Raw genomic sequence first — 70,424 nt, forward strand, 5'->3', positions numbered from 1 at the left:
CAATAACATTGCATTAATCAGAGCTAAGATAGAGCCTGTCTTAGTTCTGTGACAGCGATCTAGGGATAATGAATGAATTAGGAATGAAGCTAAAGTTAAAGCAGAGATGCCATCAAAAAGAGCAGATGGTTTAGTGGTGGCTACAGAAATAGCAGGGCTTTTTAACAAATTGAAAGTTTCATTTATTTTTAGCCAAGGCTTCATGTAATCATAGAATCATAGAATAGTTTGGGTTGGAAGGGCCCTCTAAAGGTCATCTAGTCCAACCCCCCTGCCCTGGGCAGGGACATCTTCAACTAGATCAGGTTGCTCAGAGCCCCGTCCAGCCTGACCTGGAATGTTTCCAGGGATGGGGCATCCACCACCTCTCTGGGCAACCTGGGCCAGTGCTTCACCACCCTCAGCATATAAACTGTCTTCCTTATATCTAGTCTAGATCTACCCCTCTTCAGTTTAAAGCCATTCATATAATCCATAGAATCATCCGTAGAAACTTCTCTGTCAGCTTCAAATTGCACTTGGAGGCTTCCCTTGAATTAAGTATACAACCGAGTAACAGCACCAATGTAATTTCTTTTATTTCATATGTTTATGTCTGCTACCTTGAAACATACGTTGCTTATTGGATATATTTTAAAATTGTATTATATAAAGGATTGGAAATAAGGACTGACACTTGTCAGCTGTATGTAGCGACTTTTGTTTTGGGTTGCTTTTGAAAAAGGCAGCAAAAGCCTTTTAGGAAAAAAAAAAAAGAAAAGGCTGCATGTTTACGCTCCTGTGAGCAACACTTTCACCCATTTGAAACTCCCAACAGTGAGTTGTTGTCATGCGCGGAAGCTGAGGTGGTCCCTTTGCTTTTGCTGTTGCCAGTTGATTTGAAAGCAGGTGTGTTTGATGTAAACGCTGAACTTCCTTCAGGCGGTTCCCCGAGCTGGGAAGAATGTAGTGCGGTGCCGGGAGTGGTAGGTAAGCCAAAGGGCAGCAGTAAGTGTTTACAGTGTATTACTTCTATTATTGCTCCATGTTTGTTCCAGATTTTATCACAGCTCACTACAGAATCTTGATAGGAGGTTAGATCCTGGCTGGGGCAAGCCTGGAGTCAGTTATGGGTCAGACTGGGGACTTGCTGGTGTCCTTCTAAGAGACAATTTTATTACGTGCTTGTGATGACTAGGCAGCCAATCCTGCCTACGCTTAGCCGCTGGTTTTTTGTGTGTATGTGTGAACTTGTATCCATACTACAGATGCTGAATGTGGACCAGTGCTAATCATTAGATTGTAGGAACTTAGACTGAATAGGTTTCGTGTGTCTTTTTTAAAAACAAACACAACCCCACATAGTCCCGCTGCCTGGCTGTTCCCTGTACAGTGCGGAGCGTCACTGTGCTGTCCAATTGGTAGCAATATTCTTTTCTAAGACATAAAAAGAAATGGAAATAAGTCCTTCCCAGACATTGCTTCCTTTTTTTCCTTATGTGTTGTCTGTTTGAGAGAGAAGGTACTGTCTTATTTGGTAATAGGGAAGGTTAAAAGCTTTTTTTTTTTTGTACGACAAAGCGTGGGTAGGTTGGGGTTTTTTTTTTGAGGGCGTTGGGGAAGTGTCACCAATAGGTTGCTTTGTTCTAGCTTTAGCTCAGCTGTTGTCTTGAGGAAGAACTGGACTTCACAGTTTCCTTCCTTCTCTGGAGCCATTAATTAGTATTCATTTCATCATTAGGAGAGGTGGGCCTCTGATTCAGGCTTTTGGATCCCAGCTTCTGGCAGGCTTAAGAACTGTCAACCAAATTAATCCCATATTAAAGATCCAAATGAGTTTTAAGTCTTTGTAAGGCCATAGCCTTACCATAGCCATGCAGTTAAATATGCACGTGAAGCAATACTCGCTGTGATTAACTTATGCATCTAATTCACATTCCCAGAGACCTCTCGCCTGGGTAAAAAAGCATGTTAGATTTCTAACTTTGGCCTAGCAAGTTGCTCTAAATTAGGTGCTTAAGTTGCCTAAAGCAGACAGTGTGAATATCCCTTTTATTGTTGCTAGAGAGAACAACTTTAAGTTTGGAAAATTGTGCTCATTCTGTAAACGTTGCACCTATCCATAGTCAAAATAACTGGTTATTGGCTGCACTTGCCAGTGCTTTGAAAATACTCAGTTTTCCATTAGGTAGGAGAACAAATGTATTTTACAAATGTTAGGATTTAGGGGGAAAAATACTTCTTTTTCAGTAATAAGCTTTAAGGACTGAAGTTTGCTGGTCCCACACGTAGACTACATTTGAAGGCCATAGTCTTGCTTTCTTTTAACTTTGCTTGTTTGTGGTTGTTGTGAAGTACCTGGCTTTCTGGTTTACTATACTAAATTGGTTCTTTCTTGAATAAGTCAATTCCTGTAAAGAAGTAATTGATCAGCTGAAAATCAGTATTTCTTTATAGTTGGGAATGAACAAAGCGTGTCCATTTGCTCACGGATGAGTAATAACTCCTAGTGTTCCTGGACAGCTGTGTGTTTAAGCCCTTCTGTGTCTAGAAAGCATGAAAGCCGTCACCTTTAAGAAAAAGTTAACGTATTTGCAAGCTCATATTTACCTGTTTTTCAGCTGGGGAGTCCCAAGGCTGTCAGACTGGTGCAGAGCGCAGACGTTTTGTGCGCAGCGTTTAACTAAGGTTTCCGTGCAGGTCCCGTAAGCGTGCCTTTCTTTGGGGAGCTGTCACTTGAACAGCTTGGTGTTCTTTGGCTGCTTCTGCAGCCCGAACGATGTAAACGTAGGAAGTGCTGGCAGGGGACCTAACGGAAGACTTTTGTCTGCCTTTTGTTCCTATTGCCTCGCAGGGCTGGGGAGCGCTGGAGCCCTCCGCTTTCGCAGCGGGGCCGCTCCCTGGCTCTGCGCTTCAGGCTCGGGCACAGCAACTAATTACAAATTGGTGGTGTGAAATGAACAATTAGGTGCTTTTCTAGTAAGTGTTTTAGAGTACTGAACGTTACACTACTGCTGTAGTTTTGCAGGATTTCCCACACAGAGTGTACTTTGTGAAATCGAGTAATTAGTATTTACCTATTCTGACTTGCACTGATGATGTAAAAAATTGTTCTTGCATGGTAGAACTTAAAATAGATGAGTATAAATCCCTGAGGCATTAGTCAGTTGAGACTATATTCAGACTATTTATAGCATGACTGTTTTTTGCAACAAATTATTTTATATGACAGGTTATGAGTTGGAAATAGAACGACGTCATTCTGTTATTTCTTCAAACATCTCATAAAGCTCTTTTGGTATTATTTTGTGCTTGTTGTGTTGTTAGGCAAGTGCCTTTATCTGTGTTGTCATGTATGTTCTGACTGTCTGTATTGTAAATGTTCCGAAGAGAACATTGCAAGAGCGTGCTACCAAAGGGAACACTTGGATCAGGGCAGAGTAGGAAGCCAAGGTGAAGCTGGCCTCCTGGAATGAACTCATGTTTTTGCTGCACATGGATCTCGAGAGTCCATGCAGCTCAATTAAGTTCTTCGGGTTTTGTTGCCATAAGTATATATGTAAGGACTGATACGTAAACCCAAAGAGGTCTGTGATCTTCCTGGAAAAGTCACGGATGCTGAATGAAACTGTATGCTGGGGGAATAAATGTTCAGCTGCTTAAGCAGGATCTTCACAACGATGAAATGCTGCCACTGAGTGGTAACGTTATGCTACCTTTTTCCCTCTCCCCTGTTGTTTGCTGTTTGGACCCCTAAGACCAAGGTCAATAAAACCGCGCACAGAAGTATGTTTCTTTCTGTTCAGCCACTTGCCATCTCTGTGGTTCAGTGCTGGTGAATGGTGTTACATTGCTGTCTCCGGCAGACCCGGTTCTGCTGGCAGCTAGAATATGGGGTTGGCCTACTTGCCCTTTCAAATTTTGACCCTCTGTGAAGGATGTGGGTCTTGTTGTCAAGAAGACATACCAGTGAGAGGAGAGTACGCTCAAGCTGGGACGAGCCTGTCTCATGAAGGAGACAAGGGGTTATTGGAGCTTTTGGTCCCTATTTGCCCTTGTGGCGTGGCAGATGCTGGTTATTGTTACTACATGTTTAAAGAACTTTGTCGTGAAGTGGCTGAGTTGTTCTTACTAGCCAATAAAAGCAAGCAATAAAAGGTACTAATTGTAGGTCAGAGTGAGTCATCTGTGAAATTCCTTGTGGACCAGATGATCTCAGAGGTCCCTTCTAACCTAAGGTGTGCTATGAAATACAAAGTTTGTACTGGTGCAGGTACCATCCAAACAGTTGTTTCGCTATCTTGGAGAATCTTATTTTGGTCATATATTCTCATGCATTTCTCTGTTCCGTGGAGTGTTTCTAATGCTGTTCAAATTACTCTTCAAGTAGTGCTTAACAGTATAAAATATTTTATAAAGGGGGCTAATCTTATGTGTAATTAAAATTATGAGCGGTGGTTTTAAAACTTAACTTCTCGTTGCTAGAGGTTTGAGAATTGCAGTGTAAATATATGCACTTTTGTCTAGAATCCACGACACAATCACCTCGTGTTAGCACCTCCTGCAGTGGTAAGGCTGTAACGTCATGGTTTATGCTTCTGTCACTGAAAATTATCAGTTACATGAATGTTCTTATTTAACATTTTTACAGCTCGGTTGTGGCTTATGGGTCCGTACTCCCATTCAGCTCTTCTTTGTCGGACGTCGCATCTCTCTTCTGCTCTACCTCATTTTGACTAAGGCTTGTCAGTGCTACCTTTCTGATGCTTCCCTCCGCTGCCCCCCGCCTACTCCAGCAGATCAAAAAATGCTAGATGATCTTCCAGTAAAGTGTTTCTGTAATAATAATGATGATAGCAATACTGATTTAGAAGGATCATCAAAACTGGCAGTGCTCCTGACTCGTAATACTAGCAAGCAGTTCAAAGGGATGGTTTTAAAAAGCCCCCTTATTTGAATTTGTTTCTGTTTTGTCATCTGTTCAGAGCTGTGGGTTGTTTGTTTTTTTTTTTTAAGGAAACACCTTTTTGTAGGAAATGGATGATGTGTTAGTATTCTTTGAATATACATTTTTGAATGAAGACCAGTAAAGGTTCCTAAAGGTGACCTATGAGTGGTAAGTTCTGTGTAAAAGAGGTTTCCTGAGTTTTGGCTGGCATGAACTCAGCTACGTTAAGCCCTGTTGGAAGGGGAACCCATTCTACTAAATTAGTTTTTTCGTAGTAAAAGGAACGCTAGACAGGGAGTCACACACACAGAAGACAGTGGAAGACCAAACTGCAGGGCTTTTTATCTGTCAGGATGAAGAATATTACACCCAGTACAGGAGAGAACAACTTCTACGCTTCAGTGCATAAGTCAAAGAGAAATCTTGCTCAGGCTGGTGAAACAGCAGTTAGCTAGTATGATGCCCACTGTGGCTTGTCCTTGTCTTGCAAAAGCACAGTGGTGGATGCCTCAGTTCACCTCTGGTGAAAATCCACAGCATACTGTACGGTGATAAATTCTGTTCTGCTGGTTTCGTAATCAGGGATCAGTCTCAGAGCAGGTTCTGTAGTTTATAGCTTTAGGCAGCCGTTGTGCTACATCCTGGTAATTAGCGTGGAGGAAGAGTAAAGGCCAAGGGTTTAACTTTGCTCGGTGTTCCCTGGGAAACGGGCATAATTAAACAAATTATTTTGAACAAATACAGGTCATGGTCTTTTCATCCTTTTTTGACCTCAAATTATTGGACCTTGGTGTAGCTGGAGGCTGAACAGCAGCCACTGAATAAATTCCAGGAATGGGCACGAATGCAATTGCTGAGCTGATTTCTGTTGCACCTTGAAACACAAGTTTTCCAGCAGCCTTGACATTTTATTCTTTACTTCTGCCATCGTTGTGTAATTTGTGTTTTTGTTATGAATATCTCCAGTTGTAGTCCTTTTCTGCTGCGCTGTGCCTTAGAGGAGCATATTTTCAAGATTCCCATTGAAAGTATATCACAGATTTAACCTCTTATGGACAGGTCTGTTCCCTCTTAGCTTTGCCAAAGCAGCAGGAAAATGCTCAAGAGCCTGAGCGGTTCACGGCTTGCAATGCGAAGCGAGATAGCAATGTCCACTGCGGGAGTAAAACCTCAGATCTTTCTTTAGAGTTTTGAGGTGGACCTCCAGGGTGAACACCGGGAACGGGAAGAGGACCTTAACAGTATTTGTTCTGTATTTTCTTAAAGGCACTCCCTCTTTCTGTGTGTGGTTTGGGTTTTTTTCCCTATCTTACGCACTACTTCTTTTATGGCAGAGCAAATGCAGACCTTGCTGTTCCTCTATCCTCCCACACGGTATTTGTATAGCAGGGTGGACTTCTGCATCTTCTGTTCCCCGGCCTACGTCACCGCTTTGTTGTCAGCAGGCACGTGCTGCTGATCGCTAACAATTTGAGTAACATGGTGTGGGTGTAGCAGAAGAAATTTGGGAAGACGGGCTTAGAAGATGAAGTGGAGACAAGGTTGTGGGAGCGGTTGGGAAAGTTAACTCAGGGGGGTAAGTATTTGCTAAGTTAGAGAAATGGCCAACAGAGACTCGATGAAGTACGGAAAAGGTGGTGACCAGGGAAGTTTTTGAACGTGAGAAGTCAGTGTGTTTGCGGATCTAGTTTGCCTGGAGTCAAACCAGTGTGGGAAAATTTCCCCTTGGAAAAGTCCTGGATAAATGCAGTGTTCAAAAGAAGCAAGTGGAACATTTTTATATATATAGTCACATTTTTTTCAGATTGCTAACGAAGTTAGCCATTATTTCTCAACCTCAGCTTTAATTGCCAAAAGGCTCCTTCCCCCCCCGAAATTCAAAAGGAACATTCTGCATGGGATTAAAAGCAAGCAAACAACCCTGCTAAGAAAAACAACGCCTATCCCATTGCTCCCCACCCTCTACCACAAAAAAAAAACCCCAACCCAAGGCTTTTTGCCTTAAATTTGTACCTAAAGCTTTATTGAAAAGGCATCTTATCATTTTTTTCGGAGTGTCCTGTCATTATTGTATTTACACCTGAAGCTAAAAATAAATAAATAAATAAATGAAAATAATTATGGTTGCATATGAAGGCAAAAAAAATTTCAGTGCTGTAATAATTTGTATGTCAAAAATGTATGTGTTGACTAATAAGCATTATGCATGCTAAGAAGCCAGGTTGTGGCGTTTTTTGTTTGTTTTTTGAGTGACTTGAGTAATAATTGTACTTTTTTGTTTTAGTAGCCTGGCTATGTTTTATTACGTAAAGCCAATTGCTGATGTAGTGAGGCTCTGAAGTGCCAGGCTGCTTTCTCTTGCCTTTTAAAATTTTTTTTTTAACTTTTTTTTTTAATTTTTTTTTTTTTTGCTGGCCTCTCTCCCCTGCCATGCACCCGTACCTGCCCGGAGGCAGCAGTGGAGCAGAGCTGGCGGCGCTCCCCTGCCGCCGCGTACGCCGTCCCAACGTGTGGCTGGGGCCTGGCAGCTCTCTCCAGCAATCAAGCATGCCTGTGTGCAGGCTGTTAGGAGCATGGCGAAGCACCAGGAGGGAGGAAGCTGCCTGCTCTTTTTCCAGCGGAGGAGGCGAATACGTGCCTTGCTTTCAGCTCTGATCAGAAATGTTGACTTTTTGCTTTTTTGGCCTCATGAGCTTGGGGTCTTAACAGTCCTTGTATGGGTAACAGCAGGCATTGCCTCCAGCAGTTATGATTCCCTTGGGATAGCAGTATCTTGCAAGTGCTCTTTGGATGGGTTTTATAACCTGAATTTGCATCTGCTTTATTAAAGTGTTCGGCTTTATCAGGTTCTGTAAAGTTGCAGTGAAGTGCGGTGGCATTTTGTAGATGTTCAGACTGGAACATTGTCTCTCTGGAGCATTGAAAAAGACCCCACGCAGCTGCTGCCATACCTTTATGCTTTTTATTTAGCATCAGTGAAAATTCAAAAGTAAAAATCCATTATTTTGCTGAACTGCAGGGATGACCATGAGAGACCTTTTTCCAAGATTTAGCTTCTAGCATTAAAAAGGGACACAGATAGAAACCAAATCTTAACGTAGGATATGCATTGGGCACGCCTGGAAAAATAAACTTGATCTCCCTGGTGACTGCTGCGTGTGGAATCTGTGCTCCCTTGTGTATATTGCACAGTAATTGTATGCTGGATTTGGTGCTGTAGGTCTTATGCAATGTGTTTGCATGTGAAATGAAGAATCACGCAGAGCTTAGTCACGTAGAGAAGTGCTTGTATAATCAAAAGCTTGTTGTCTTTTCAGCTGTAGCAGCCTTGATATTTAAGTTATTCCAAAACTCGTAGATAGCACTGCAGTGATAGATCTCATTGGAAACCGAGGCTGAAGGGAATGTGGGAGGAACATTTACCATGTTATGGAGGGCATCTTGTAAGCATCTGATATGATGTAAAAATTTCTGTGAGCCTTTATCCTTCAGATACAATCTGGTAGTGAATGGTGTCATGTTAGCTAATCTATAGTCTGTTCTTACAATTGAATATGCGGAATTGGGCCATGATGGTTGTGGGTGGCTTTGACTTCCCTGGACCTTTCTTGAGGTTTAAATCTAGCTGTCTGTGATTGACAGTTTACTGATTTAAAGCCTGATTCTGTAAAATGTCGGCAAGTTTCCCGGCTGCGCGGCCTGCTTGGTTTCCTCATGTGTGGAGCTGGGTGATTTGTTAACTCTGTTACACCCATCAGAAGAGGAAAAGGGGGGAACGGTGGGGGAACGGCTATACCCCTGGCTGACCCCACCTTGCACTTCTGTTTGTAGGGGCGATGGAGAATGAACAAATGGAAGGGCAGTACTTAAATTTACATGCACAGAAATAATTTTTTTTCCAGTTAAAGGCATCTCTCATAGAAAAAGCCTGTTTTGCCAGTAAATCTAATGCTGAGAAATTGCGTCCGCTTCTTTGTTGAGTCTGTTAGACACTTTACACACTGGAGTAGAGGTAAAGTAGGGTTATAACTTCTAGTCTGCTCTGTTCATTGTAATTTCTGCTAGTTCATTTCTCTCTATTTAAATTTAAATGAGTACATGCAGCATGAAGTCCAAACAGTTTTTAAATAAAGTGAAGATTTCCTAATTGTATTTTTTTTTAAAAAAAAAAAGGTGTTTTTCCATTCCGCTGTTGCTATGCCAAAGAGCCATGCAAACCAGAAAGGGAAGTTAACATGATTAACAGTCCCACAAAACCAGCACCCCCCCCCCCCCCCCAACCCAACCCAAACCCAAACCCAAACCCAAAACAAAACTCCACAGCTGAAATCCAAAACACAGCAAAACAAGCCAGATGCGAAAGGCAGTGCTTTAGGGGAAAGAGGAGAAAGAAGGGAAAGGGATACTGTTTGCACAGCAGTTTAAAAATAGGCTGGGAATTGTCACTAAAAATAACCTTGAAAAAGTTAAGACTGATTGTGGCTGTTCTCTTCATCTGGAACAAGCTCCTTGAGTTACTTTTACTGTTCTTCCTGGTAGTTGTTCTGTTTAAAATAAGGCTTTCTGTATTCTGGAAAATCATTTTCGTTTTGTCCTTCATTGAGCTGTCCTTCCTTTCTGACCTCCACTTCTGTTTTGGACAGCTAATGACTTTGTGCACTTCTCTGCTGACAGAAGCACTATCAACTTTGAGAGATCCAATTTGTTCTGGTGATCTTATCCTTTCAGTAAACCCTTCATATTTTATGGCAATGCTGTAAGCGTGAAGTGTATCCCTTCCGCTTCTTGCTCTGACCTTGCACTTTTGCAGATGTTTGCATTTAAATGCCTTCTAACACTTCTCATAGAATTACTCACTTGAAGACACGGCTTGTTTGTCAGATGATTTTCTACTCTTGATTAATAAGACTGGTTCTGTACAGGTTGCAAACATCTGGAGACTTTAATAGCGCGATAAAGTAAGCATTTTTGAGTAACACGTCCTTAACAACATAATAGGCAAAGTGAGCAGTAAGTAGTAACTGAAACGAGTGAGAGAAGTAGTTTGAGGAGCGACTCTACAACTGCTTAGACATCTGAACATGTTTATTGGTCCAGCAAAAGGAAATGGGAAGAGGTTTCCTGGGAAAAGCCTGTGCGACTTGTGCAGTTTATGTCTAAATTTTGGTAACTGGCTGCTGCAAACATGTTGCTTGTTAATTTTATGTGGTGTAATTAGTGAAGCATTACGGAAAATAACCGTATCACACATACTTTTCAGATCTTTGCAATGAGTTACCCTGGCTATCCCCCAGCAGGTGGGTATCAACCGGCAGCCTCAGGTAAGTCGTTTAGATGAATTAAGCATTAAATGTCAGTGGTGGTCCTATCTGGAGTGGAAAGGTGGCATGGACAAAGAACAAGACTGCGGTGGGTTTTCTTGACTCACTGAAGCTTTCTGTGCTCTCTTGTTAAGTCCTATTTTATCTTGGCTGGGGATTCTGATTTATAGCGTATGGGTGCTCTACCATGTGCTCATGTAAGGTCCATTTTCATCCATCTCAAATGAAGCACACAGCACAAGGAGGCAGTCATAATTTGACCAAAATCAATAAATGTCAGGGAACAGTGTCCTGTCAGTACTGAGTCTTCAAGGCAGCTGGTGAGAAAAATGAGTACGGGGAGAAATCAGTCATGCAATTTAAAACCATATCCCTCAAAAAATTAGGGCTTTAATTGTGACATTATAACTAATTCGCTGTTCTTAGGCTGATGGTTGTATAAGGAGGGGAGAGGGCTCTTAAAAAGGATATAAATTATAATAATATAAAGCTGATGAAATATGTAACTACTGCTTGGTTTCAGGGTGAACTTTAGAGTTGTTGGTAATGAACTTTACAGTTTTTAGTATTGTTGGTAGAAAGAAAGGACTGGAGTCATATGGGTATGGTGAAATGTGGAGTTAGGCAAGCTAACTCGGGAAGGGGAAGCAGTGTACAGTGAGAAGCCAAACCAGCCTGGGAGGATAAATCCTATTTCTCAGCAGAATATTCTGGCTTAGTTAGACTGCTATGCAGACAAGACTGTACTGCTGTGTGCAGCCAAGTTTTGTGACTTGGGTAGCTGTGAATGTACTGTGTCATGCTCTGTAGACATCTCTCAAATTAGCAGCCTAAAAGGAATTAATAATATCTTCCTACTGGAATACCCAAACAACTTTGTAGTTTAAGAGAAACTACTCTCTAGTCAAAATACGGTGTTTACAGTATTAACTCTTGAGTGTTAACCTTCAAATATGTTTCGAGTTGGTTTAAATGAGAACTTAGAGATTCAACGATAGCTAACGTGACGAGAAATATCCAGTGAGGCTTCTCCTTTATATCATAATTGCACTGCTACCCTGCACCTCTTCAGTTGATTTTCCTTCTCCCAAACTGCTAGTGCTGAACAGACATTACATTAGAGATGTAAGTGGCTATCTGGAGGGAAAGGTGGCATGGACAAAGAACAAGACTGCGGTGGGTTTTCTTGACTCACTGAAGCTTTCTGTGCTCTCTTGTTAAGTCCTATTTTATCTTGGCTGGGGATTCTGATTTATAGCGTATGGGTGCTCTACCATGTGCTCATGTAAGGTCCATTTTCATCCATCTCAAATGAAGCACACAGCACAAGGAGGCAGTCATAATTTGACCAAAATCAATAAATGTCAGGGAACAGTGTCCTGTCAGTACTGAGTCTTCAAGGCAGCTGGTGAGAAAAATGAGTACGGGGAGAAATCAGTCATGCAATTTAAAACCATATCCCTCAAAAAATTAGGGCTTTAATTGTGACATTATAACTAATTCGCTGTTCTTAGGCTGATGGTTGTATAAGGAGGGGAGAGGGCTCTTAAAAAGGATATAAATTATAATAATATAAAGCTGATGAAATATGTAACTACTGCTTGGTTTCAGGGTGAACTTTAGAGTTGTTGGTAATGAACTTTACAGTTTTTAGTATTGTTGGTAGAAAGAAAGGACTGGAGTCATATGGGTATGGTGAAATGTGGAGTTAGGCAAGCTAACTCGGGAAGGGGAAGCAGTGTACAGTGAGAAGCCAAACCAGCCTGGGAGGATAAATCCTATTTCTCAGCAGAATATTCTGGCTTAGTTAGACTGCTATGCAGACGAGACTGTACTGCTGTGTGCAGCCAAGTTTTGTGACTTGGGTAGCTGTGAATGTACTGTGTCATGCTCTGTAGACATCTCTCAAATTAGCAACCTAAAAGGAATTAATAATATCTTCCTACTGGAATGCCCAAACAACTTTGTAGTTTAAGAGAAACTACTCTCTAGTCAAAATACGGTGTTTACAGTATTAACTCTTGAGTGTTAACCTTCAAATATGTTTAGAGTTGGTTTAAATGAGAACTTAGAGATTCAACGATAGCTAACGTGACGAGAAATATCCAGTGAGGCTTCTCCTTTATATCATAATTGCACTGCTACCCTGCACCTCTTCAGTTGATTTTCCTTCTCCCAAACTGCTAGTGCTGAACAGACATTACATTAGAGATGTAAGTGGTAAGGAATAAGTTTAAAAAGGTGTAGGTTCTCGTTTCAGCGCAGCTGTGTTTGATTTCAGGTGGCAGTCCGTGGGGTGGTGCTGCCTATCCACCTGCAAATCCACCTCCAATTGGTCTAGAAAACGTGGCTGGCTATGCCAACCAGTTCAATCCCAGCTACATGGCTGGAATGGTGAGTTTGCTTTCATTTAATGTGTTTTACTGTGACTTCCTTAAGTGCAAAGATGTGTTTCTGGCAGTGCCACTGAGAAGTTGATCACTGGAGTTCTGTGCCTTTATGTTTAGTCCGTTTAGGTGTTGAGCGTTCAATATCATCTTTTGAAGAAAATGGTTACTGCAAGCTATTCCTTATTTTAGGAAAGCAGACCACTAGTTAAATGTTGATTTAAGAGCCTAACTTCAAAAGTCATGGACGTAAAAGTAATATAACTTGGCTTTTGCTGTGCAGAGGCATAGGGGAACAGACTATTAACACTGAGTATCCACTGTCAGTGTATTCACATTGGCAAACACAGTTCAGATTTTGCCTATTACCTGGATTTTGGCCAGTCTGAATGAGGAATAAGACTGTGCATTTTGAGGTATCGATGACTCATCCCGGGGAAGAATATGGATCAGCTGTCTCTTATAAGCACTGATGTTTAACAGATGGCAGTAAAAACCTTTTACATTGATTGAAGAAAATGCAGACATTTCCAATGTGACTTTTTTTGCATAGAGTAGAAGCGAGTGACACTTCTGACAACTTATGCAGCATAACAGATTTCTGAAGACTAACGAATGCACAGTTTGTAGGAAGACATTTGCATTACAGGTGCCTTTCTGAGGCAACGATTAAATGAAGTGATTTGGCAGCCAGCAGTCAAACTGAGCAACGAACTATCTACAGTGCACACGGCAATATCCACAGCAGCTAGCTTCTGAGAACACTGCAATCATCAAATGTCAGTTCTTCTGGTTCCTCTGTAGAAGAGGGTCCGAGTGTGTCACGTGGGAAGATGATACTGCATGTGGAGTGGAGTATCTCTGTGGCAGTTTCTGCCGATGTCTTTCCAAATGTAGTCCAGGAACTCTTGCTAGTTGTAAACTGCTAATGCATTTAGTGCATCATAAAACAGCCAGAGGTTGCTCGTAGTAAATCCCTGCACTCAGATGATGCTGTGGTCACGTAAAGCAGCCGTGGACAGAGAAGGGATAAGCATAGTTTTGTGTTGCTGGGATTAATTGGCGTAAGTTTTTAGAATAAGAGGTGTGTGGCTATTGGCGCTCTTCCGTGTGAGTGGTGTGTTAATCCTGGATGCAGTGGCAGGTATGTGTCTGTTGGTTCTGCTTCTTGATGTGTGGCAGCTGATGATTACAGTAAAGCAAGAGTCAACTGAATGCAGGTTTTTTCCCATCTTGCTTTCTAGTAAGACATGATTATTGCGAAGTTCTTTTGCGGATGCAGAGCTACCTATCTGTGTTGGTGGGGAGGGAGGTTGTATTGTATTAGGCACTTTATTGAAACTCAACCGTTTGTACACCTTCCCGTCTCTTGCTTTATTGGCTGTCATTGCAGGCATCCAACCTGGCAGGGACCTTTGGAGGGACAAACGTACCACAAGGCATATATCCTTCAACACCTGGGGGTTATCTCCCAGTCCCTCCAGGTGGCTTTGGGCAACCTCCATCAGGACAACAGCCCTCTTACGGAGGGTATCCTCCACCCGGAGGAAATCCACCATCAGGAATGCCGGCTTACCCGGGCTACCCAGGTGGCGCTGTGCCTGGCCAGCCCCCACCACCGCCTGGTCAGCAGCCCATGAGCTATCCAGGACAACCACCAGCAACTTACCCAGGGCAGCAGCCCATGCCAAATTATCCACCAGGCCCAGCTGTGAATCCTTCTATGCCCTCTTACCCAGGAACTACGGGGCCTACGGTCTCTCCTGTAACAGTAAGAGCATTCAGGGCTTTTGTTCTGAGATGTGACCATGTATATGTTTCTCTGCATTTTCTTTGTGTATAGAAGTGTAAACCGACCCTAAAATTGAAAAGAAAGTCATGAAAAGAAGTTTGACTAAAGAGAGAGCTGGATCCCTTCCAAATGCAGGCAATACAGGCTCATATGAATTGAAACAAATGCTGTTTCACCACATTATCCAAGAAGAAAGATTTGACGTGAATTCAAATCTAATGAATTTGCCTTTCCTAACTGAACAAAGTATTGCCAGTTGTATATACAGTTTCATCAAACCTTAATTAATTGGACAGCAGATTTAATATCAGTGAACCTTCTTGACCGTGCATTTTCTCATAATTTGGGTATAGAAATGAACAAACTGTTTAAGGTGGGGTTTTTTTGAGTTTTCTCTGTTACTTTTCTAACAAAAAGAAAATTGGTAACAGTGGTCATCTTTCCTAAGTAGTAAAACACAGTCTTTTACTGATTAACACTAATATACAACTCAACTCGGTCTGATTTTAGCATGGAAACCGAGGCACGATCACCGATGCGCCGGGATTTGACCCTCTGAGGGATGCAGAAGTCTTAAGGAAGGCCATGAAGGGATTTGGTGAGCAGTCTGTGGATTTAAATTTCAGTTAAAAGTAGAATTGCAGCTTTGATTCAGCACTGATCTTTCTCCATTGTTATATGTGTACTGTGTGGGCTAGTTCACATGTGGTTGTCCTTGGTTATCAGAAGAATTATTAGAAATTCATGTAGGCATAAACATCATCATGAGTTTGGTATTTGGTTTTGGGGTTGGGTTTTTTTTTGTATTCTTACTGTGTTTGTGATTGGGAGTAGAGCTTGAAGTTCTGTGATCGTACACGAGAGGAGATACTGTAGATTAATTAAAGGCATACATGTCCGTCGGTTGGGTTTGAAAGAGATAGGATGAAATGGAAACAGAAAGCTGAGTCCTCACGTGACATGCATGCTCATTCTGTGGTGTCTGTGTGCATGTACAGGAACCGATGAGCAGGCTATTATCGATTGTCTTGGAAGTCGTTCAAACAAGCAACGGCAGCAGATCATCCTGTCCTTCAAAACAGCTTATGGAAAGGTAAATACATCATGAGAACAGAAGGAAGGGGAAATAAGAGCCTACATTCCTTCACTGGAAGTCAGAAGACTTAGTGTTTGGAAAAAAAGATTGGAAGCTGCTTAAGGGGAAGATGATTCACAAGTCATAGCCTGTTTAGGGTTCTGCTTTTACCCACTCTTGACACTTTCATGCAGTGTTTCAGATGAAACATATAAAGCAGTTTCTCTGCTAAATGGTTACTGTGACTCTTCGATCTGTGCAGTCTATTTAATTGGACCTTAATTACCTAGGTGTACATGTTACATTATGCTGGTTTTAGTGTCGTTAAGTGGAATAGCTTTACTTTGCAGATACATTATTGATGCTTATGCATAAAGAATTCTAATTCAACTCCACAGTTTTGGTGCTTACATTGGTCAGTTTTGGTCTTCATGCATTTTTTTTCCTTGTTTTTACTTCTCATTAGGATTTGATCAAGGATCTCAGGTCTGAGCTATCAGGTAACTTTGAGAGGACAATCTTAGCAATGATGAAGACGCCTGTCATGTTTGATGCTTATGAAATCAAGGAAGCTATAAAGGTTTGTGCAGGAGATAGAAATCTCTAAGATAGAGGAAATATTTGAGCCGATAAAATTTTGGTGGTCATTTAAAAGCTTGAACTTACATTCCCTCCTCTTCATCCAGATATTCAACCCATTGTTTGACTGATCTGTACTCCGCTTCTTGGAGCTATGTGATAGTAAAATTGAGAAATGTTATTCCCTTAGGTTAAAGGTAAAGACTATTTAATAGGTTTGTGTTGTAACAAGAATATGTTAATAAATAAATACACAGAAAAGGCAGAAACTGAGTTCTAACAGTCTCTGCAGTTCATTTACTACATAGTCTTGAGAAAGGCACTGAGGCAGCTCTCTTCTAAGCCAGATACTGCATGGGGTGCCTTTGTTTCCCAGTTTTTGCTTTGAGCTGTGATGGAGCTGATGATAAAACCGCTCCATTTAGAGTTTCCAGTGACTTTACACTCAGTGCTCAAGAATAGTTCAGAAAACTAGGTCCATAAAGATTTTGGGCAGGGTGTACCTTCTTTTTGTCTTTTCCCCCGCCTCAAAAGTGTATTTTCCTAGCCCATGCCGAACCTTTTCTAAAATATTATGGAAGTATTGTGTACTTCCTCTTTAAAGCAATCAGACTATTTTATAAACATTAAGGTTTTTAAAATAAAAACAGGTCAAACATTTGTATGTCAAGACAATGTTTAAATGAAGGTGAAATAAATACATCCATTACTGAGTCAGTATGTATATTTACATGTTCTTCGGCCGCAATTTTAAAGTAGCTGGGAGGATGAAATAATATTAGCTGTACTGTAATTGCAACTGCTATCTATTAGTTAGTGAAAGTTAGTTATTAGAATTAACAAATTCATCTTTAATGGTAGAAAAAATTGATTCTTGAAATGCTTAAAATCTCATGTGAAGGATGACATTTTAAAATGGAGTTTTGTTTTCATAATTATTTTAATTATCTGTTCAATTTGTATCTTTAATACATATCTGTGTCTTGGAAACGTGTTATAAGTAGCATTTAAACTACTTGCTTTGACTTCTCCAATAACAAGATTATATTCTGAATTGTATTTTGTTGTATAATTTTATTACATTTCTTTTATACCAGGTTGTAGAAGTAAGATGAGAATCTGAAGAGTGTGTTTTCTCCTTATGCTTTGTTTTAGGGTGTTGGCACAGATGAAAATTGTCTCATTGAAATCTTAGCTTCTCGCAGTAATGAGCATATTCAGGAACTCAACAGGGTCTATAAAGCAGGTTAGATTTATTACAGTTCCATCAAAATTTTCTTCCTTTTCTTCCTTAATCGCTGGCTGACAATATGAATTTAGGAAATGAGCAGGGGTGTATGATGATTCATGACTGTCTCTCTCTTCCAGAATTTAAGAAAACTCTGGAGGAAGCAATAAAAAGTGACACGTCTGGACACTTTCAGAGGCTTTTAATTTCACTTTCTCAGGTACTTGCATGCTGGGATTTTGGAGTTTGGGTTTTGTGTGTGTGTTTGTAGGTTTTTTGGTTTGTTTTTTTTTAAACAACAAAAAAAAAGCCCACCAGTAACGCTTTTGTATCTTCAAATTCTTTCAGGGAAACAGAGATGAAAGTAGAACTGTTGACATGTCTCTTGTCCAAAAAGATGTGCAGGTCAGTAGAAATTCTTCATCGTTTCTAAGTATAGTCAACTCAATACACTGAAATTTGACTGTGTGGTTTCTGCTTACTCTTAGTTTTGGACACCTTGTGACTTTTCCTGATGTAGTGCTTATGTTTCAGTGGATGGAAGTGATATGAGAAGCCCTGACAGAGCGTTAGAGCCATGTAGCTCCATTACAGAGATGAAGCTCTTGGAAATAGGGTCCACAGGGTTTTTTTCTCTCTCATTCTGTCAGCGCTCTGGCTTTTCCAGGTGTTGGGTGACTCCATTGTGCTGCTTATTAAGGGAATGGTCCGAAGAGATTTGAGGTGATACGTGTTTAAATTTTAATTTATTCAACACCTGCATTAGCCTTTGCCTGTTATTTAAGGAACTCTGGATTTTTGCAGCAAATAAGGCAGTTGGATCTAGTAACTCTTGCCCTGTTACTTTTTTTGTGTGTTCCGTTTCACCACATAGCAAAGAGAAAACCTGGGATCGTTTCAGCACACTACTGTCCTATAAATAGTAATGTAAATGGCTTTCTACATAGTATGCCTTAGCCAAAAGACGAGGACATCCCAGAACATACGTAGAGGTGTAGAAAAAAAGCTAGACGTAAGCCCTGTTAGGAAGAACGGTTTTCAGGTACTTTTTAAACAATTTCCCCCTTTTTAGTAATCTGGAGCTCTTGTGTTTGAGCACTTATGGATCAGTCAGCTAGGAAGACTGCAAGCACAGTGTATTGTAGGAAGGTTAGAACTAGTTGCTATTTATTGCTTGCTCCTGTTTTCCAGCAGTACGTAGATTAAGAAATAAGTATAAAAGGAGGAGAGGCTGTAAGGAAGCAGATCTGTAACTCAGCTTTTCAGCCTGACTGCTTTTCTGAGTAATGAAGTGCGAGTTCCCTTCTCTGTTTAGGAGCTATATGCAGCTGGAGAGAACCGGCTAGGAACTGATGAATCCAAATTCAATGCCATTCTGTGCACAAGAAGCAGGGCCCACCTCAGAGCAGGTAATGGTGTCGTCTACATAAACAGTAACTTTATTCCGTTGTATGTAATGATAAAAATGTACAACACCGCTCTGTGCCTGAATTTCCCTCATCTGTAAAGTGAGTGTGGTGATACCTCAATGAAAAGCAGGGTGAATTCTGTTGAGGGAAAGGGTACGCAAGAGCTGTGCATTATGATCATCTTTCTTAAATATCAGAGCAGGTAGAGGTCGTACTTGTTCAAATGTTTCTCTGATAAAAGAATTGAAAAACTAGAACTATTTCAATTTTGCATGCTTGTGTGTGCACAAGGCACTTGCGGTCCTTCCCTTCCCCTTTTACTTGCTAGTGATTAGGTGTTACATCAGTCTATAGGGGTGGAAATGTTTTGGTAACTACGTAGAACTTTTGAAATGTGCTATATATTGAGGCGCTTATATGGAGAGGAAAGGGATGGGGGGGTGTGAGAACCTGAATGTTTTCTTCTTAATTTTATTGACACCCAAAGCTTTCCTAGAAGAATTTTCACTGTTTCCCTTACCGTGGTTTCTTGGTCTAGCCCTTTAAAAATAAGAACAGAACTAGACAAGCTAGAAGGAGCATGATGACATGTAAATGGAACAATATGGTTGATAACATAGTATTAGTCTTTGAGACGTTAAAACTTGTGTAAGTATACTGTAGTATCCTGCTGAGAAGTGCGACTGAAATGAAGCCATCCAGCATGCACCAGTGCCACCTCTTTTTGTGAGGCTGACTCCTGAAATCTTTCTCTTCCATTAACAGTCTTCAGCGAGTACCAGAGGATGTGTAACCGGGACATTGAAAAAAGCATATGTCGTGAAATGTCTGGAGACCTGGAAAGGGGCATGCTGGCAGTAGGTATGTGCTGCCTTAGCAAGTTCATTCCTGGTATTCCACTACAACTGGCTGGGACGGCGGCATCTGTGACTCTAGCTAAGGATGTTCTTAGTAATAATTCCAGTTTTCTGCTTTTTATGTTGAGCTTTCTGTGAAGTCACTTGGGGTTAGTAAAGCAGGGCACTTAGTTCACCTCAAAATGACAGATGAAGCTTTTGCTTCGGGCAGCTGCAGAATTTAAATTTCACATGTTAAAGTGGGGAGACAATTATTAACTGTACTTGGCATTGTTTTAAGCAGTGATGAGAATTTGTACCAACCGCTGAGTCAGCGAGAATGGAATATTTGGGACAGCTTTGGAAATCAAGCAAAATATAGGCGTTAACCCTCTAGTTACCTCTACCTCTTTTTAGTAGAAAGAAAACTTAGATTTGATTGCAAAGGGGTTCTTTTTTCCACATTTCTTGTGGTTACAGCTTTGTTAAATCTTTGTTTTTAAGTGCCTCCAGTACTTCTGAAGAGTAAAGACTCTTACCTCACGTCTACTGTTGTCCCTTGGGAGGTAGTCATTAGTTTCCATGAGGTTCAGACAAGGCCTCAAGTTGTTGTGCAGTAGTTTTATTTGGAATGTTGTATTCTAGATAAAATTGTGGACCTCTTTCTCTCGTCTTTTGTCTCTCGTCTCTTGGACAAGACTGCTTCTTTACATCTCCATTTCTTTTTCTGTTTATTACTGTGAACTGAAAAAGTGTTGTTCTTTGGTTTCGAATATGGTAGTGACTAGAAAAGCGATGTAACAACAACAACAACAAAAAAAATCCAAAAAAAGGCCTACCAAAATAAATAGGAAAAATGTACTTTGCATTACTTGGAAACAAGAGGGGAGAGGACGTTTGGCTCAACCGCAACAGATTTTTTTCATGGAAGTTTCGAACAAAATCTTGCAAAATGGGAATCGATTTTAAAAGCTTCATTTTTTTTCACTCCTGTCTTGTGCATATGTGAACTTTGAGTAAAATCCCAAAAAAGGCCTACCAAAATAAATAGGAAAAATGTACTTTGCATTACTTGGAAACAAGAGGGGAGAGGACGTTTGGCTCAACCGCAACAGATTTTTTTCATGGAAGTTTCGAACAAAATCTTGCAAAATGGGAATCGATTTTAAAAGCTTCATTTTTTTTCACTCCTGTCTTGTGCATATGTGAACTTTGAGTAACTATTGTTCTTACTCTACTTGGCCAAGCTGTCACTATAGTGGCCTTTTAATGACCCAAACTTGGTCCAGCTCTGTTGGTGTGATACTTTTGCAGACCTTTTCCAGGGTGCAGAATTTGTCACCTCAAAAAGTATTGTTAGAAAACCAAACTTAGGGAAAAGAAATATTTCCCAGTGTTTGTAGAAAAAGATCGCCTTGGTAAAGAAACTGTACTGTCAGAGTTTGGCAGTCCTTTGACTTCATGGAGCTTTGCAGTCACTTGACAGGTCTCCATGTAGATACAGATTTCAGAATTGAGACTGTAGCTTGCAAACAAGTCAATAGCCTTTTGAGCAGGAATTGTCTTTAATATTCACTGAATAACTTCTTTATTGAATAGATTTTGGTTTGGTTTTTTTATTTATATGTGTGTGTATATATGTATATACACACATATATGTCTATATCAGTCAATGATGTTAGCGTCATTTGTTCTGTGAACCTTATTTTCAGGAAAAAAAGGTCTTCTAATTGAAAATATTTAATTTTGCTTTCTTTAAAGCTTTCTGGATTGTACAACTGGTAACTTACAATAACATCTTCAGACATCTTAAAGTGCAAGTGTGTTGTTTTAGCTAAATACAGTGATAAAGAAACATGCATTTCATTCGTCATTCATTTTTGAATTGTAGTATACCTATCATTGACAATTGTGTGTGGTGAACTGCGCTCTCTCATCTGCATTTTCCTATTCAGAAAAGTAGTTTTTCCTATATAGAATGTGTGTTGCTGTGAAATACGTATTTAGGTTTACCCCTTTTGTTCTGCATTGATCTTACATAATTGCTTTTGATACCTTTTTGTGCTATAAGTCAGGTGTGGTTTGTTTTCTGTGTAGTTTGCCACGGATTGCATGATTGTTTACTTGTAACCAACGTAGGATCAATATATAAATTTTAATTCTGATGAGTGATGGAGGATTCTTTCATTATCCTGATTAACATGACAGTAATTTGATTTAGATTTTGCTCTTTCAGATTTCTAATGAACCGTACTAATTAAGTATAAAATCCAGCCATTACTAAATAAGCATGTCAAGAACTTTTCAGGAGCCGTGGTGAACTTTGTGCCTTAAAAAAAAAAAGTTTAACTTTAAAATAAGGGTGAGGTTTCTGTCATAGGTGGCTTCCCAGCTTGTATTAGGGCGGGACTTGAATTTGTCGTACCTTGCAGATGCATGGCCTTAAAAATTCTTAAATTAGGAAAAAGCCAGGAGCACCGCTAACTATGTGTTCCTTCAAGCCTTCTGCTTCCTCCCCATCCCCTCTTTTCCCTTCATATGCAAGAATCTGGTCATTAGACTTTAAAGATTCATTATGGCTGCTTCAGGCTAGATGATTTCTAGTGACGGAAAAGTTTGCTTTGAACCATGAAGTGCAGTAGGTTCTTCAACTTCATTGCAGCTACTGTTTGAATTAAAAAGCATTTCAGTGACTAACTGAAGGAGTGGAAGCTGCATCGTATCACGTGTATGTTTATGTAGAATTAAAGCATGTAACTATCTAGGGTAACCTCAAAAAATGACTGTGACTTCTGATTGAGGAGGAATACCTGATTTCTGTAATACTCTTTCTTTTTGCAGTTAAGTGCCTCAAGAACACGCCGGCTTTTTTTGCGGAGAGATTGCAGAAAGCTATGAAGGTAGGTGCCTGTGACAAGACACATAAACTTATAGTGGGTTTGTTGTTGTGTTTTTTTTGTTGTGTTGTGTTTTTTTTTTTTTAAATGCTTGTACAGCTCATTGGAATGAATTGTTCAGCTGAAGGTATTACATTTTTCAGTGGGCAGATGACTAACAAGATGTAGTCATTCTTATGAAAGGCTGGAAAAATCTAGCTAATTTGATCCGCTTAGAGATGCATACAACCATACCTTAAACAAAGGAAGTCTTCCCTTGGCAAAACACAAATATGCTTAAGACTCATTGAAATTGATATCTTTTAAGTAGGGAGGTCTAGTTGAAATAAATAGGCCATTAAACTCACCAGACTTTCCTGACCCCCCTGTCCCTCTGACACCCCCCCCTTTCTTTTTCCCCTAACTGTTCTTGTGCAGAGAAATGACTGTTAGTGTCCTACTGGTAAATTTAAAGTATTAAAGCAGGACAGGCCAAATTCTGTTCAAGCTTATTGAAGTCAATGGGGTTGTGCTAGTAAACGGCCGTTTGTGGGGTGATGACTTATTTTATTTTTTTTACTAGTGCTGTATCATCCAGTATTTCCACACATTGTTAATACATTATATTGTTGTTTTGTTTGTTTCAGGGAGCAGGAACGAAAGACAGAACTCTGATCCGAATCATGGTATCACGCAGTGAGGTTGACCTGCTGGACATACGTGCAGAATACAAGAGGATGTATGGCAGATCCCTCTACACAGATATCACTGTAAGACTTGGAGATTTTTATCTTCCCTGCCGTGACATCTTTCTGCTAGTAGAACATGGATCCTTACACTGAATAGCTATTAACTGCACTGAGTGTAGCTGGCTGTGTTTGGTTTGCTGCATTTGTCAGGAGAGTGGAGGCTGAAGTGCCAGAGAACAGACAGCACTTGCTTTTGCATGGGGGCTAGATGAACTAGAGATGGGAAGGAAGCCAACACACAAGGAAGGAAAGGGAAATTGGTCCAGAGGGGTTTCAGAGACCTGGTTTTAAGTCTGGTCTCTGTCCCAATCTCTGTATATGGTCTTGTAGACCATATACACTTAGTCCTCCAACTGAGTAACGATGGTGCTCTACCTCGTGTGTAACCACTTAGTCCTCCAAATGAGTAACGATGGTGCTCTACCTCGTGTGTGTGTTAGAAGAGTGTAAAGCTCCTAATATGCTTTTAAAAGATTGCCTCCTCTTTCTCTTGAATGTTACAAGTTTTTGGAAATAGACTAAACTTCAGATTCTTTAGCAGTTGATCCACCCTACTACTGCTGTTAACGGCCGTAGCAACAGTCAAGAGGATGCCTGGCCAATGGGGAGGGTAATAAGAGCTGGAAGAGAGTGAGTGGTGCCACTTTCATTTACCTTGTAATAAAGGTGCCAGATCTGTTAAGCTTCTATTTATTCCTTCTGCTGTTGACACTGAGGGGCTGCAACTTGGTGGTGTTTAGAAGGAATCCTGCAAAGATAGTGAAGGATAGTGTGCACCAAAAAGTCTTGATGTGAGTCTTCTGCCAGCAACTCTATGGTCTTTCTGCCCCTGTGCCACAGAGGATCACCTAGCAGAAGCTTTTTCCAGGTATGTAGTGTGAAGATGTGCTTCCACTACAGTAGTTACATGCCCTGTAACCACCAGCGTGTGAGTAAAAAACAGCGAGACATTGGTGGAAAAGCTGTATGTCTTTTTTTTTTTTTCTTTTTTGATCTGGCATTAAAATAATTTTACCATTCAGAAACAAGAACAGGCCATACCCATTTAATGGGCTGAACTTATTCAAAACTTGGTTTCAGTAAGTATGGGGCATGCATGTGCAGAGTTATGTGTATGTAAACTCTACTTCTTATTTCTGTACGAGTAGAACCGAAAACATCCTTGGAAAGAAAGTTCTTAATTCTTCTTTTTTTTTTTTCAGAACCGAAAGTTCTTAATTCTTCTTTTTTTTTTTTTTGTAAGTGGACAGCAGTTCTTTCCTTTCAGTGCACATATAAACAGGAATGTTTTATGTTTTGTGGATTGTGCTTTACACATGCACAGGATTTATCCTGATCTTTGAAGCGTCTCTTTGTCACTGTTGTAATAATTTTGTTCTGGACAAAACAGTTTTCAGTCATACCTGAAGATGAAGGATGAGATAAATGCGCTAGCTGAAACTGTTCCGTGAAAAGGATAGGCAAGCCTCATCAACCAAAACTAGTTAATGAGCAGCTCCCAGGGAACACTTTTTACTCATGAGAGCACCAGGCAAAACTCGGCTAGCAGGGCCTTTTGTGATTAACTGCATGTTTGTGTGTGCATCCATACTGACTTTCACCGCCCACAACATGAGAGAGATCTTCTCTAATTGTGGGGAAAAAAACCCTTAGATCTTTTGATGTCAGGGCATTGTTTTTCATGTTTGAACATAATAAAGAGTAAACTTTCACTTGCTGCCCCTGGAAAAGTATCTACGTTGACTGCAAGGAAAAGGACTTCTGTATTAATTTTTCCATATTTTCTTACCTTTTGCTGGAAGACAGCTTTTCAGTGAGGTTTTTTATTGAACTATTCCCAGGTAAGTAGTTGAACCTGTATACCAAATTCGGTTTGCTAAAGAAATATATTCTCTGTGGACACTTTTGGTTCCAGTTATGGAAGGAGCAGATTTTACTGTGTGTTTGTATTAGAGCGTTTTCTAATTAGCAGGCTTTTGAATTTTTTTTAATTTTTTTTTTTTTTTTTTTTTATTTAAGAGGTTAACACCTGCTTTCTTTCAGACCTGGCTTTGTCTCTTTTGGTCGTTCATGTCATGTTTAGGATGCTTACACTTCTTTTTTCCTCTATTTCAAAGCACGAGTCTTCAACTTTTCTTTTTCTGGGTTTCTTTCCAGGGTGATACTTCAGGAGACTACCGGAAAATCCTACTCAAGTTGTGTGGTGGAAATGACTAAATCGAGCATTGAGCTTTTCTTAAAAAAGCTGCTGTTTTCATGTTTTTGCTTTAAAGCATCTTTTTTTCTCCAAAAGTAAACATGTAATGACCTGTTTCTCCTGAAGCAATTACATTTAAAAAGATAACATTGCATATATTTTGTCTTCATTTCAAAAATAGTAGGTAATAAATGCCAAAAAAATACAAATATCAAGCTTGCGTGCCATCTGCTTAGGATTCCGTATAGTACTCTCGGCAATCCATGAATGACAGGTCATTATTTCTTTTCTGCTTATATTATGCTGAAATATTATGTTTGTTTTATGAAACAAAAATCACAGTTGTATGATTTAAAGTTTTATTTTGTATAAACATTACGTGGCATTTTAATGCAAGTTTTTATATATTGTGTGCAGAGTTGGTTTCGTGCTAGCCTACTCCCTGATAGGTGGAGAGAACAGCCTTGAGTTTTTGTGTCTAGTTAAGACTGTTTTAAAGAAGTTTTGTCAAGTTCCGTTTTCTTTCCTTGATTGTTTTTCAGGAAGATGTGTTCCACATTTCATTCTCGCTAGGGCAGCTGTCACGAGGCAGTAGTAACATTGACAGTAGTAAAGATTCTATGGTTAATGTTTTAAGGTTTTGGATTGTGCCTTAAATATATGTATGTGAGAAGAGATTATGAAATTAAAGCTGTCTATCTTCTAACTCTGCAGACTGTGCTTTTTGGTGTTCATGTTGATTTACGTGTGAGTGATGACTCAGTTTATGTAACTTAGTTTTTCCATAGAGGTTGTCTGCTTGAATGCACAGAATTATTCAGAAATTGTTGTGTTGACAAGAGTTTGGGACTTGCGTGCTGTTGATGAGCAATTGTCTGTAGATGATACATGTAATCTGTAGTTATTGCTCAGTATTTTCATTTTGCACGCTGTAATTTCTCTGACTTTTCGAACTCTGAATTTTTATTCTCTGCTAGCATGGATGGCATCTCTTCAGCTTGTCGTTCTCAAAATAGAAACATGTAAAGAAAAAAAAAGTACGAGGGGAGAAGAGGTTTGGAGCTAGGTCAGTGAAACTTGCCTGCTCGTTAATCAAGAATGTGCAAACTCCTTCTCTTATTTCACGCGCATACGCACGCTCTCTCTCCATTCTGTCATGGGGGTGGATGTTGGAATTAATTCTGGGTTGCATTGTCACTACGGCAAGGGAGAAGAATGTAAAGATTACAGAATAAGGTGGCTCTGCATCCAAATGACAAATTCTGACTAGTCCCAGTTCTGACTAGGACGTGCAGGTAGGATTCCTCTTTCAATCAATGGCAGCAACGTGACTATGTCCAAAGCCAGACCACTCCATACACTCATTTTTGTCAGACAATCTAACTGAGCGTATCTTGAGAGGAAATTGCAGCTGAAAGTGTATCTTCATTGATCTACACCGATAGCAAGAGTTCACTTCTTTGCCAGGGAAGGAGTAAGCTTTTGAATTAAGGGAAGTTTGTTAGCTGTGCTTTAGTCTGGACCCCGCCAGATGTTGTTTTCTTACTGAGAATGCTGTATTTGAAACGCAGTTTTGATAAAGTAGGGCTGCTGACAGATTTAAAATATAAAGCTTTGAAATAGTGTCTAAAAGCAAACACCTGTTTATTATAAAGCACAGGAACACAGAAGGCAAACTACGGCTGAGGATTGTTCATCCCTGCTCAAATTCTGGAAACACAAGCTTATTAAAGGAACAAAAGTGCAACTGTTCGTGACAACCGTGCTGTCTTCTGGTTTCGCAGTGCTCAGCTGGTATCTGTATAGAGAAGAGTTGATGTAATTACTTTTGGTTATAAGATCAGGATCAATCTTTGTGGATAAACGTGGTTTAAAACATGAATCCTGCTACTTCGAAGTGGGGAATTGTCACTTTGAATCACCAAATCACGGAAGGAAGATCCTGTCTGCAATTCTTGAGCCATGTGGCAGTTGTTGCAAGCTCCGTCTGAGTAGTACTTACTATAGATATGCTGCAAATATGCCGAGGTTGACTTAGGATTTCCATTTTAAATCCACTGTACCACTTTACTGGAATACTTTTTAAAATAAATTATCGTTGCAGGGGAGTAACTTAATTGTTACCTATTAACTGCCCCTCACAGAAAACTGGAAATTTTAATGAGTAACAAAGTTGGTGAGGACGTATCAGTCATGGTGACCAGATCCATACAGCCAACTGCAAGAACTAAAACCCAACATAGACTCTACTGCTGTCTACTTCGAGCCCACCTTCTATCATGTAAGTGCCCTATAGTATGCAGGTGGGTATGTACCTGTGTACAGCTATCTTAAACAAACAAGCAAAAAACTGAACACGGACAAAGCTGACTTCATAAACATGTCTGTGGATGCTCGCACCTTTCCACAAGAGACTTATTTTCCACCAGGAGTGTCTCTCACCTTGTTAAATGCACTATTGATATTTGGGCAGAGAATGAAGAGGCCAGAGCGTTATAAGAATCTGCATAGAATAGATGGTCTCATCCAAATTATTTCTGTTGAGGTTTAATTTATTCTGAAAACATTTATCCAGAAGCATGTTTTGTGTCAGGGGCTTGCGTGTCAAAGTTGGGTTTAAGATATCAAAATGGTAATGCTTCCAGGCTAAGCATCCCCAATTTAACAACCTTTCTGTGTAGCTTGTGTATCTAGCTCCTTGGCTGGGTTTTTGTTTGTTTGGTGTTTCCTTCCCCCCCCCCCCCCCTTAGCGGTTGTTGAAACCTGGTGTTCAAAACTGGACCCGGTATTTCAGCTGAGGCCGTAGCTGCACTGAACTGAATGAAGGAATTGCTTTACATCTTGGGGGGAGAAAAGATGACGTGTTTGGTAATAACATATGCAACACTGTTTTCGACTTAGGTCATATCCCACAAGATACTTACCATCAAAAATGTCTATAAGTGGGGTTCCTGGAGCGATGGGGATATTCGATGTTGTCTCACTGATGATGTTGAGGAGCGATTTCACTTCTGATTCTAGATGCTCCACTGTTTTTATTACCTTCTGATGAAAACAAGGGAGACAAATGGAGAAAGGGGGTAATCAAAGGGTCAAGTGGAAGGAATCTTGCCAAATGTGTTAGCGGAAGTACAAATCTAATGTCCCGTAATGCTAACAGCTAATTTAATTTATATTGCGCAGTGCAGATTTAAATATTTCTTGTGTTATGCTGGCCTCTGGTGGCATGAAGTATTAAAACTTTGTTTCGCAAAAGTTCAATTACAGCACCTCTGTACAAAGAATCAGCCGTAATTTGACTTCTTGGAGGGAGCTTTGAATCATAGAATCATTAAGGTTGGAAAAGCCCTCTAAGATCATCGAGTCCAACCGTCGACCCAACACCACCATGCCCACTAAACCATGTCCCTAAGCACCTCATCTACACGTCTTTAAAATACCTCCAGGGATGGGGACTCCACCACTTCCCTGGGCAGCCTCTTCCAATGTTTAACCACTCTTTCAGTAAAGACATTTTTCCTCACGTCCAACCTAAACCTCCCCTGGCGCAACTTGAGGCCGTTTCCTCTCGTCCTATCACTTGTTACTTGGGAGAAGAGACCGACCCCCACCTCGCTACAACCTCCTTTCAGGTAGTTGTAGAGAGCGATGAGGTCTCCCCTCAGCCTCCTTTTCTCCAGGCTAAACAACCCCAGTTCCCTCAGCCGCTCCTCATCAGACTTGTTCTCCAGACCCCTCACCAGCCTCGTTGCCCTTCTCTGGACACGCTCCAGCACCTCAACGTCCTTCTTGTAGTGAGGGGCCCAAAACTGAACACAGTATTCGAGGTGCGGCCTCACCAGGGCCGAGTACAGGGGCATTAACGTATATAAATACTTTGCATTAATTTGTTTTTAATTCTTTCTCATTTCTGAGCCACCGTCATATCCAAGAAAAGAATCTGCACGGAAGATGAGAGGAGCTGATGGGGTGGAAAGAAGAGGGCTGGGACTGGAGCAGGAGAGAGGTAACGTTGCCATTTGAGAACCAACAGCACGCAGTTTGGCAGCTACCCAGCTGGGAATAGTTAGCACTGGACACACATCTTGTGAGTGCTTAAGACACCAGGCAAAAAAAATTAAAACTTTGCAGCTTTCCTGCAATCCCAGTCATAGAGGTCATTTAGCTTTTGAGTGTCTGCAGGAGCGAGCAGAAACTCCTCCGTCAGTCTTGGAGTCACCTGCAGCATTCACATCTAGCCGTGAGCAGATGTGAAACTTTACAGGTATCAGTTCTGAGACGGTTATATTAAAGGCACAGTTATAAACATTACAGAAAAGGCTGATACATAATAGCGATTGGTTAATCAGTTGTTTGGGATTCATCAAGATGATATGTTTCTGGTAATAATGGCTTTATGGATAGTTACAAACCATGACATCTGAAAAAATCAGACCTTGAACAGAATAAAATCAAGAAGGGACGGTGTCTATAGACATCATTCTTTCTTTTCTTTGGTCAAAAGGATGGGGCAGAGGTCTGGTAAGGTCCAGGAGCCAGTGCAATAGCTCTTACCTCTTCAATAATATCTAAGCGTTCGTGGATCGCATCGTGTTCGTTACACCAGCTTTCTCTTCCCAAACTTCCAGGTAACACACTGACAGGGTCTGCAGCAGCTGGAAAATCAGCCACAGTTAATTAGCAGGAGCTTTTTAATAGCAGTCCTTACCTTTCTGACTTCTGAAGTGGTATTTTGCATGCTAAACAGCATTGTTTATGAAACCAGTGTAGGAGTCCCAGGTAGAAATTGAACCTCTCTCCCAATAACCACGGCTATACCCCAGTGCTGTGAATGTCTCCTTGCTTGTACACGTTGTCACAGTTGGTTGGAACAAGGTGTTTTCTTTTGCCAGGGGTATTTTTTTGTTTTGTTTTGTTTGTGCGTTTGTTTTACACAATCTGTTTTTTCCTACCTGTGTAGGGTAAGTTTATAGACTGTAACTCTGTCTCTACAAGTATAAAACCTAAGCGTTGGGAAGATCTGCCTTACACATCAGTCACTCTTAGACTTTCTTTGGAAGCAGCTGGTATGCTAAAGCTTTGAAGAGTAGCTAAGTTTGCTGAGTTTGTCCACTTATTCCCCGAATGGGCACAAGCTGGTGATTCCACTGTGCCAGAAACTTATCCATAGTAGTCTGAGTTTGCAAGGGGAAGGGAAACTATAAAAGTGTGTACAGCTGATGCCATTTGCTGACCAAGTCACTCGTATATGGTGCTATATACAGTGTCACTTCTCTCTGTCAGTTATCTGCATTTACCTCTCAGTACTCACGAGCTTCTTGCTCTTCGAATGTTTCATTCTGCTGGCTCTACTCCGTGAAAGGTCAGGACCCGCTGGTGTCCCTGCTTTAATGGAGCCAATTTCCTTTTCGTAACTCTTGTGCAACATTCAGTAACGTTTAGATTTTAATACCTGTGCGTAGAACCGTAGCGGCGTATTTTAAACCCCACTAAAGTGCTAACGTATCTTGCTCCATGTGAAGTTAGGTCTTGAGGCCTGAAGAAGCTATGATAATGAGAAAGCAGCAGTAACTCATTCTGTTGTCGTTTGCTTGTAACGGAGACAAAGAGGAAACTGTGAGCTTGTGATATAACGAACAGTAAGAAACATAAGAAGAGCAACTAGTTCTGTTTTCGGTACTGTCGTGCGAGCGCGGTGATTTGGAACTGCCGCCGTGCTTCATTGCAAGTCTGTGCCAAGATTTCGGGAGCGTAGCTATCAGATGATGGCAAACACATGTCAGTAGGGATTGTAGCCATTGCAGTTTGATGGGATGAGAGATGTACTCTGAGTTGGAAAGGTAGCCTTGAAATTGGAGGGCGGGGAGGAGGAGAGGATTAAAATGTGATCTGATGTACTAGGCGTTATTTAGAAATTGGTTTGGCAGAGCTTAAGAGAGAATTTTTGATTGTTTATTTGTGACAAGATTGTGATTTGGGGTTTTTTGGTGCGTTCACCAGGAGGTGGTGCTGTTAGGACAGAATCCCAAAGAATTAATCTACCTGTTTACAGAAGACTGCTGAAATACGGCAGGTACTTAAACACCAGCTGCTTTGCAGTTGCCCTTTTTTTTCCCCTTTGCTGCTGCTGCTGGTGGTGTTTTGGGAGTGTTGTTACCTTGTAACTTAGTGGTCAAGCGAACCATGCTGCTACTTAAAATTTTTGCTTGTTTACATGTTTTTTCCATCGTGGCTGGGACAATAGGGAGATACTGAAATTCTGCGTCAGAAATGGAGGTTACAAAGCAGTGGCCAGTCTTTGCCTACAAAGCTTGGCTTTCCTAATAATTGGATAAGAGCAAGGTAAGCTCCATTTTTACTGTCAGAGATTAATAAAATTTCCACCTTTCCAATATTCCCAGCTCTAGCTCTCAGCATCAAGCCTGATGGCCTGATTCAGCTCTACGCTGGACTGCCACCCATCGTGTTGGAGGGAGGACCAAGGGCAAGCAGAAGGCATGGTGATGAGGTAACTGCGGATCAGTTGTAGACTGCTGGGAACATTCCCAGATCTAACTACGAGTGAACTGTGACAAAAGGGAGCAGAAGTCATTAGGAGGACTAAGAGCAAATGGAAGAATTTAAGAATCCCCCAGGAGGTTATTTTTCACTGTATTAACCTAGCTGTAGATGGCTGGGTCACAAGGTTGGATGGAAAAGTTTGAGTGAAGGCCAGCACCAGTTGTATGCGGTTGTTAAAGGAGCTTTTGGCCAGCCGTAAGTTACATGCCAGGCTTGTTTAGTTTTGTCCGTTCCCTAGAAATGGAAATGCAAGATGGTTTATGTTGGCTACTCAAGTTAGCGTTGGCCACTTCCCTTTCTCTGATCATGCGTCTTGTATCATGCTGGTGCATTAAAGAAAGCCCAGAGCTCTGCTGTAGGAGAAGCAGAAGTAGCTGTCTGTCCTGCCTGAATCAGACTCTGACCCAAAGACTCTCCGGCCTTTCCAAACTGCCTAAAGGCATGGTGGGCATGCCTGTTGGCACTGTGCAAGGGCTCCTTTCACCTTTTTCCTGATACAGGACCTTAAATCTGCAAAGTGACTTTCTGAAGCAGAAATTATATACGGTCTTATCCAAAATGCCATTTTAATCATTCCTTTAGCTTAGCCCTCCTGTGTGAAAGAGGATTCTGTTCAGCACAGACCTCAGCATTGGGCTGACTGCTACGCTAGGCAGGTGTACATAGATGGGGAGGTTAGATATGATGGATGACCCTGTCATTTGTTCAACGCAGGGTGTGCCATGATAGGTATGTCTAGCCAACGTAAGGTTGTTGCATCTCACTGTGAGGTTAGCAAAACACTGCACGTGTGCGCACGCACGTCTAGAGACCTAGGTAAGGGGGTTGTGGTGAAATGCAGGACTCCGTGGTGCTTGGTTCCTCGGGGGGGTTGGTTCCTCTCTTCTGACACGGAGACGGACAGCTTTTTGGCACTTGGAGCACATTGCTGCATTATAAACTGTAATGGGCTTACCGAAGGAGGAGGGAAGTGTCTTGTCCGAGTTTGATAGGACTCTAAGATGTTACCCAGAACCACAGGACTAGTGCAGTGCCAAAAATTTGACAGATAGCATAAGCCTAAGCGTCTCAGGAAACACCTGATAGCTGTGGTTAGCGAGTGGTAAGAATTAGTAGAAACCAAAGCGTGTCTAGTTCCCAGACCTCACGGTACGGAGCTGGCTGAGGGCTGACCCAGCAGAAACCCCCTCAGCCCGGGCCTGTGGTTCTGTGTCCGGTTAGCGACTGTCACACCGGAGCAGAGGTGCGCTTGCGCTTGCCCCTTCACCACCGTGCCAGAGCAGGGTACTTCGGGTGGGCGGTTGCTGCTGCTGGCTGGGCAGCCAGTGCTGTGGTCAGCGTAGTTTTCTTCTGTTTTCTGAGCCTTGGCTTGAGGCTTTGGCTGCTAAAAACCCTGATTGTTACTTTGTCCGGCTGTAGCTCTTAACCCGCAGCCTTTATCTCTGGGATGGGCTGTTCACGGGACACATCTGGTCCCTTGTAAATATGGCCCGTATCTGGGTCACTACGGTCAGACAATTCAGCTGAAGCAATAATTTCCATGTGCTCAAAGAGAATCACGTATTGCTTACGAGCGCTGCCCTTCTCTGTCTTGCAGTTGGTGAAGGAAAATGACGCCGTCTGCCGTTGGCACCGACCTTCGCCAGCAGCATCGCTACCTCACGTAATAATAGCAGTCGCCTTGTAAAGGGAGTGAAGAATGGAAGGCTGCAAGCCACGTAAGCAGAAGACTAATGGCCTTTTAAGATACTTCCATGTACTTGCTCTCTTGTTGCTGAAGAAACATTTTTAAAATGTAAATTAGAATTTTTTACTTGCCTATGTGTCAAAGCACATGCATAAATGCAGAAAACTTTGATAGCAAATTGTAAAGCTAACAGCTTTTGAAAGTAAACTGTTCTTTGTGTGCTGTATAAATTACAAATTTAAAATGTGTGGGTATTTGCAACTTCTGACAGCTTAAGGAAGTGTGTAGGAGGCATATTTCAATGCCTTAAATACCTCATTTGAAACTTAATGGATTACTTCAGGCAAATATTTGTTGTAATGTTTCAGTATGGCAGAGAGAACATTACCTTCCAGGTAATTTCCCATCTGCAAATTCCCACCCGATGCTTCCTGCAAGTGAGACGCTTAGTTCGATTCTTGAAGTCCGTTCTATTTGATATATAGGTGGTTATTTTCCACCAAGAATCAGAACTCTCTTGTTCAAGATAAGAAAACGACCCGTGCCTTTTTTCCCCTGATTAAGTCCTCTACGCGATGTTGGTGGTGCCCATAAAGCTGGGTAGTTCTAACCTCCCTGTGCTGTGATACAGTCAGACACCAGCAGATGGAGCAGGAAAATGGAGAATCTCTGAGCTGGCTGCTAATAAGGATACGTTTAACAGAAGAATATGCTTAATGTCTGAAAGAAGTAGCGTGATGAAGAGTAAAGATCTATGTATCATGGTCAGCCTGACCGTACAAAACTCGACCTTATAGCAGGGGATAGAAAGAGCAAAGTCAGAATTAAAACGACCTTAGCAAACAGGTTAACTGAGAGGTATTAAAGAGCAATGAAGTCAGAATTAAAACAACCTTAGCAAACAGGTTAACTGAGAGGTATTCTAAAACTAAGGCCTTTGCTCTGAGGCTCCTCAGCCTCCTGTACATTTGATATATTCCCCCAACCCCGCAAGATGTTGCTTCTATGCGCTCCCTGAAGAAGTCCCCTTCTAGGACCATCAGGATTCTGTCTATCCAGATGCTGTTAAATGGTTCATTTGCCGTTAAATGGTTCATTTTGATGATCCAAGTAGTTGCTAACATTAAGCATCAGAATAAACCTGAGCAGTTGTCTCTTCACTGTCACTTGCTGCAGTTACTAAGAGTGACAGAACGGAAGTACGCGGTCACACAGATCTGGTAGGTCTTTATAAGTATCCTTCCTAAAGATGCATTGCTGGTCAAACTGAAGTTACAGGCTTGATATAGAAATTGCTGGGTTGGGTTCTTTGGTCTGTGTTATGGAGAAGGTCAAGCTGAGCGACCATAATGTTCCCTATTGGTCTTTAAAGCCTATAAAATTCCTTTTGCATCATTCTATGACCAGTGTGATTTTTGAAAGTTAACTGAGAGTTCATATTGTGCTCAGCAGGGAGGGAGGGGTAAAACAAAGCAGGCCACAAGCCAAATGAAAGACAAGCGAGACTGAAACAGGAACCAGGTGGCAAATAAGGAAGCCTGAAATCATGTGATAGACCAAGGGGAATAAAGGAGAACATGTGTAACTCTTCAAGAAAACATACTATGCTGTGTGTTCTTGTTCACACTGCCTTAGGTTTGGAAGTATCGTTTTATTCCTGGAGCATATAGCGTAAGGTGGCCAGATAGCTTTTAATGAGAAAATGATGGGAGTAGTAATGGATTTATGTTCCAATAGGAAAAAAGGTCGTGAACTTGAGTATCAACTTCAAATGGTGAACCCCCTAACCAGTTTGGGAAGAATGCAACAGACCTCTGAAGGGATTTGCTGATCCTTGCTTCAATTATTCCACTTGGAGTGGAATTGGAGTGGAGTTGGACTCCACTTTAACATGTGTATATAACTTTGGAGTGTTAGCTCAAGAAATTACACGGTTTACAAAAGTGGTTGATGAAGTTAACTTCCAGCTGAACACAGGAAAGGTTCAATTGCTTTGAACCTGAACTGATACTAATACTGTCAAACTTAGTTTCCAGTTATGTCAACCCTTAATTACGTTGGCATCCTTAGATATGGAAGTACTTTATTAATAAACTTTCTGTACCACTGCCGGTTTCGTTATCACCAGTGTGCCCAAATTCATTTTAAGCTGTATTATATATAACTTAATCCGTATCAAATTTCATTGTTAGGACACCAAAGATAATTGATTTGGATAGAACGTCTTGTATTGGAAATGCTTTTTAATGCGCAGATTGGACATAGAGCATCTTCCAGGCTGCAATCCACAAAACACTGCCTAATGCTTAGCTGTGATTTAGGCACCTCTGAACCTCTTTCTAGAGTTTAGAGTTTCTAGTTGCTTAAAGATAAGGGAATTCTTGCCTTCAGTGATTGCAATAAAGACTGCAGGAATTGTAATAAATATGTAAAATTTCTTAGCTTCTTATATACTGTCATAGGTTACCATGCTTTACACTGGAGGCAACTGCAGGGCTTTGCTTATATATACATGCAAATATATATACACACACACACATAAATTTTATATATATATATATATATGTATATATGTACACACCTTTATTAAGCTCTAGCTTTTATGGCAGAATGATATTGCAAATTCCACACAGGGCAAATGTGGAATATCCAAAGTGGGAGATGGAAGGTAGGCATTGTATATTAGACAGAGAATTGACAGTAGAAAGCTCTTCTGGAATTTGGGGGGCAGGGGAGGATTGGTTTGGTTTGCGTTTGTTTGGAATTTTTTAAATCATTTCAAGAAAGTACATTGAAAGTTTTTAATGCCTGATTAGGGATTAATCTGTAATCTAGACATTCACTGTATACTTCAACTGCTACCTGAATGCCAAGTCTTGGAAAGATTTCAAACATGGAACAAAATCCGAGGGATTCCTCTGGTATCCAAGATTCCTGAGCCTCTGATAATAATGAAACATCCCGAAATAAGTTTCTTTTCAAGAAAGTACATTGAAAGTTTTTAATGCCTGATTAGGGATTAATCTGTAATCTAGACATTCACTGTATACTTCAACTGCTACCTGAATGCCAAGTCTTGGAAAGATTTCAAACATGGAACAAAATCCGAGGGATTCCTCTGGTATTCAAGATTCCTGAGCCTCTGATAATAATGAAACATCCCGAAATAAGTTTCTTCCATGAAACTGATTATTTTTAGTATTTGTTTTAGAAGCTAAATAACCATATCAGAAAGTCCAGTTCCAAACGTGCAGAGCTGGTTCATGCTCTGTTTATCAAGATGTAGAATATGCTACTATGAATATTATTTCAGATCCTAGATCGGTAAAGATTGAACTTATTTTAATTCTTTTTTCCCTGAAAGAGAAGGACCAAAGAGGAAATCTCATGCATCGTGGGATGTATTGCATTAGTGAAGGTGGGTCAGGGTATCAGCCTACCAGTTCTCACTTCTCTAACTTGTCTGTCCCATCAACCTACGTGTGAGATGCCATGTTGTGATGTGTTCTGGTCCTACCGTGCCTCACTTGTGCTTGCGAAATATGCAAAATCAGAAATGGGACTTGATAGAAATCGTTCCTGGCTAGGAGATGGCTGCCATGTGTTTCCGTGTAAAACTACTTCATCTGGAGGAAGTTTTTGCTATCGTGATCCATGTCGTTCTCTTTTCACAAGGGAGCTTCTGCTCCTGCTTACCCAGCAGTGGGGACTGAGAGGGACTGTACAAGGCCAGGGGTAGTTTGTGCTGCCAGTGGGCACTCTTTGTTCAGGCACAGCAAAATCTGGGGCCCCTGCCATGGCTGTCTGCCAGAAGCAAAATTACTGCTTGAAAAACCACTTTTCTTCTGCTGCTGTGTTACCATATTTGTGATTGTAAGAAGCACTTAGGTTTTGTATATTTTCATTCAAAGGAAGGAGGACAACAATAAAATGTTCCTGTGAGGGAGCTGTTGGCTTGGAATATGTTTCCAGCATGCTGGTCTTCTGAACGAGCAGGCAGGGAATATCCTCTTGTGCCTGTTGCTGCAATGGAAAATGACTACAGGGAATTGGACTGATAAGAGACGCGAGCTACATAATTTGCAGGTAGGTTGCTCTAATTCATGCTGTAACTTAGATGGGATACCCTGATGCTTTGGGCTGCAAACAAAAGTTTCCCTTTATTATGTATTTATTTTACTGTGAACATATATTTGTTTTGGAAACTAAGGCAAAGTGTTAGGAGAATTATAGCTAGTAGCTGTGTAGGACATACTTGTGTGTGGAGAAGGGGATGAGCCGTTTTAGGAAGAAGAGGAGCCGTGTTGTAGCATACGTAAAGAATACAAATTATGTAGAATGAGTGAGCTTAAGGCTGGTTTGAGAATGGAGGAGGTGAGATGCGTGAGTATTTGATGCCACCATCAATTTGAGAATGACCACTAGTGTCTGGGGATAAAGAGTTTTTCAATTTTACGAGGACTTGGCTTTTGGTCTGTGTTTAGTAATAGGAGCTACGGTCATGGGGAGCAGGTGAGGTGAGTCTGTGACTTATTAGTCAGATCTCCGGTTGTGTAGTTTGCATATGAGTAAGTTACAGTAGTAGAAAGAAATATGATAGTGCAATGAAAGAATATCCTCGTAGGTTTTTTCCTAATACTTAAGCAAGTCTAAGAACTTGCTTGAAGATATATTTTCCTCTGGCAGACAGTTCATGTGTTCTGCAATGACTCAGGAAGTAGAATAGTGAGAGAGAGATGCACACGTACGTACGTACATACATACATACATACAAGATCCTGGCATTCATGGTCAAGACTCACAACTGCTTCAACCAGAGCAGATCAGCTGCATTTATAAATACAGTTGCGTCCTGCAGACGAACAGCAGGAGTCCTATATTGCTAAACCTCTGACTTTTTCTGGAGTTTGATATTAACCTTTGCTTTACACAGGGAGGTTACAAAGTCCACAGAACCTAATAAATTCCTTTTAACTAAATATAACAAAACATAGGGTTTTACAGATATATAAAATCTGTAAAAAGGCTCACTTCTGTACAGAACCTCTACCTTCAGATGCCTCATGGTCTTAAGAAACGCACCTACATCTGGGTACACTTTGTTGTGATAAATGTTCTTTCTCCTTCCTTGTTGGAGCTCAGAGATGAGTGTTTGCAAAGACTGTAATCCTTGCATTGGAGACAATAATGCCGGTAGGTTTCTGTAAGGACAGAAAATACCTATAACATGGGGTATAGGTTAAACCACTACCGGTTTATTAGTAGAGAAATATGAGTCCAAGTCTGGTTTAAGATAGGACATCTCTCATAAATTTTTATCATGGATTTAATTCTACAATGCACTAGTTTAATCTCCTGAAGGCAAAACGCTGTTCTGTGAGAATGCAAGTGGTCAAATTTGGGCAAAAGTAGGCTGTTCTGAAGGGATTTTTTTCACTCCAGTTTTTAGGCAATGGTCTAGCTTATAGATCTTCTCAGCTTTGATATTGCATGTGGATATCAGAGGATCCAAAATATTCTGAGAAGTCATAATATGTTAGCTGAATGAAGAAAAACATTCTTATGCTTGGTTTACTTTAACTTGTAGTTAAAACTGGAGGAAACTTCCGCTGTTTAAAAACAAATCACGCCACAGCGTGGAGTATTGAGCAGCAATGCCTCTGCCGGAGCTCTCCTGTTGCTGTCTCCCTAGCAGCATGCTCAGTATTTGGTTTGCTCAGCTAAGTGGAGCATGTCGGTGGGGCCAGCCTGCTTGCCAGGTACTTGTTTACCTGAGGACTCCAGGTCACCTCTCTGCCGTGCATAAACATGCAGCAAAGACTTTGCTGTTGGGGTGCTGCACCCCTCAGAACAATTCGCCCGGAGGTTTTTGTAAGACTGGAAACACGTTTAAATGGGGCAGGTATTGAATGCTGCAGTGCCCCAGGCTACGTCGTATGCTACATTTGAGCAGCACCCCACAAACTAACCCAGCAACAACAGCGAAGAACTAGAAACTGCGGCCATTAGGCAGGAGCACGTGGTTGCGTCCGGAAGGGCTCCCGCGCCAGCCTCTCCTCCTGAGCCGTTTGAAGGCTGAGCTCCATGAATATGAGATTGTTTTAATTCGGCCATTGACATGAACGTAAATTCTACTTTGGCCAACTCCGAACCTTTTTTAAGAGGAACCCATGGGGATTGGGAGGGAGGATCTCTAAGGAAATCAAAAGTTAGATTCCCCAACTCAAAGGCAGCAAAGGGAAAGTGGGGATGACTTTTTTTAAGCCTGTCAGCCAGCCAGGGTACTCCCCTGGCCGTGACAGACACAAAATATCCCATCTTACATAAAGTACACCATTGAGACAGTGAAAAATGATTCCCTGACTGAGTAGCTACCACCTGGCATGATACTGGGTCTCCACTGCAGTTATTATTCAAGTACTATTCCATTTATCTGGATTTTATCTGAGTTTGCTAATGATTTCAGCTTGAAACCATACTTTTGGGGGAATAAACAAAAACATTCTTCCAACTTTTTCTTTTTTCTTCTTTAACTTTTTGGAGGGGTGTGTGTGTAGCTCGCAAAACTCACAAGAGGATAGTGAGCACTCGTGGAGTGAAAACAAGTTAGAGTGCCCTGGCTGGGGTATTGGTATCTCAGTTCATTACTGATAAACGTTACAAAGCCAGTTTGGGTGGGAGGGAGTCGGGGCAAGGAAGAGTGGCTAGGACTCGGGGGCAGAAGGGACTAACGGGTTTTCAGGAAATGTTTTGATTGTAATGGAAACTTACTACCCTGCCATGAAATACAAACATTGTGTGTTGTCAAGAAGTAAGAGCAGAGGGAAAATCAAGCTGGGCCTCAGCTAGCAGAAAACACGTAATACAAACAGGCTGGGAAGCCAGGTTTGTGGTTACATGGGGACTATAAACCCTTGAACCAGCCAAACTGAATAGCTTTCAGTCGCACTGTCAGCTACAATGTGATTACAGGTTATTCCAGCGCTAATCTGTTGTTAATGAAAGTAAAATTCAGATGCGAGCTTATCAGATGTTCTGCGTTCATACTTTGTACTCCCAAGGCATTTGGAGAAGGCGTTATGTGCTCAAAATCTCAGGAATAAGTAATCCAAAGCAGAAGAGAAAAAAATGCGGTGCTGTTAACAGCAAATCTAAAAAGAAGGGTTTGAATAAAGGAAAATCTTTCTCTGTTCACCTTGAACTTCGATCTCATTTCTGAGTGGGATTGTGTATGTTAATAAAGCTGCCAGAACAGTAATTATGGAAATGCAGGACACTGGCTGCAGCACCTGAATGTGGTTCTAAATTTCTGAAAATGCAGTGATAATATCTCCCATGAGAAGTGAAAAATCTCTACCAAAGCAATATGCCTCCAGGATGGACTTTAATAGCACAAAAATGGAGTTTTTCCTGTTAAAAACAATATCGCCACAGAATTTTGACACATACCTGTGTCACCTTCATATAAAACCCATAGAGTAAGCATTCTTTACCTCCCCTTCCCACCCCATGCACAGGCTTTGACCGTGCTACAGTTAAGCTGTAGTTTCTGCTTTGCAAGCTCAGAATCACTTACCTAAAAGATCTCGGTCCTGCAGGACTAAAATAAACGCCAGCGCCCAAAGGCAAAGCATGGTTGCAGCCTCTCCAAGCTCTGCCGTAGTCCTGGTGGAGAGCCCCGCAGCCTCCCTCCCCGGCTTCGCATCGACTCCTCCGTCCAGCCGTTCGTGCTGAGGTTTAGCCAGAGTTAGGAGGAAATATGCCCGGGCTGAGCCAAGATTCTTGAGCTGTTCTCTTCTGCTTCCCTGCTTTTAAAAAACACCCTTCCAGCTCCACTCAGAAGTCCAGTTACCCAGGCAAGCTGGCAGTGGTCCAAGCTCCCCAAAGTTGTGTGGTTTTTTTTTTTTTTTTTACCCTTGTATTTATTTAGGCAGACTACAACTGGAATGCGCCGAAGAGCTTTGGATCCTGTAAATACAGCAAGTGGGGCAAGAAAAGGAAGGGAGAAAGGAGGAGGAAGGGCTGCTGGATGTTTCTTTCCCTGTAGGATTTCATCTAGGGTGGGGAAAGCAGGAACGCTGGAAAACACAGTTATCTTTAGATCTTGTGAGCTTACAGGGCTTTTTCCATTATTTTTTTTGTTTTGAAGACTGCAGAAACATCTTTTTCGGGCAGTACAAAGCGTGGCAGCGTTGTGGGAGGTGGCAACTGTCTGTGGTGCTTTATGTTTGGACGGGATCATAGGAGCTCCTGAACTCTTTTCGGTTTGGCAAGTTTTTGAAGTAGGTTAGACTTGGTAGCATCACGTGCAGAAATAGCCCTGCTTATGGTATTCTGACAACGTGTGTGATTTTTAGCAGTATCTTAATAAAATGTTAATTGTTTGTCTTGAGGGTTCATGGGTGCTGACTAAGTAAGTGTCAGTCTTTGACCCCACTAGACTGGTGTTCAAAGACTTAAGGTATCTCCTTCCTGGTATTGTTCCTCATATTCATTTAAGTTGAGTTGCCTTTTTTCAAACTATTGCACGTAAAAGCTGAAAGGCCATTAAGGTGTCCTACTTAATCCTAAAGGCCGTTGTCCAGGATAAACAGTGTTCTAACTATTGAAAATACAAACCTGCAAACTAGAACAGATTTCCTTAGTCTTCACCACCTCTCTAGCAGTCAGAAAATCAAGTTATTTGCATGAGATATCTGAAAGTGAGCCTGTAGAGATGCTATCGTGGAGTTCAAACTATAATCATCCTCAGTGACTTCCAAATCAAGTTAGATTGTAAGCTCAATTACAAGGCAAAATAGCCTCAGTAATAAAGATTCTGTGATAGGAATTTAGCTGGTAACTTCGTTGAGGCACTGAGCAAAACAGGGCACAGAACAACCTCCGTGTGCATTGAGCCCTCAGGGCTGGTGCTAGTAAGCTAACATTTTTATGAAATAAAAATGAAATTGGCTATGAGAATTAGAGTGGCAGTGTTTTTCTGGGTGTTTTGGCTTAAATCACTATGTAGCAATACAGCAACTTTTACGAATTCTTGTTTTGAGAATAAATTTGAACATTCCTGCTGAAAAATCACATGAATTTTAATTTTGTTGTAAACAGGTCTTTGGAGAGGAACTGTGACAGGTAACAGTGAGTCCACTCTGTTTTATTCTGGTTTTGAATATGAGATGCTGACGTGGTAGGCTATGATTTTTGAAGTGAGAGATTATCTGCGTGTTGTCTGCGCTTTGGAGAGAGGAGACCGAGGGGCAGAAGAAGAATATTTATGAATAGTTGGCTGCTGTGACAGAAATCATTAAATTGCAAAGTAGCTTCTTCAGTGCAAGACAGAAGATTTGAGAGCAGCACAACGAATACGATACAAACCTATCTGTCTTCTGAAAAGTTCGGCAGTAACTGATTGCCATCAGAGAAAGCACTCTTCAGCACATTCATCTTGGAAATGTCCATATATGAGAATATAATGAGATCATATGAATATAGGTTTGCACAAAATCCAGCTGTCGAGATGTTCCCAAGATACCAGAAGCCAAAAAAAGCATACCAGTGAACAGGGATGTGAATTTTTTGCCAGCAGGCAGTCTGGTGAAAGGGAGAGCAAACATAAGGATGAAGCCTATTTTGGGAGTGGGGTTTTTTTTGTACGGTCTTTCTGTGTGTCTTTCTTGGACTAGCCAAATGCTTGGCAAAAGCAATAAATAAGTGCACAGTGATCCCACTGAGTGCACAGGGAGAAGGAACAGAATAAACAAAGGGCATGTGTCGGCAGAGGACATATGTGCCATGTGAAAAAGATCATATTGTTACGGGGCATGAAATCCTGCAGCGTGGGCTGACAGACGATATAGCTGAGCGTGCACTTGGCAAAAATTGGAGTGCACTGTACTGCAGTCCCTTGGGACTTTTAAGTGAGACAGAGGGGAGCGGAGATTGCTTCAGGGAACAAAAATATGGTAGAAAACCCATCCTTGTAGGGAGAGGAAAGCGCCTTACACTGACGAGAAGGAAATGAAAGACCATCATCTCTATCCTGGATTTAACACTGGTAGATGATGAAATCAGTGCAAGTTTCGTTGTGTCCTGCCTACCTGCCCCTGGGAGAAGGTTTGTGTCTGTTAGGGACTGTGGAGATTCCTTGGGCTCTTGTCACAAGCTTGATGTCTGCTAGCTGCTCATGACCAGAAGTTCTTGCTACTTGGAGGCTGTCGAACACCTTATGTAAAATGAGGCTTGGTTCATGATCCTTTTAGAAGAGGTCAATTGTTTTCCCTCTCTTAATTTACTCAGTTTCTGGCTGCTGGGTTGAAACAGTAGTTGGACAGATGCGGAAGCAGAATTTTGTTACCTGGAGAGGCTGATTTCCATAAAGCAGGTATGCAGCTCGTGGACTGCTTCTGAGGGAAGCCGAAGCTCGCTCTGCAGCCAGTGCATCTGTTTGGTGAACAGATGAAAGGCCTCTTGCAGCGGTGATTTCACCAGAACGAAGTAAGCATGGCCATTTAAAGCTTTTGATAGTAGTGAACTCTTAGCACCGCGTCCCCGGCAGTCTCCGGTGAGCCTCCATCTCTCTGTTGTTCATGGGGCAGCCTCAGGTGGTGTTACAGGTCTTGTGGGCTGCAGCCTTCAACGTGTGAATGCCTTCAGGTTCTGTACCAGTGCAATCCCCTCTCCAGTCTGTTAGATATCAACTTGTACTAGTGTTTATCATCTTGATTTGTAAGGGACGTCAAAACCCGTGAAATTCTCCTGCTATTGCCGTAAAGGCATAATCTTTGACACTGCTAAAAAAAAAAATACATCATGTGGTTGATGGTATGAGGTACTGTCAAGATCAGCTCTGCCTCTAATTGTACCCCCCCGGAGAAGTTAACAAACGTATGTGTCATGGAGCAGACAGCTCTGATCCAGCCTTCTTCAAAACAATACGTTTTGTACTACGCCTAAAGCTGACAGTGAGTCAGCTACAGGAATTGACTCTCTTGTGTCATCTTGGGGCCAACACGCTAGGCTGGATTCTGTTTGCCAGCATTAGGTAAGCGTCCGATGGCTTCAGGCTGTTTTGCATCTGTGGCTTCAGCTTCCTGAGCAATCATCCGCGAGGAAACTGAATCAGAAAGCTGAAGGAGTAGGTGGGTCACATGGAATATTAGTGAATGATGTCGTTTGTTCTGTATTTTTAACCAGTTGTCAGATCCTTTCATTTGACAGATTTCATGCGTTTCGTGAAGTCTGGCCGTGCCTCAGAAACCCCTATGAAATACGGTATGTTGTGTGCCTACCCATTGTAGAGAAAGGAAACCTTTGTCCTAACAAAGCTGGGTTAACTATATTCCCAGCTAAATTAGTGACTCAGGAATAGACTCTTGACTCCCAGTCTTGTACTGCACACATGGTGAGCTGATAACATGTGCTATATTTTCTATTACAGAAGGCTGCGTCCCTTTGCCGTTGTAATTTTACGTCCACCCATTTGAGTCACATAAAAATGTGAAATAGATCTGTGAGTCCATGGCAGATAATATTCTAGAAAATAATACTCACGGGGGAAGTACTTCATTATTCCCAAATTAGAATTACTCAGCTAGTGTCTTTAGCAGATCGATAATGCAAACCACACCAATTAAATGAGATAATTAGTTGAAACTGGTGCAACAGTTTCCTTCTGTGAAGGAGCAGCTAATATCTGAGAAGCTATTCATCTGTGGAATAGCACCTTGCTGAACACGAGTCGTGACAAACAATAGTAAAGCAGAGGTCTGTGTTACTTAACATTTGTGCACCTTTCTCCATTAGGCAATGCATCAGCCGTGTATATGAAGCCTTGGAATATAGGTAATACTTACCATATGAGGGACTTGTGAAGTGGCGATATCTAATGAAACAGGAAAACAGCTGGAAATAAATTCCATTTTCGATTACTAGTCAGCCTGTTCTCCTTTCCTCTTAATTACCGCAAGGTCACGGACAGATGCAAGGGAAAGAATGACTTGCCAGAGAGAGCAGCCAAGCTAATCACTCCGCTGCCATTCCTCTGAAAATTTACAGTACGTGTATTATTTTACAGCCAATGTAGTAAAAATCCCAGGTTAGGACTCCTTTCAAAATACATGTGTCGGAGGAAATACAATACTGCAGCAGGATGGTAGCAGTTCCTTTGTTATTACAGAACCCTCACATCTTTAGCTGCAATTTTTCTTCAAGCCATGCTTCCGACACATGCTTCTAGGCAGAGACCGAACAAGAGCGCGTATGAATTTTCTCATCCTGCTGTCTGCGTAGTTAATCACATGGTGGACCCTGTCCAACAAGATTCCCCAACAGTACAGCTAGCTATTACTGTATGGTGCTGGCTTCCCACCTCTTTAATTCCAGCTGCAAAACTGCATTAAAAGACAACTTAAATACTTTCATAACGCCGCTATTTAATGGGGGAATTGGTGGTAGTTGCCGTAGGGAAATTGTGTAATCGTGAATGGGAAGAGAAGCGCCCATGAAAAAATTCCTGTTAAAAGTTGATCCGAGGCATGAAAAACCTTGTGAGAGTATGAGCAAATGAATAGATTAACAAGATTAGCATGCACCACAAGCTCTGGAGGCAGGGCGTCAATTCAGAGTGTTAGAAAACAGATGTGGACTCTGGATTCTTGTCCTCCACCCCTTATTTTGAATTTTTTTCTAATGAGATCCTTGAGGCGTGATCAGTTCCATGTGTGTTTAGGGGGAGGCTGATGGCGGTTACACTTGCTCTTAGTTTGCTGCATCTGCATGGATATTCTAGTTAGTGATAAGGAGGAAACAAATAAGAGCAAGAATTATCACCTGAAACAAAGTCCTTGCAGGAAATCAGGATAGCATGGATGCTGTTTCTAATGCCAGATTTTAGGACATCCTACCTTGCTTTAAGAGACCAGTTGGCTCTAAGAATATTAAAATATCTGTTACAATACTCTGTCCAAATGTAGTAAAATGCTTTAAATTATCTGTCCCAACTGCTCTTTAATTCAGACCCACCACTGGAACTCATTGTAAGAATAACAGAAATATTATTTCTTAATTCAGATATTCGTCTGTTTCATTTTGTATTTTCATTTCTGTAAGTGCTTTCTGTTTTTTCCTTCGTGGGTACTACTTTTCGCCATCCACACAATAACGAAGGGATAACTTTCTGCTTCACAGCGAAGACTGTCTAAGGTCTCTTCTAATTAGCATTGAGAAAAGAGGAAATAGAAGATTAGAGGATAAAAAACGTGGAGGGGGAACGGAGGGCTCATTGCATGTGTTGAAGGAATAAGCATCATCAGAAGTGAGGACAGAGAAGTCACGTGAGTCGTCAGGATGCTGTAAATAATTCCGAGGTAATCTCTTTTCTTTAAACTATCGTTGGGAAAGTGAATTAGGAGAAGCTGATAGGACAAGAGCCTGTGGCTTGAATTTAGAAGAAGAAATCACACCAGTCCAGGGTGCAGAAACTGTTCTGCTGGTGTTAGATACCGAGACCAGGAAACAACCATTGGGAGGGACCTGATGGCGCAGCCTTGATGGAGTCGGTGGAAAGAGAGCGTAGGACCGGGCAGAGACGAGGCGAGGCGGTCAGGAGGAGGCCAGCCGAAGGGCAGGGGAAGGAGCGCAGGGAGCAGGCTGGCTAACGCGGGTAAACGTCACCTGGCAGCGAGGGAGCTGCCTCACGAGCGGCTGGTGAGGTGACCTATTTCTGTCTGCACGGCCACCAGGTTACCCCAGGAGCCGCTCCGTCTCCCACCCCATCTTCGGCTCAGGCGGCTCCTTCGCTTTGCTCTTCCCACAGTGGCACTCGACGAAGCTGGGGGCCGGGCTGGGTACAGCCTGGGTGAGCTGATCTCCAGCACAGCGTGAACTGCGACCAAGAGTTCAGAGTTTTAATTAGGCGCAGCGGGAGGGGAGGGAAGAGGATTTAGATCAATGAGAGTCTACGCCAAAGTAACAGACCCCGAACTGTTACGTACTTGACCTTGAGTGTGCTTAGGCTGGCAGGGAAGCAGAGGAGTTCACATAAGTGCCGATGCTGACAGGGGCTGGCGTATGGCACCCCGGCGAAGCATTTATTTACGTTCAGCAGAAACCATCATCTGTTCTTCACTGCTGTTGGATATCTAAGCAGTGACATGTCAACCATCTTCGAAGGCTTTTTAAGCCTCTGAAAGCATCATGCAGTAGTTACCTACAGACTGCAGCAAATCAGAATCCCTTTGAGAGTAAGTCTGTTAAAAAAAGAAAAAAAAAAAGCTAATTGGGTTTCAGCTCACGTTCACTTGCCATTTGAATGCTTGGTGACCTTTGTTAGTGAAAATAAAGTTCATGCCTGTGGTAGTACTTCGAAATTATACGGTGCCGCTGTGATGTTCTAATGCCGTCCGAAATAGCGGAAGGTGAAGCTGCCGATCACAGGTGCTGTGCTTTGCGCAGACAAACTAATAGGTATTTTCAGGGATTCGCTGTACGGGCTTCAGCTGGTGCACTTTTCCTCTAACGTGAACACAGCCGCGTGACCAGCGCTTTAGACCCAGAAGGACAAAAAGCCCGGAGTCAGTGGTAACGTAAGGTATCTCAAGTCACCCAAAGATATCTAAATACAGTCTTTGCTAATTAATATCATTTTGCATGGTGGATTCGAATAGATTATTGGATACTTGCATGCATCTGCCATGCTAATTTACTGCCTCTGCATGTATTAAAAATGTTATCCTACAACTTGAAATTGAGATAAGCAGGGTATCACAGAGCTAAATATCCCAAACGGCAACGCAAAGTGTTTTGCTGGTTCTTATCGGTTATTTAGTCTCAATAGTAGAGAGCGTGCATTTTTTTTTGTTGTTGTAACGGCAGAGCACAGGCTCTGTGCTGGAGTTCCCAGTTTTTGCTCAGCTGTTGAAATGTACTGGTTCAGCATCTTAGAATTAGGCCTCTTATGGATATAAATACTATTTTGGAGAGAGAATTTTTGGACCTTTACAGTAAAGTTTTGCTCTTTGTCTTGAGAAACATCTCATCCTTTCTGCAAAACGTTTGCCTGATAAGCAGATACAGTCTGTCCCGCATCGTAACCTTACACAGAGCACACCCAGGCTTCCCTCCAGCCTCTCGGGCCAGCAAATATGTTCTTTGAATTGATGCCTGTCCTTTCTCTCAGCCACTACAAAATATAGCTTGAGGAAGCTACATCTGTTTCCACTGATTTCAGTCTACCTTGACAGTCTTTTCTCGGCTCCCTAAAGATAACAAACGGGAACATGAGTTTCGCTACCATGGGTCACCTGCTATCTGACAAACCGAAACACTGGGGGCTGAAACTCTGGTCTGCTCTATAAATATTGATTTATGCAGAAACGGAGATGGAAGTTAAATTAGCATGCTAAATTAGAAGGAAAATGTGAAGCTTTTTGGTGTCTATTCCTTCTTTTTCTTTTTTTTTTTCTTTTTTAAATGGCGATTCTTTTTGAATTGTCTATATTTATTTATCCATACTGACTATTATAGTGGTTTACCGCCACATTTGCATCGATACACTGCATAATCCTAAAGTATCATTTTGGTTTTCTGTGTTGCTACTCTCTGAAAAACTTCTATTGTTTTTCTTGGCTTAACTGCAGACTGCCTCCACCCTCTTTCCTTCTGCAACTGATCAAATTCTGCAAAGAATTCTCCGCTTTGGATAGACTATCGCTTCCCACCCATGCTGTTCTCACTGAGGTTGGAAATGTTATTAATTTTATTTAGTGTGGGGAAAAACTTGGCTAACCCTTCAAAACCATTTTTCAAGCCCTGTAATTCAATGAAGTCTTTATTTACAATGGTAATAGCTATTTTTCCCAGTGCTGTCCAAACTGGTTGGTTACAAGAGAATGACTGTTACCCATTTTCACGGCAAAATGGTCCTATTTTATTTTTCAGTTTGGGGGAAAAGCAGCATAACCTTGTTTAGAAGGTTTTCTAGGGAAAGAAGCAGCAGTTACTTTCCACATTATGCTATCTTTTAATGGCTTTTGTGCCAGGGACGGAGGGAGGAAGGCAGGCAGTCATATACAACCTGATGAGTGTAAAACTGTTATTCTGAGACTTGGATTTTCCACTTCTTTCCAGTCCTAATCCTTGATCTTGCAGACTAGCACATGAGCACTGAATTTCAATTCTGTCCCTTGATTAAAGTGTTGGTGGTTTGTTTTTTTTTTCCTTTGGACTCAAAATTATCTAAGTACAAGATAAGAATATTGTGTGATGATGTGGATAAAAACGCTTCTCAAGAATTGCCGTTTCAGATGTATACAGTGCTCCTGGTGGAGGCTGCTTTTACTGAGGTCTCAGTTAGGTATGGCTAAAGCTGTGCAGATATGAATGATGATTTCCTTGCACAAACACAAAAAGTGTGAGTGGTGGCAGTATGGAAGATGTAAATGACACCTTCAGAAGACTATACAGCACTGAGGCGCTGGCTGTCTTCCCTTAGGACCCACCAAAGAGCAGCTGGGAGGAGGTAAGAAACTCTAGATTTGAAAAGAAACGTGATCTGGGGAAGACCGGTAACTTAGCGTCGTCCTTGACAGTTTCATGGCAATTGTGTTGGGTTTCACTTGACCACACCAGCAATGTAATAAGGTAGTTTTTCCTTCCTGCGGTAGTTGTGGTGTTTTTTGAAGCACTGTGAACAGGTTTGGAAGTGGCTATATTAAATTATTCCAGGTCGTGGTTTAAGAGAAGTAGGAAAATGGTTATTTGAAGAGTTTGGCTTATTTGGAAGTTAGATAACGGGTCTCCAAATAGGCTATAGCTCAGATCAAATCAATGCAAAAGGCACAGAAAAGTCAACCCCATCCTATCCCAGGACAGCTACTTTGTTATTCACGTGTCAATTCTTTGGTTGGTTTTACGGTCCATATTTTTAAATCTTCAAGCAGTTAGCAGACCGATCCCTAGATACTTGGGTAACTTGTTCATTCTCCGTATGTTTTGGTCTGCTGGTAGCGATTGGCTTGATCCGATTCAAGATGAATAAATATAATGGAAATGACATTTTTCACTCTGTTAGCTAAGAGGCATTTGGCTTTTCAAAGCTAAGAGCCAAGAGTGAGACTGTATGTGAAAGGTTTGCAGGATCAGTTATTAAAAGGCAATACGCTAGAGAAGTTTTTTGCTGATTAAGTGCAAAACCAGAGAGAAATGAGAGAAATCCTGGGAATTTCAAGTGCAGCAGACAACAACCCCTTGCAGACAGTTGATTCAGAGGCACGCAGCCTGAAAAAGGAATTGACAGAAGACGGTATCAGGGAAATCACTAATAGGATGTAGCCTTTATAGCCAACTAGTTCAAATGCGTAACCGGTCTACCACGACCAGTGTGCTTTTTGATGTAAATGAAGCAGACGGCACCGTAGGTAACGGGGGTTGGATTCCCTCCCCACACCTGACCAGATGCTCTCGGTGGCAGTGGGAAGGGAGGCTGTGCGACACCCTGCTGCTGGGACTTTCGCTGTTTGCATCCACCTTGTCAGTTGTAAAGCTCCTCTAACAACCACAGCGCTCTGCTTGGAAAAAATGTCTGAAAAGGCAGTGAAATCAGGAAGGAGCTGTGAGCTCCATCATACGGTTTTTGTAATAGCTGTTAAACTATGGGTTAATCCAGTTCAGCTGTATTAAACCTTGAATCAAAAGGCATAAAATATGTACTTAAGTTCATCCCCAGCGTAAGTATTTTGATGCGAGACTGCCCCTAAAAAATGTCAGTTACGGGGGTATTGCCTTCTGCTGGAGAGTTCTGGTTCTTGGACAGCAGCAGCAGCTCTGCCAACTCCTACTAATTAGGGATATTAGGAATAATAGACCAGATTAACTTTCTAGATGAAGGTGGCCGAGTTATTCAGAGGATTCAAGTAATGACAAAGAGACGATTTAGTCAGAGAAGACACACGGATACTAAAAACCAGTGCCTGTGAAAGGTGGAAAAAATCCAATTGCTCTGGAAAGAGAAAGCAGGACTGCTGTACGGCCATCCTCTCTGTGTGCGTAGATAGTGAAGGTGGGTACGTGAAGTGGCGGACAAAGTGTGAGAAGCTTGCAAGGACAAGGAAATTTGGCAGGCAAGAATGAAAGGAAGACACGTCTAATAATAGTGTGTGTTTAACCGTTTATCTCTCATTAAGGAAATAAGCAGCTCAGAAAATGGTTGTAGTTAACTTATAACAATTAACAGTGATGCAGTACCTTCTAAGACACTGCACAGTCAGTGTTTCCAGCACACACTTGGGTAAGGGCTTTGAATGAATGTTTGACGTGGGCCTAAATCTACGGCAGAAGTTTCCAAATATCCTTTTTCCCTAGTGGGCTGCCTGTCTGGGAGTGTTTTAGAAGGACAGCAGTTCAGTGCTTCATGTACTTCTGTCCTGAAACAGCTTGGTGTATTTGTTTCCAACTGCTTGGCCAAACGGTCCCAAAAATCCTTTTACTGGTTTTGCGTGGTCTACAAGTGCCGATCACAGATCAGGGCTTCATTTTGTGGGGAGCTGAATTCATGTCAAGACTCGAGCGCATCGGTCTGGACTCCCAGACACCCGAAAACTAGGCATTGCATTTTTCACTGCTTCTAAGTAGTTACTTTTAGTAACTCACTTTTAAGTGAGTCCTGCCCACCATTGCATTTCAGATGTGTTATGAGCAACATCATAACTCCACCCGCCTTCTCTCTCTGCTTCAAGGCACTGGTGAAGTTGGCCTGAACTTCACTCTGGCTTAGAGCTGCAAGTGCTGGCAGCAGCCGACTGCCTTTTTGTCTCTTCACTCCTGGCAGCGGCGTGCTGCTGGGTCGTGGCCACGTGTAGCACGTGCCACCTCCACAACCTGCACATCCACTGCCTGGAAAGGGAAGGATAAAGGGGTTTTGGGTGGGAGAGACAGGACAAAATGGTGAATCTGGAGCTTCATCTGTACCGATGAAGTCAGGGGAGCGTGGACCTGTCTGCCACGCCAGTGTAGGGCAGGCTCCACCAGCACAGCTCAGAGTTTCCTAGAGATCCCAGAAGACTATTTGATCATTTATTCTGACTCTCCCCTATAAAGCAGATTATAATATTCTTCACGGTACTCTGTGGGGAGGGTTAGGTCACAGCTTGGGTTAGATTTTGCGATGTGCCTGTTCTCTGTCTCGGAGGTTAAGATTTTGTACGCTATCAGCAGAAAGCAGAGGGTACTGAGGGACCACTGATACCTGGAAAGGGACACCTGGTCAGTGCCCAAGCAGCCTGGAGCCCGCGCTCCATCGGGGCTGTATTCCAGAGGAGAGGAACCGCAGAAGGAACCCCTGCTCCCATCCCCACCGCGCAGCCATCCTGCATCTGGAAATGTGGCACTGCCTTTGCTACCGCTCTCTCAGGGCAATGAAGAACAGGTTTAGATGGGGTGGTTTTTTTAAATATCTGTTGCTGCAGTCTTTTCCCTCGATGATCTTTTCTATCTGTATGATCTGGATATCTCAGTTTTTCCTGCCACAAGGACTTGTGCTAAGAGAAGACGCGAACGAAGTAATCTCTCCTCTGCACCTCAGTCACGAAGACCCGCGTCCCTTGGTGCGGCCGTAAAGGATGACTCAGCCACCACAAAAAAGCCATCCCTTTCTTGCTGCTTCTGCCTACCCAAGTGCATGCCGTTAAATCATGGGCCCTACGGCGGGTCTAGATCATGCTCCGCAGCTAAGCAGTAAGTAACTAAAGCTTCAAGTGTCCTGCTAACAGAGCGTCACCCCGGCATAATCCAGGCCCTGACTCAAATTGACAAGGACAGGCTGGCCTCTGAAATAATCCCTTGAAATAGCAGCAGCCGTCTCTCTCAAAGGCACTTCCCTCCCCCAGCCAGCGCTGGAGAGCTGCTTACAGCACGTCGCCCGCTATTTCCCACCCAGGCATTGCAGGGCTGGCACTTCTCACAGGCAAGTGTGTCCCCTGCCCGCAGCCTCCCAGCTTTGCTTTCCATCAGGAATTACAATGAATTTTGCGGCACAGTTTCTCTACTCCAGGGTGTTAAAAAACAGAAGTCCCGGGGACGTCTCCAGGGAAGAAGACGACTACGATCCTTTCTGGCAAAGGTTGGAGAATATTGCTGTCTGACTTAGAGCTAGAGCGCTCCTTTCTACCCCTCAGGGGTCATGGTCAGCCCTCGGGGTCCACCCAGGGCCAGGCCCACGGACATGACAACCCCTGGACCCTTCCTGCCTCCTTACGGTGTCGTAGTTGGAGTTTTGCTTCACCTCGTTGTTTATTTAGTCGCTGTGCTGTATAGGTAATGCTTTCTTTTTCCTTTCCTTACTTTCTAAAAAAAAAAAAAGCAACCTGTTTGTAATTTTCCAATGTCTCCCAGGGTTCTGTGGGTATGAGTTGCTCTTGGAGTCATCCACTAGAAGCAGTGGAGATTTGAATACTTTAAGCCCGTGGAGTTCAGCTTAAATAAAAAGCTTTTTTATTTCTTCATGAGGACGGTATTAGAAATAACCCTAGACAGGCTGGTGGACTGCTGAAAATTTATCTTGGGATAGCCTGTGTCAGGTCCTGTTATTACAGGCGCTCTGCGGTTGCCTTTGTTACAGTGCTTATGGTCTTCTTGAATTCCTGTTTTCAGGCTTGGATGGTGCAGATGGAATTTAGGAGACATCTAGTGCCCTCGCGTAGCACCAGCTGGGGGGTGTGCACCCATACGGCACTGGCTGTGTTTGCACAACCTCGCTCTTCACCTTTTCCCGTAGTTGTTTCCTCCCCCAATTTTATTGTCTGGGCACCGCTAGCAAGATCACAGCCAGGTGTTGCCAGATGTGGTATAAGCGAGGGGCAATTCTAACTTCCTGCATCCTGCCAATAGTCGCAGATATCGGTAATATTTAAAACACGAATTGTTTCCGTGGGCTCAGTGCTGTTAATAAACCCTCATGGAACACCGAAGGGGAAGACAAGATCCCAGTTCTGCATTGAAAAAATGGCTTGCCCAAATTCACACATGAATTGACGTGTTTCTGCAGCGAACTGAGAATCTTAAACCAGTCCTTTCATCGTGGGACCACTCTTCCCTCTAGTTTGGGTTATGCTATTCGTTCTTTGTTACAAGTGAATTACGGAGATACGTTGATCACCAGAGAACCTCTAAACGCAGTATACATTTAACTTAAAGAGGAAGAAAGTTTAATCAGTTGAAGAGTTTTAGCTGCCGAACTGTGTGCAGTGTTTGGTAGTGATGATTTGACATTCACAGCTGTGAAAGCCCTGCAAGAACTGCTTAGGGGGATGGGTCTGTTTGAGGGATGCTTGGAAGGTGTTGAGGCAGAGGTAACCGAGAGGGGTGACCTTCTGAGTTCTTCTTGCTGTCAGATTACTTTTTCTCGCGTTATCTGTTTAGCAGCTGAGACCCAGTTGCCATTGCCAGCAGTAAGCAATGACATTTCAATAGTGTGTACAGAAGACTGGCAACGGATTATGACCACAGATGAAGGCAGATATAGTACTAGGCTCAGGCTCTGGTAAATCTGACTTACTGAAATAAGGAGATATTTTATCAGAAGCGATAATGCAGCTTGGTTGTTCCCTGCATGAGCCTGAGCTTTCTTTGCGTTTGTTGCTGGCGTAACGTCACACGGTTTTGTCAGACCTGTATACGGTGAGAGGGGTTATAAAAGCCTGCTCAATCTCAAGGCTTAGTTATTATGTACCACCTATCTATGCTGGATGGTCACAGTGCATACGTCCCTTAACATTTGTGTCACACAGGCTGGTAACTAAGCCCTGATCTCTTCGTCTTTAAGACACTCTGATAAGTAGCCCTGCTACGAACGTCCTGCGGGAGCCTTAGGCAAGTCACTCGATCTGTCTGTGCCCCAGTTTCTGTCAATAAAGTTGAGCTAATATTTACTGAAGTTGTCTTTCTGTTTAGGGGAAGATGTTGGTGATTCCCGTGTGATTTAGGAACAATCACTTTGCGCGGGGTTTGGGTATCTAAATGTCAGAGATGCATTTTGAATTTCCATCCTGTAATTGCCCCTAGTTGGAATGATACAGTCTCAAACGGGTGTTTCTAAGTACTAGTGTTATACAAAATAATGACAATTCGAGAAAGTAATGTTTGAGTGCAGTATTGTCTTTGATCTGTTTTAACTGCATTGTCAAAGAGAGATCTAGAGTGTTCCTTCCCCGTGCCTGGGGGAGTTTGCCTGTCACCCTGTAGTCCTGCGGAGGACACTCAGACAGAGTGTCTGGAACCTAGAATTACCTCGGTGTGCTCCAGGAAGGTGTTCAGGGAGCCTGAAGATGATGGCAGCATATAGATATGAGCTTAAGAAACCCCTACCCCCAATTAATTAGTGCAGGAACCTAGAATTACTAGCAGTGAAGATGACATCTGTTACGATGCTTGTTGCCGTTCGTATCTCGGCAAGCCTCAATTTTTCTATCACTTCTCTTTCACAAAGACCCGCTTGCGCAAGCTGCTGAGCTGCTTTTAAGAATTGCTGCTATTGCAGCATTTGGATGTGTTCGGGGAGGGGGGGAAAAAAAGTAGAAGGGGAGTTGGGATGGAACAGGAATGTTTAGGAGTTATTGGGAAAAGGGATTGCAAGCAACGGGAAGGCATCAGAGGGGTGTGGAAGGTTCAGGCACCCGCAAGGGTCAGAGGAGACAGGGCTGTGGACATGGAATAAGAAGGATTAATGGAGCTGGGGAGGTTCTGGGTAAAAGAGGGATTTAGATGAGGGAAAGGGCCCTCTCTGTCATATCCTGGGATTACCTCTTTCTCACTCCTTTGAGAGGAGGTCCCAGCCCTAGCCACAGCTCAGTCATAAGCCGAGCAGACTGCTACCTGCAGGAGGCTGCTCCCCTGCCTCACCCCACCAGAACATGACCCATCTCTGCTCAGCACTTTGTGGAATGAGGCAGAAGTGACTTTAAAGGGGTCACTTTTTGCTGTAATAAGTATTCCGAACTTGCAGGCATTAAGATCGGGGCCCATTTATCCAGAAAGCAGTTAAGTATGTCTAAAACTGTATCTTAGCACTGCCTGTTGCTCGGTGTGCTCCAGGAAGGTGTTCAGGGAGCCTGAAGATGATGGCAGCATATAGATATGAGCTTAAGAAACCCCTTACCCCCAAAACATTAAAAAAGAATGAAATAAAAAATCCACATATAGAGAACATGTGCATACGTGTGTATGCGTGCTGATGAGTTAGTTACAGGCTAGCCCCAGCTCAGCGGGATGGTTTGAAGTGGTATTCAAGCTTTACGCCTTGCCGGTTTGCACTATGCCACTGATCAGTCCAAGTTAGGCGGCGGAGTTTGAAACTCTTGTCATGGCGTAGACCTATAGGGATGCTAAAATACTCTACAGAACTTGTACCATACTGTCAAGAACACTCACTTTATGGTGAGCGTGTGTCATTGTGAATGCAGATGATAAAAACTATTGTAGAAATGACAAAGAAATGCTGAGTTTTCAGTCTTACACTAAAATGTCTTTGTTTCCTTTTGTGACACTTGAATTTCTATCTGCGAAGCAGCACAGTAACATGGGAATGTATGTCCGTAATTCCAACTTCATTTCTGCCTTAAAACGCCTTGTTGTGACTTTGTAATTCCAACTTTCTGCCTTAAAACGCCTTGTTGTGACTTGTTTTGTGAGAGGTGTAAAAGCTGCCAAACGGGCCAAATGCCGACATTGGGTCGGCAAATCAAAATGGCAACAGGGGGTCAGACGAAAGAGCAGCCTACCTCTGTGTCTTCTCTGTCGTGGTGGCCAGTAACAGGAGCTTGGAGAAAAATAAACACCACCTAAGACGCTTTCTCTCACATGCTTTCGTGGAGTCTGCCAAGTAAGTGCTTAGGGGCTTCCTGAATCACAGATTGCTTCTGGAATGATGTGTTTATTGGTCGCTGTTAGACCTGCTTCCATATAGTTGCACAATTTTTTTAGGAACCCATTTATACCATTGTCCTTCGTGGCATCCTGTGGCAATGAGTTCTGCGAGCTGATTATTTTCTGTAAGAAGGCAGCTTTCAAATTTTCTATCTGATACTTTCATATGATCTCCCCCTAACATTCATACTGGGAGAAACAGCGAACAATCCTGCCCGGATTGCTATTTCCTGGACGTCCCTGACTTTGTAGATTTTTTTTTTTTTTTGCTGCTCCTGTTTTAGAAGCTGAAGAGATCCAGTGTGTCAGTTTAATCTCTTTAGTCCATGTCATGGATCCTGAGGAAGGCAATCTCTGCATGTGCTTCAATCTGACGGGGACATGTAATTGTCCCATCATTGCAGGATAACTGCGTGGGCATTTCTTTCTCCTTGTAACGGAGGCAACAGTTGTGGTCTTTAGGTATAGTATGCACTACTGCTGCATTTTATCTTCCCCAAATTACGTTTGTTGGTTTTATTAATTTCTTAGTTTATTACTATTACTATTTTTCCAAACTTGTTTTCCCCAGCGCTATTTAACTTGGTGAAAATTATCAGTATATTAAAAAAAAACCAAACTGGAAACAGAAAACTTATTCATTCCGAGTTGTTGCTTTTATCATTCTAAGAGTACATTTTGGCACACACTGTCTTTGCGTTGGCTTTGAGACTTTAAACTGTGTAAAGCTATCTGCTTAAACAAATGATATTTTTTCCAGTTCCTTAATTATTCATGGAATGTCTGCACACAGATCTTCTCTTTTATTTTTTTGCAGTTATGCTGAGCAGCTGTTCTTGAAAAAGTAGGTTTATAAACTGTTTTTGCGTGTTTGCTTTTACTAATCACTTTAAAGGTAAAATGTCGTAATTTATAACCATGTAACAAAGCTTGCCAGCTGGGTATTTGTTTTATGGCTGGAAATAAACAGACTTTTTAATGAAAACTTCCCTAGACAAACTCCAAAAAAGGAGAAGCAATCCATTTGAAAGGAGCAATGTTTTATAATGCTGGGGTTTGTATTCATGTTGGCTCAGATTTTCATCTGGTGGGCCTGATTGCTAGAATAGGGGCCGTATTTTGTTACTGTGCATGAGAAGTCACGTGCTGTCTTTTTGTGAGCACTTGCACGCTTTGCTGCCTGCTTTGACTGTTCCTGCAAAAGAAATTCATGCTGAGGTGATCCGCGCCAAGCGCACGGGCTGTGTGTGAGGAGAGAAATCCATCTGGCCCAACAGGGTGGTTAGTTGCCTGCTCGTGATGGATTATCAAACCTCAACCCACTGTTTACCTTGGGGGTTTGAGAGCGCTCAGTGGGTCTGCGGCACACCCAGGCGGGTTCAACAGGGAAAAATGTCATTCGCTGATGTGAATGAAAAATAGGTACGTAGAAGGAGAATAAAAATTCATCTGAAATAAATATATACAATCCATCCATACATACAATCCATACATACACAATAGCACGATGATGTTCCTTTGGTAATGAGGTTGCTGACCTTTCAGATGCAAAAGGATGATAGTTTCCCTATTAAATGTTGAGACGGTAATGTTTCAGATGTGCTTTAAACCCATCTCAGGCTTGAAAAGCCTACACGTATTTTACAGCTGTTTGACTTTTGTTCTTTTTTTCCAGTGGTCATAAGGTGTTGTCTCCATCAGGGTCCTGAGCATATAATCACTGTTCACGAGAGCAGTGCTGCAGACCAAGGACGGAGAATCTGATTTACTTCCCTCCTTTGTTCTGGCAAAAAAAGGAAATCCAAGAGTCGGGCCAAAAATCAGTATCCCATTTTGGTCTTTCTATTTGCAGATAAATATATTTGATGGCACTAGTGTGGTGGGGCATTACCCTGTAGCTTGTACTTTCCAGCGGAATGCTGGTTCATCAATGGACTTTTGTGGTCATCTTTGGCTGGGGGTTTTTTATGGACTTTTTGTGGTTAATCAGAACAGATGCAAGGAAAAAGCGGGAATTTATCTCCTATCTCAAATGCCAGTCAGTAAAAAAAAAAAATTTGACCTAGAAAAATCACAAATTTTTGATCTACCTATATATTTTACCCTACGTAGACCCTTTTAACCCATTGCCAGTGTAAGAAATATCATTCATTGCTAATGCTTGCTATTTTAGATAATATGTTTAGAAATAAGATGTATTTGTTCTTCTCTTTTTGGAGTGGTTATGGGCTACTGGGATATGGAAATATTTTTTTGGGGGGGCGGGGGGAGGTAGGAGATGAACTCTTAACAGCGATGTGGCCTCTTAGATGACGGTAGCTGTTGTTTATGCCGGGGGCTGTGCTGTAAGAAGTTCATGGGGGAGACAATCTGATCTGATTCTCATCTTTGCATTAAGCTAACTAATATGCATGAGAACTAACACTGGAACATCTTTATGAAGTGTTCCAAGCCTCTAACCCCAAAGGAGCAGAGATGCAGAAAAGTATGAAATAGAGCTACTTGGTAAGCTATTTAATTCGAAGGCAGAATGCCTGCTGTTTGGGTGTATCAGCTTTAAGATACGGTGTTGGGAAAATATTTTAAATCGCAAGTTTCAACATAAACAAGTTACAAATGTGTAAATACTTTATTTATTTACCTTAGAAAATTAGTGTTGATCTCATCAATTTTGGAGAGAGAAGACCTTGCTACAAAAATGGTCCTTTTTTTGTCTCCTGTGAGGATACACAGAATGATTGATGCTACTGGTATATTACTTGATTCAAACAACAAAACCTTTGATGTTGCCCGTAGTGTTATGTGAAGTCCTCAGCAGAACAATTGGAAGTGTAATAGGAAGCAGAGCTACTGGCACAGATTATTGGGACCGCAAAGAAAATGGATGACACTGCCAGAAGTGGGGCGATTGCTCAAAAAGCAGCTGTGTCTAAATATTTTTAAATTCTTTTTGGAAATGATTACAATGCGTATTACAGTGCTGATCGCTGCTGTAGAACTAGGGCAACATTTGCCTTAGCCAGCCCTGCTGATGAATAACTGCATAACTTAAATCCAGATTATTTTGTGAAAATGGTAAATATTTTTTGTTGGAGATGATGCTGCAATCTCTGACATAATTTAACGTGTATATTTTTTAGAAAACCCTTTCTTCCAAAGAGATTAATATTGAGTCCTTCGTGTAGAGGGGCTTATACCATCTGTGGAATTGTAGCCACAGACCAGGGGTGGTATCAGCTCTTTTCAAATCAATGGTCTTCTGCTTAATGCTCCTTTTTCCCTCGTTACTCTCCAAATTCCAAGAATTTCTAGAAGTTTTGCATTTATTTGTTAGTAGGGCTGCAAAATCCTGCACTACAGTATATTATCCCTTGTGAACTGCTGAACACTGTGGACCGTAGAGTAAGGCAGTTGAAGGTAGGAAAACCGGCCATTTTTTGTAGCAGTGTTGTCTCTCCAAAGTTTCTTGGGGAAGGAGGTTTGTGTGGCATCACGGTGTCGTCTTATCTACAGGTGTTTTTATCTATGAAGTGTTAACTCGCAGATCAGGAGACCTAGTTCTTTAGCTCTGTAGTAGGATGTAATCGTTATCCCTTATCAAAGTAATTTCCTTCCCGTCACGAGGCAGTTGATGACTGTCAAGAGTATGCTCTGCAAGTATGCAAGAGCAGAGAAGCAGACCTCTTGTGTACAACGTAATGACATTTGTAACTGCTATTAATAGTATTAGGGAATGCTGTGCAGCAGCTATTTGCCTTTTTTGAAAAACACGGAGTGGCACACAGCAAATACAATTCCAGTTATTCCAAAATTTCTGGAAGCACTGAACTGGGATCATTGCCGATTGAGACCGAGGACGGTCTGGCTGCCTGGACAGCACGGATTATATCTTTCTTATTTTCTTGGGTACGACGGTTTCCCAGTTTGTCCACGTGCCAGGTTATCTGTGGCTTTTCTAAAAGCTGGCTGGTTACAGTAGCTTTCAGTCCACCTACGTGATAAGGTCACACGACAGTAATAATTCGGTCTGCCTATTTGAGGCTTGCAAAGAGCAACAGAGATGTGCATCCGTCTTAAATGCTAAATGTCAAGCCTTTAATCATCCAAGCTTTCCTAACAAGTTTCTTTTATTTGTTTTTAGGGATGACAATAAAATAAAGAAACAAGATGCCCCAGCACCTTGTGATCTTCGCTGTCACAAGGACGGGCCGATAAGAAATGGCCTTATTGGGCAGAAGCCACCCTCCATCAACCCTGAGAGACTGAAAGATTTTGGTGAGGAGGATTACCTGAACGGGGATGTGAAGACCTGGGAAATGAAGATAGTGACCCGTAATGAGGAGTTACTTAGGGATGCCCTTCCCCGCATCCCTCAGTCAAGCAGTAGGAGCAGCCTGTCAAGCTATAACAAGCTGATTCGATTTGAAGATATTAGTGCAGCAGCTTTCAAAATCCAGTGCGGTGTTCAGAAAACCCCCTGCATGGTAGGGAGTTTACATGGCTTTGCATTCTCTCAGTATTTTTTATTTTCTCTATAAAAGTTGATCAGAAATGAATGAAGAGTATGTGTGAGTTGCAGGAGGTAGATCTGTGTGAGATGACTCATGTTCATATTAATTACTGTTAACTGTCAATAAGCATTTGCTTCTTACCTGTTCACACTAACCTAAATCCTCAAAGGTTGCAGTGACCCGTAAACAAAGGCTAAACCACATTAGGCATAAACTTAATGCACTGCGGTATTATGCTCCTGATGAAAAACTCTTGCTACAAGGAACCTGAGCTGGAGACGGCGGACTGTCAGTGTTTGGGTAAACAGCCTTGTGGGAGGGTCTGGTTTGGAACCAGCCCTCGTATTTGGAGAGTTTGAAGGTACAGAATTTCCTTCCTAGCCTGGCCAACCTGGCAAGGCTGGATGTGTTCTGTAACCAGGTGGCTCTGCCACGTGCGTCTTCAACAGAACGAGGACAGTAAGATATACACACACAAACATACGCACCTATTGATCAGTCTAGGTAGGAAATGACTGAGACACACCCATAAATGTACAAACATTTGCTAAAGCTAAGAGAGGTACGGTGGCAAGCTATTTGATTTGTAGTGTGTTCCTACTGTTGGGAGCTCTTCATGAAGGCTGCTGTAGGCACTCTGCGGCTAATCTCCTCTTTTCCCTGCAGTGGGTGAAAAGAGCGTCTTTGCCAAATGGCAATTCATAGCAGCAGCCCCAAATTGCTCCCTCGATGAGTCCCTCCCTGTTGCTGACCCGGGGCACCCCCCCAGCCTCACCGGCTGTGGATTGTCTTTCTGGCCCGCACAGGGAAAGGACCTTGGTGTCTGAACCACTGCTTGGGGTTAAGAATCCCTGGAGCAAAGTGGTTGGGTCTGCAAGGCGCAGCAGTTCTCCTGGTTCCCAGATGATGCCTGCTGATCCAGAGACATCATAATTACTTTCGGTGTGGGTTTTTTTTTTTTAGCTTACAGTTCCCAAAATAAGGATAGCTGTGTTTTTGGTAGCATACTACTGAAGAAGTGTGTCTCATGACAAAGGGCATGATACAAGACCATTTGGGGCTGTAAGGTGGCACAAAAAACTTGCAGGGTAGTGTTGGCCGGAGTGCAGGGAGTCAAACTGGATGCATTTGTGCATTCATATACTGCCTGTTCAGAGTGACTCGGGAATAAACCGTCCTGCCAGCTGTACCTGGATTTCCTTTCAGGGTGGAAAAGTTGGCTTGCTCAGGAAGGCGGTGAGGGGAGCGAGCAAACGCATGTGCAGAACGGGTGGTCGGGGGGCCAGGGCCGGGGCAAACAGAGGGAGCGTACCAAACTCTGCACGTTGCATCATTTGTCACCTAAAACTCTCAGGCTGCCGTGCTTGAGAGCCCGGTCAGTGCTCTAAACAGAAGTGTCAATCTTCTGCTTTTGTGGAGAGACCGTCCCAGGAAGAGAAGATTTGCATTTATATTGCAGGTGGTGAGCACTGCGCTTCTCTGTAATTGACAACTCCGGTCGTATTTGTTAGATGGGTTTAATCTTGCTGTACAAAGGTAGGTCTATGGGCAGGGAGAGGGAGAGCGTCAGGGCTTAATTTGGAAAGCAGAACTAGCTAGCTCCGTACCCTTTGATAGCCTGGATCGTCCCTTCCCTGCGGCTCATGGCGTCGTGCACTTCTGCCAAACTTGTAAAGTCTATCTCAGCCCCATCCCCTGAGCCACGTCCTTGCTCTCAACACATCCTAGTGCAAGAAAAGGCGAGACTGCACCACTGAGTCCCTCTTCTGCTCCCGCACCACTGAGTCCCTCTTCTGCTCCCGCAGGCATCCGTGTAATACGAAACTTCTTGTAAACCGACCGTGCTCCGCTCACAAGTAGCCAAGCTCTCTTTGGCCAGTTCACACCGTTTGCTCTCAGGCAGCTTTGCCCCTCAACTTAAATAGTTCTTTTCTCTGGGGTGTCCCTGGCAGATTTATGCAACATGGTTGTATCCCCTTTCTGCATTTACTGCGCCAAGCTAAACAGGCTAACTTTCTTTAGTCTCTTTTTATGAACCGTGCTTTTGGGATGATCAGAATAGTGGAAAACCTATATCCCTACTTGTTTTAGTGTGAAAATAGCCCATGGCTGTTGCTATTCAAAGTAATGTTCCCGCAGAAGTCATTACTATGTTTCATGCACTGATTCAAAAGGAAAGTATTGAAAGCACAGAGTGGTGTCAAGAAAAACACAGGTAACCTTTATTTTAACTCGTTGCTGAGAGGTAAGAGCCCCTTTTGGGCATTGGTTTGGATTAAAAAAAGCAAGCATGACTATAATCCATTCAGTTAATTGAATGGAGAAACACTTTGCAGGGTGATTCCTAACCTGCAGGTAAGACCACGGATGGAACGTCCTGGATCCTTATGCAGGAGTTTGCCTGGACCTGAGATATGGCATCGTGAATAATTGTGACAGATGTTATAGAGGTAGTGAGTGTAGGAAAACAAGGAATTAGCATTAAATTGGGCACTTGGTTTGGTTACAGGTGGAGGAACTCTAGGGGTTGTTTTGTATGGATGCCAAATGGAGGCTGTGCTGTGTGTTGTACGTCAGACACAGTATCTGTAGTCCTCAGGTAAGATCACGGTGGCAAAAGGGATACAGGCTGGCTCAATGGGTCTTACAAGGTCACGCATCAGGTCAGTACAGCTGAAAATAGCGCTGACGCCTCCTTTGTTAGAAGTAATTGCTATATTTAGGCTACATGACAAAAAGCCCCAGTTAAAGGAAGCAGAAAAGGATAACCTAAAGAGTTAAAATATTCAGTATCAAAATTAAAGAAAAATAATAATAGTCTGAAGTACACCACCTCTGTGGTAAAGAGTGACTTAATGACACATATTTTTAAATGTAGGAGACTTAGCAACTGTATAAAGTCACAGAATTCATCTCCTTAAATCCTTCTTCTCATTGTTCACTCTAGAATCCAAGATTCTCTGCAAAAGCAAAAAATGATAAAACTAGTACGGTATGTGAAGAACCAGTAAAGTAGTGTTTCTTGTCTAGTGTTCTTGTTCTGTTTTGCATAGGCATTCTCCATAGATCAGGCTGTTTAGGATAGAAACTATTATCCTATCAGCGTACTAAGCACTTTCCATTCTTTCAGTTCTGCAGCCAGATTTGCAAAGGAGCAGCAAGCGGTAGCTCCTATTGCAGGATTTTCAGAAGCAAAATAGAGAATCTGGCCCCACCTATGGGTGAGGAACTTAACGTATGCTTGTAAACCCGCTAAAAAGCCTTGAAACATTCATATGGAATATTTAGTTTAATTGTGTACCGTAAAGCAAGTATCTGTTTCAGTTTATATAAATTCACTTTGAAAGTCCCACAGTCTGAAAAATGTCAGTACGTATTGCTATGTACGTTATACACCATATGCATGGCACCGCCAGATACTCTTTGAGATAAATATTTAAAATATATTGTCATGCTGTCTTTTAATCTGTCTCTCTTTGTGACTTGCCATAAACGAGGGCTTGATCCTCTAAATCCCCGGGTCCTCATTTACTTTGGTAGCCCGTGGAAGGGAGAGAGCCAATTACGAAATAGAGCTGCAGTAAGCCTCGGGAACTGGAACCCACAGGCTTACTGCAGCTCTATTTCACAAGTTATCTTCTTTAAAACTCCTGTTTCAGATAATATGGTAATAGGAAATTAATATGGCGATGCGTGCTGTGTCTTACTATAAAAATTGATAAAGGTTTGCCATTAAAAAAACAAATAATAATTAAAAAATCATGCACTTGGACACTGCGTCGCACGTACTACGCTTGCTAATTCCTCTCAGCTCAGGGATCCTTTCTGTTCCACACACTGAGCATTTTCAAACAGCTGCTGCTTACACTTGCAATCCTGGGAAATACTTTTATTATTTCCATCATGCTTCAAATAAGAAATGTCTTTACTAATGTCGTACTGGCCTTAGGGTGCAAAATGGACAACATTCAGTAGTGAATCGGTTGCAGAAACCACAGCAGAGTCATAATGGGACTCAAGGAGGAATTTTCTAGCTGCTTTTGTATCTATCAGGAGATGACCTTATTTTCTGGGTATTCAAGATCCAGTTCTGGCAAGTGCTAAAATATCAGACCACAGGGTGTTTTTTGAAATAACTGAAAATACTTATTTTAATATCTGTATTTGAACAGTAAGACCAAAACAAATGTTATTTTCGGAATTCGTAACGGCATGGGGTACGTATTTCACTGCTGCGAGTTTGAAAATGGCTTCCGTAAACCAGAAGAGTCTGGTAGGTAATGACACGCTGTCATGTATTTCTAAAGAAATAGATTATGAAATTTGCTTTTTAGAGCTCATGCACAGCAGCTGAATGCATGCCTCACCAGGGAGCTGATGGGGTGTGGAAGACTTTTCTTAATTTTAGATACATCCCCTTAATAACATTTCTATACTCCAGTATTCTAGGCTATCCAAGCAGTACGGAATGGACATCTACCTAAAGAAAGAGTTCCTCCAGTACACGGGATCTGTGAAGGAACGAGGTGTACTTTACCTTCTGACATCATTGCCTCAGGTATAACAAAATGTCAACGCTCAAAAAGAAATGGATTAGTTCTGCTTCACAAAAACGGAGCAGAATTAAAGATAATTTTACCCGTACTGTCCATGGAATCGCAGTGCTTCTTGCCTTTTGAGCCATTGTGCTGTACAGCATAGATAGGTCTGCAAGTACCTGAATGTAAAATACTTTACTACTTTATTTGCGCTCGGCAGATCTGCTGGTGAAATGCTTAGAAATATTTGAAAGAAAAGCTTGCGAAATGTAAACATCAGCGTTTTTGCGTGTCGTTTAGATGAAAGTGTTTGTATGCGTACTATGGTTCTGACATGTTGAAACCGCCAAACTTTAAGTGATGATGAAATTGAGTTACAATGGGTGATGAGAAGGATCTAGATCACCGATTGGTTTTGTAATGAATTTCAGTATCATTACATTAATAGCTTGTTTATCATTTGTCGTAGGAGGCTATTGAGTCTCTGCAACAATAATAATTATAACTGGCATGATACAGCAGCCCAGACACAGTGGTTATTCCTGCACTTTTGTAATAACATGAATAAATCCTTCTATTAGAGGGAAACCTGAAATGAAATGATTTCACACGGGCAGGGAAGAGGGACCAGGTATTGGCTCTGAGGGACCAGGTATCGGCTCTTCTGGGATCAGCCGGAGTTCTGCGGCTAATTCCAATGGAACAAGAATCAAACCCAGAGGAGTGCAGGAACGGGGATTGATCTTGTGCTGTCCTAGCTCTGCGTGTAAGTCCTGAGATCACACCAGACAAGCATATGCTGTATCGTAATGTCATAATATTACGATATTATGTAATATTATGTAGTAGAGGAAAAGAAGGAAGTCAGACCATTAGAATGATCCGGGATCATATGGGACAACTTTGTGACGCTATACAATGTGCAATAAGCAACCCTGTTTTTTAGGATCAGCAAAGGAAGGGGGTGATCGTGGCTTTGGACAGTAACTTTTCCATGGCTGTGGCTTACCACGCCTCAGAGCTCCGTATTCCAGCGTTTGTCATCATGTCAACCAGCACATCCCCGGCCAGAGTGAAAATGTGCCGTGAGTATGGTGCCATGGTTATATCCTATGGCACTACAGCTAAGGATTCCCAGACGCACGCAAGAAGGTTGGCGCAGGAGAATGGTTACCTCTACCTCGAAGAGTAAGTGGAAAGTCAGGCTGATTAGAAAGATTTGGTTAGATACTTGTGCAGCTCTGCAAAAACAATTAGTTTCACTAAAATTTGATCACAGGTCATCAAAATATTCCCATTACCTGGAGTATGGACAGTTACGTATTCCCAGGCACAAGTCATGAATCTTTCTATACCAGTTGGGGATGGAAACCAAAATGAAACACTCTTCCCCCAAATTAGGCAAACTGCCTGATTAGAAATTATATGGGCTAGTATGATAATGGATACGTGTTAACTCTTTAGGAACCCTCTCAGAAAGCATTAAGGCTAGCGTTCATTTTTGGTCTCTCTGTCTGGAGTAAGGTGGGTAAAAGCTAATCTTTAATGCAAAGGGTTCAGTGGCATAGTGCAGAGCAGGAGAAGGTTAATGCTGCAAAATTTTTGCATATCTGGTGTGAGTGACAAAGCTGTGATTCTGCCTTGAAAAAAGATGATTAAGAGGCTACTTCACATATATATTCAAAGTAGCTAAGGTTGAGTATGACCTTAAGTTTGAACTATCTGAGGTCATTGAACAAGTCGGATCTAATAAAAACATGATTAGAATAAGATAAGACAGGCAAAAATATTTAGAACTGATCCATTTTCCCTTTTTTCCTTTTCTCTCTGCAGTCTCTTCTGCCTTTCCCTTCCCTTTTCTTTTTCTTTTCCCTACTTTTTTTTGAGTAAGATTTCCAAAAGCGCGGGGGGGGTGAATCATTAGCACGAGGTAGCCGGCGCTCCCTCTGATGCACTCAGCTGGAATGTTATTCTCCCTCCCCATCATCTCCTCTGTGCAGACTTTATCTACCACTTTGTGTTTGTACGGCACCTACTGCAGCGAGTGCCCGTTCCCCTTCGGCTCCTAGACGCTACTGCATTAAACATAGTAATAATGAGTAACGTTGCTCGGAAAGAGGATCCCAGAATGAGTGGAATGGAGAAAGTCCTCACTTCTTTCCCAGTTGGTTTATTGGGAAGGTGATATTAAAAACTGTACTCTTCAACTGCATGTTAGCCCTGCCGACAGCAAGTGACCCACAGGGCCGGTTGGTGTGCCTTGTGTGCCACCATGGGCACGACCTTGTCCCAGACTGAGACTCTCAAAGAAACCCAAGGGAATGAGGTGCCCTAGATCCCACCGAATTTTAAACCCATTTAGGCTCTCTCTGAAAACCACAGCTTTCCATAACTTTGTGATTTCCAAATGTCTGTCAGCCATTTTTCAATCGATGTGTTAACTCCCGGCTGGCTTGCATCAGCTATCATGTTTGCACGTAAGAACTAAATTATTTTATTGTAATTTCATGTTTAATCTTCCCCTCCTCCCCAAATAATTATTTATGTTACATAAGGTAGATATTCTCCAGGCTCATGAAGCTCCAGGGACAACGCGTGTGAAGGACTTCAGCATCTAGCGTCGAGGAACTCTAAATGTACACGTCACCATTAATAATATCAAAGCACTCTGATTTATTTCAGGTTCCACGTTACAAGTAACAGGTATTTCGGGTTACAAGAAACGGAGTTATTCATCTGTTACTATGTGTAATTAAAACCTCGCAGATGCAATTTTTCACACTCTGGAGAAATAAAAAAAAGAAAAAAAGCCCCACTACAATTGTGAGCCTTTTCATAATGGGATGCCTGAAACCTCTTTTGTTAAGTGTAGACTGGGAGAGCTTTCCCAGAGGGATGTATGCATCTATGGATAGCCAGTCGTCTTCAATGTGTGTCTGACGCACATTCATCGCCACTTGCCAAAGCTGTCTGTAAAACATCAGCTGATCTCCTGTGCTCTAGCATGGAACTTCTGAAATGTCATTTTATTTCAGTTTAATTCTAGCTTGCATAAAATCCCTAGCAATTTGGTCTCTGGATCCTCCTTAACCAACACTTCATTCTTTCCTTCCTGCAGCAGGCATGACGTGACTGTCTTTGGCTTTACCTGCACGGGCAATGGCCTGTAGTTGGGTGTGTCAATGTCAGTTCTTCCCATTTCTTGAGTGCAATTAAAATACTGTGTGATGAAAATGATCATGCAAGAGCTCAATTAGAGGAAGGAAACTTTTTATCCAACTGCAACTTCCTGTGACATTCCAGGAAGGAAATGTGATTTTTCAAGTTGGAATTCAATCATTAAGTCTACCTAATTGCTGCTTAGGTAACATGGGATTTTCAATAACTATAGGTGTTCAGGACCTCATTCTAAATGCAATGTGAATATTGCCAATAAGTAACACAGGTACCTCTGGGACGATGTGAGAAAGACGGATTTGCAAATCAGAGAGGTAAGAGTGCTACAGATTGAATTACACACCTTCCTTCCTTGAGAGTCCAGTTTTTTTCTTGCGTAATTCCATATCCAAATACTGATCAGACCTAATCCTCGTTCATTTGTGTTCTGGTTAGTCTGTCACTCTAGGAAGGACAGCCGATAGCTTTCGAGCCCTTTCTTTGGAGAACAGGGGAACGTGCTAGCTGCCACGTCAAGATTTCATTGGGAAACTGAAGCCTGACAGCCCGTCTTTGATTGCTGATGTATCGCACGTTTCAGAAGGCAAATGGCCAGATTTCTAGCTCTGACTCAAAAATGCTTGTTTAAATCTACAGTCTTTAGATTTATCTGCCCTTTTCTTTGATT

The 70,424-nt window shown here is 42.1% G+C and overlaps 3 protein-coding genes across 6 annotated transcripts in view; 2 read left to right on the forward strand and 1 right to left on the reverse strand.

Annotated features, from left to right (window-relative positions):
- The first annotated feature begins 10,190 nt into the window (after nt 1–10,190).
- Nucleotides 10,191–26,085, forward strand: ANXA11 (annexin A11). Of its 2 annotated transcripts, none has more exons than XM_009275438.2 (14): nt 10,191–10,248; nt 12,530–12,642; nt 14,029–14,406; nt 14,938–15,025; nt 15,426–15,520; nt 15,969–16,082; nt 17,237–17,327; nt 17,450–17,529; nt 17,658–17,714; nt 18,625–18,718; nt 19,484–19,579; nt 22,396–22,454; nt 23,078–23,200; nt 25,337–26,085. In XM_009275438.2, the coding sequence occupies exons 1-14, from the start codon at nt 10,197–10,199 to the stop codon at nt 25,394–25,396; spliced, it is 1,500 nt and encodes a 499-aa protein (XP_009273713.1). In that variant the 5' UTR covers nt 10,191–10,196; the 3' UTR covers nt 25,397–26,085. The 2 variants fall into 2 exon arrangements, with proteins under 2 accessions (XP_009273713.1, XP_009273714.1); XM_009275439.1 differs by having other exon boundaries at nt 10,191–10,224.
- Nucleotides 26,086–26,996: 911 nt separating this feature from the next.
- Nucleotides 26,997–41,457, reverse strand: PLAC9 (placenta specific 9). Its single transcript, XM_009275441.2, has 4 exons — nt 41,201–41,457; nt 29,931–30,031; nt 28,301–28,421; nt 26,997–27,174 (listed from the first exon to the last, which is right to left on the reverse strand). The coding sequence occupies exons 1-4, from the start codon at nt 41,256–41,258 to the stop codon at nt 27,164–27,166; spliced, it is 291 nt and encodes a 96-aa protein (XP_009273716.1). The 5' UTR covers nt 41,259–41,457; the 3' UTR covers nt 26,997–27,163.
- Nucleotides 41,458–53,489: 12,032 nt separating this feature from the next.
- The window catches only part of LOC103895742 (putative threonine dehydratase), a 36,377-nt gene continuing 19,442 nt past the window's right edge, over nt 53,490–70,424 (forward strand). The window contains exons 1-5 of one of the 3 annotated variants that reach the window (XM_009275444.2): nt 53,490–53,731; nt 58,349–58,375; nt 61,673–62,015; nt 66,484–66,600; nt 67,527–67,768. In XM_009275444.2, the coding sequence (XP_009273719.1) occupies nt 53,631–53,731; nt 58,349–58,375; nt 61,673–62,015; nt 66,484–66,600; nt 67,527–67,768 (830 nt within the window). In that variant the 5' untranslated portion in view covers nt 53,490–53,630. Of the gene's footprint in view, nt 53,926–58,348; nt 58,376–61,672; nt 62,016–66,483; nt 66,601–67,526; nt 67,769–70,424 lie in introns of all 3 variants that reach the window. The other 2 variants (XM_009275442.2, XM_009275443.2) reach the window with 2 other exon arrangements.

Source organism: Aptenodytes forsteri, unplaced genomic scaffold, assembly GCF_000699145.1.
Source record: "Aptenodytes forsteri isolate BGI_AS27 unplaced genomic scaffold, ASM69914v1 Scaffold353, whole genome shotgun sequence".
NCBI classification, from domain to species: Eukaryota; Metazoa; Chordata; class Aves; order Sphenisciformes; family Spheniscidae; genus Aptenodytes; species Aptenodytes forsteri.

What these genes read in the sequence shown, in the direction of transcription:
- ANXA11 (XM_009275438.2), top strand. Translation starts at nt 10,197, where the DNA reads ATGAGTTACCCTGGCTATCCCCCAGCAGGTGGGTATCAACCGGCAGCC. An exon ending in GTATCAACCGGCAGCCTCAG is followed by an intron (nt 10,249 to 12,529) that starts GTAAGTCGTTTA and finishes GTTTGATTTCAG; the next exon opens with GTGGCAGTCCGTGGGGTGGT. An exon ending in CTACGGTCTCTCCTGTAACA is followed by an intron (nt 14,407 to 14,937) that starts GTAAGAGCATTC and finishes GTCTGATTTTAG; the next exon opens with CATGGAAACCGAGGCACGAT.
- PLAC9 (XM_009275441.2), bottom strand. Translation starts at nt 41,258, where the DNA reads ATGCTTTGCCTTTGGGCGCTGGCGTTTATTTTAGTCCTGCAGGACCGA. An exon ending in GCAGGACCGAGATCTTTTAG is followed by an intron (nt 30,032 to 41,200) that starts GTAAGTGATTCT and finishes CTGATTTTCCAG; the next exon opens with CTGCTGCAGACCCTGTCAGT. An exon ending in GCTTAGATATTATTGAAGAG is followed by an intron (nt 28,422 to 29,930) that starts GTAAGAGCTATT and finishes TGTTTTCATCAG; the next exon opens with AAGGTAATAAAAACAGTGGA.